This window comes from Glycine soja, chromosome 7, assembly GCF_004193775.1.
Source record: "Glycine soja cultivar W05 chromosome 7, ASM419377v2, whole genome shotgun sequence".
Classification (NCBI taxonomy): domain Eukaryota; kingdom Viridiplantae; phylum Streptophyta; class Magnoliopsida; order Fabales; family Fabaceae; genus Glycine; species Glycine soja.
The window spans coordinates 41,632,126-41,704,214 of NC_041008.1; the positions used below are offsets into that span (position 1 = coordinate 41,632,126).

General features: G+C 32.4%; 5 protein-coding genes across 5 annotated transcripts; all 5 read left to right on the plus strand.

The window, feature by feature from the left end:
- Nucleotides 1-16,181: 16,181 nt before the first annotated feature.
- Nucleotides 16,182-18,638, plus strand: LOC114419774 (calcyclin-binding protein-like). The gene is made up of 5 exons (XM_028385554.1): nt 16,182-16,427; nt 16,537-16,680; nt 17,840-18,079; nt 18,165-18,224; nt 18,340-18,638. The coding sequence occupies exons 1-5, from the start codon at nt 16,317-16,319 to the stop codon at nt 18,442-18,444; spliced, it is 660 nt and encodes a 219-aa protein (XP_028241355.1). The 5' UTR covers nt 16,182-16,316; the 3' UTR covers nt 18,445-18,638.
- Nucleotides 18,639-32,316: 13,678 nt separating this feature from the next.
- Nucleotides 32,317-34,047, plus strand: LOC114419775 (cytochrome P450 89A2-like). The gene has a single exon (XM_028385555.1). It carries the CDS (start codon nt 32,424-32,426, stop codon nt 33,918-33,920), a length of 1,497 nt encoding a protein of 498 aa, XP_028241356.1. The 5' UTR covers nt 32,317-32,423; the 3' UTR covers nt 33,921-34,047.
- An 8,822-nt stretch (nt 34,048-42,869) lies between these two features.
- LOC114419776 (cytochrome P450 89A2-like) lies at nt 42,870-45,025 on the plus strand. The gene has a single exon (XM_028385556.1). The coding sequence runs from the start codon at nt 43,024-43,026 to the stop codon at nt 44,536-44,538; it is 1,515 nt and encodes a 504-aa protein (XP_028241357.1). The 5' UTR covers nt 42,870-43,023; the 3' UTR covers nt 44,539-45,025.
- A 16,258-nt stretch (nt 45,026-61,283) lies between these two features.
- On the plus strand, nt 61,284-63,095 carry LOC114419777 (cytochrome P450 89A2-like). The gene has a single exon (XM_028385557.1). The coding sequence runs from the start codon at nt 61,368-61,370 to the stop codon at nt 62,868-62,870; it is 1,503 nt and encodes a 500-aa protein (XP_028241358.1). The 5' UTR covers nt 61,284-61,367; the 3' UTR covers nt 62,871-63,095.
- Nucleotides 63,096-66,409: 3,314 nt separating this feature from the next.
- Nucleotides 66,410-70,740, plus strand: LOC114419778 (probable arabinosyltransferase ARAD1). The gene is made up of 3 exons (XM_028385558.1): nt 66,410-67,483; nt 68,788-69,153; nt 70,068-70,740. Exons 1-3 carry the CDS (start codon nt 66,533-66,535, stop codon nt 70,242-70,244), a joined length of 1,494 nt encoding a protein of 497 aa, XP_028241359.1. The 5' UTR covers nt 66,410-66,532; the 3' UTR covers nt 70,245-70,740.
- The last annotated feature ends 1,349 nt before the right edge of the window (nt 70,741-72,089 follow it).

A 72,089-nucleotide genomic window follows, 5' to 3' on the forward strand; every position in this document is an offset into this window, starting at 1 on the left:
AGACTTAGGCATAGCTCTTAATGATTTGCAATTATCAAGAGCAAATTAATCACTCCTTTTCAAATCACATGAACTCTTAAGTAACGGGACAGTGAAGTTTTTTCCAAACTTTTTTCTTTTTAAAGACATTACATAACAAAAGAATGAAAACTTCTAGAAAAAATAATTATAGACAAGTATGCTCTCAAGGCATTACAAATAAAATTCGGAGCTATATCAAAAATATAAAAAAAAGGACAAACTAGCAACTCATAAGAGTGTTAGGCACAACTTTTAATTTTTTATTTTTGGTTTTTCTTTTCTTCTTTCAATGAGAAGCTAAGACAAACACCTTCTTATAAAAGCTCTCAAAAAACAAAAGAGCTTATTTTAAGAAAGAAAACAAAATAAGGAGTTTAAAGAAAAGCTTTCTTGGATAGCTTTTCTCCAGCTATTTGGTGACTTATTAACTTAGGCACCTCTTCAAGGTCTCACATTGTGCAATGATTACCTTTAGAGTGTGTTTGGATAGAGAATTTTAACTGAGGAAAGTAATTTATCAGAAAATTTGAATTTTTGTAATTTAGAATTAACTGTTTGGATGTTTTTTTGTGAAAATTTAAAATTTTGGAATTTTAAAACAATTTTAAACAACTAAAAATCTGAAATTTTAATTTCCTTCTAAAAGGTGAGAAATTGAAACTCTCTTCTTACAGTCTTCTTCAAGAAATCCCGTCTGAGCTCGTGGAACATTGATTGGGTGCGAGAGCTTAGAGGAACATGTATAACTAGCACACCAAGCATATTTTTTTTTTCATTCATTTTTTCACCCTCATAATTTAAATTTCTTTTATCCAAACACAAAATTTTGAAAATAAAAAAATTTCAATTGAAGTATTTGAAATTCTTAGAATTTAAAATTTCTCAGAATTTAAATTCTCCCATCCAAACACACTTTAAGCTTTTTTTTTCTTTACCTTAGTATGCTTTTAGTCGTGCGTGAAATATATAAAGAGGTTTGATAACGCTTCATAGTATATTTAATCAAGCTACTAAAACCTTTACTTTTTGTACCATGACAGTTTCAAATGATTACATTCATATGAACTTTCAGAAAATATTGGAAACTTAGGATTCGTTGGGTAGAGTGGAAAGAAATAAAATGAAAGTAAATTGAGATGAAAATTTTAAAATAAAATAGTATGTAAAAGTATGAATCCCATCTAATTTTATTATTCATTTATCTTTTTTTTCTACTCTCTTTCACTGCATACGAACGAACCTTAGTGCCACTCAAGTCCTTGGCCATAACAACCTCCATACCGTCGTTAGATGATTTTATATGAATATGCTACAGTGCACATGCCATTAGTTTGACTAATGGTCTCATATCCCTAACATAAAGAAATATTATTACTTTTAACAACTATCCTCATATGTTCTAAAAGAGTGAAATGCATCAGGAGCTTGTTAGTGAACTAAATGAGTTAGAAAAAAAAAAGAGGAGAGGCAAAGCTTGTCGGAGGGGGAGATATCAAGGAGAATTGAGTTACAACAGTTGATCGGGAGAGTGCTTAAGAGAAGTGAATCTTTTCTCTGGCAAAAGGAAAGATCCAAGTGGTTATTGGATGAAGATTATAATTTTAAATACTTCCATTCAGTTATCAATTGGAAAAGAAGGAAGAGTACTTTCAAAGTTCTAGTCATTGATGGTCTAGGGCGGACGATCCCGTCAAAGTAATATTGGAGGTTAAAAGTTTCTTCCATGAAAGGTTTTTGGAGAAGGAGAGGAATAGGCCCTATCTTGACGGGGTCAATTTCCCTCGAATATCGCAAGAGGTCTATGATATGTTGGTTGCAAGCTTTGAGGAGGCTAAAATCAAGGAAGTGATCTGGGATTGTGAAATCTCTAAGAGTTTGAGGTCAGATGGATTTAATTTGAAATTCATCAAAGCCTCTTGGAGCTTACTGAAGGAAGATGTCAAAAGATTTCTTAGGAAGTTTCATGTTAATGGTGTGTTCCCTAGAGGTCGCAATGCATCATTCATCACCTTGATACCTAAGATTGAGGATCCACAAAATCTGGGGGATTTTAGGTCCATTTCACTGGTAGGATGTATGTATAAGATCCTTGCTAAAATCCTTGCCTGAAGACTAAAAGGTGCTTTGGTAGTGTGATTGACAAAAGGCAAATCGCCTTCTTGGAAGGGAGAAACTTACTTCTTGGAGTCTTGGTGGCAAATGAACTAGTTGATAAGGCAAGAAGAAGGAAAAAGAAGTGCTTAGTTTTTAAAGTTGACTATGAGAAAGCTTATGTTTCAATCTCATGGGACTTCCTATTGTACATTATCCATAAACTGGGTTTTGGGGAGAAATGGTTAGGATGGATCAAACAATGTTGGCTTCAACTCAGATTTTCATCTTGGTAAATGGAAGTCCCACATATGAAGTACTCCTCAAATGGGATTGAGAGAAGGGGATCCAATGGAATCATTTCTTTTCACCATTGTTGCAGAGGGTTTAAGTGGTATGATGAGGGAGGCTTCGTACCCCATTGCCCAGAGGCTCTTCGCTATGCGAAGGTATGGGGGAGGGATGTTGTACGCAGCCTTACCCTTGCATATGCAAAGAGGCTGTTTCCGGATTCGAACCCATGACCAACAAGTCACCAAGGCACAACTTTACCGCTGCACCAGGGCTCGCCCATGATGAGGGAGGCTATTGCAAAAAAATTATTCCACAAATTTCCCATTGGGAAAGATGACATTGAGGTAAATCTTTTGCAATATGATGATGATACATTGTTCATTGGAGAGGCCACATATAATAATTTGTTGACTATTAAAAGCATGCATGTTGAGATGTTATGAAATAGTTTCAAGACTTAATACGAACTTTACCAAAAGGTTCATTTGGAGCAATGGGGTTAGAGAGAAACACCTATGAGGATTTTGGTAACATTTTAAATTGCAGGTTGATGAATTTTCCTTTTCTATACTTGAGGATCCCGGTGGGAGCAAATCTAAGGGCAGAGGAGACTTAGTCACCAATCTTGAAGAAAATAGACAAGAGATAAGCAAGGTGGAAGCATAAAACCTTATCACTAGTGGGAAAGGTATGTTTGATAAACTCAATACTGGCATGCCTTCTGTTATTCTACTTATCTTTTTTCGAAATGCTGAGTGGGATTATGAAGAAAGTAATAAAAAAATAAAGAGATTTTCTTTGGGGGTGTGAGGAGGGTAAAAAGAAAATAGCTTGGCTTAGCTGGAGTAAGATTTGTTGCCTTAAATTATGTGGGGGGGGGGGGGGGGGGAGGGGGTTGGGGTGAAGGATATTACTTTGTTTAATGAATTTTTACTTGCAAAATAGAGGTGGGGAATTTTTCATCAAAAGGATAGTTTGTGGGTACAAGTATTGGAGTCCAAATCTAGTGGTTGGAGGAGTCTTAGAGAAAAAAAGGGCTGAAGGTAGAAATTCTATTTGGTGGATGGACTTGAAAAAAGTGTGTGGTGGAGGTGAGGGAGGAAAATGGTTTGATAAAAGGTTGACATGGAAATTGGGTGATGGGAATTGAAAGACACTAGTTTTTGGCATGACACTTGGATTAGTGAGCAATCATTTGCTGCTTTATTTTCATGACTATTTCTAAACTCTTTACAACAAAGAGAAAGTGTAGGCGAAGTAGTGATTTAGGAGGCTGCGAGCTGGAGATGGAATTTTCTATGGATGAGGTGAATGGGAATTATTACAAGAGCAACACTTTATGAATTTGTTGAGAGTGATAAATTTAATTAAGGGGACACATGATGTATTGAATTGGTCAACTAAGCCTAATGGTATATACTTTGTTAGATCAACATATAAAGGTATTATCGAGGAGAGATTTGGTGGAGATGAAGATCTGTTGATGTCACTACTATGGAAGATCAAGGTTCCACCTTAGGTAACACACACCATTTGGAGAGCTTTGTAGATTACCAACTAGAGGTAACCTCATAGAAGAAGCATTCCTCTAAATGGTCTTTGATGTGTCACTATTTTCTCCTATTTCTTAACCCTTTTTGTCACCATTTTAATTATTGATTAGCCTTAATTGTCAAATTAATTATGCAGTTTTATCATTTGGGCCTACTTGACTAATTTTGTGTTTTTAATTTAATTTCAGGAGAATTATAAGTAATTGGGCTTGAATCCGGAATTGGGCTTGGACTTGAAGAGAACAGACAATTTTATTTTATCAAATCTTTTCTTATCCAGATTTTATTTCATCTAGATTTTATTTTGTCCAGATTTTATTTCATCCAATCTTATCTTATCTTGTCCAGATTTTATTTTATTTCGTTTATGGGCTTGGATTGAAAATAAATTTGTTAGCTTTGGGGCTGAGAACCTCTATAACAGCACCAGGGTTTTAGTTTAGAGAGTCTTTGGAGAGAGGAGAATAATTTTAGGATTTTGCAATTCCAATTTTTATTATTGTTCATGCACACTGTTCACGTAGAATAAAATTCGTTTTCTGCAATTTCATTTCTGCTTCAATCTACAATTTTGTTTTCTGCTGATTAATGGAAGGCTAAGTCTCCAGCGTTGTTTTCTCTTGAGGATCAAGCACAACTCTCTTTGAGGTTTTGTTATTACTATTGAATTCTGATAAGTTTTTCCTCTTCACCAATTACTCTGTATTTGTTGCTATTAATCCATGCATGCTTAGTGCTTGATTAATTGTCTTTGCGCTTAATTTACGTTCATGCTTAATGATCAGTTTCGTTCATGATTAATTGGTGTATGTGTTGCTTAATCACATAATGACAGCCTTATGTTAATTTTCACTTAGTAATTTAATTTAGGGTTGAATTAAGTGGTTGAACTGATTAGGGATAAATTCTCGTAACCTAAGATAAGAGACTTGCTTGTGAATCAAGGGGAAACAACTAATTCTGCTATTTCTTTAATTCGAATTTGCTCGCAGTTTAATTTACAAAAACAAACAACCCCCCCTCCCCAATTCATTACTGTTTTATTACTATCTATTATGAATGTTTGGTTGACCATTGCTCGTTGGGAGACGACCTAGGATCACTTCCTAGATACTGCATTTTTAATGTTTATTCGATTCGGGGTATTATTGAGGAGAGATTTGGTGGAGATGAAGATCTGTTGATGTCACTGCTATGGAAGATCAAGGTTCCACCTTAGGTAACACACACCATTTGGAGAGCTTTGCTTGGTAGATTACCAACTAGAGATAACCTTCATAAAAGAAGCATTCCTCTAAATGGTCTTTCTTGTCTATCCTATGGGGAAAGTGTTAAGACCATTGAACTTGTTCTGTTGTCTTGCCTTAAGGTTCATGATATTTGGAATCAATGATATTTCTGGTTGGACTCTTATTTGGTGCTTTCCAACGATATATGTGGCCATTTTCAACAAGTGCCATCCAGAATGATCAGGAAAGAGGAAACTAATAGATGGTTTTGGTTTGGTGTACAATGATGTGGTGCACTTGTAATTATAGAAGTACGTGTTTACACTCTAGAAATGTCTTTGATAAGCAGGTTCTGCTGTAGAGTATTATTATATCGGCTTGGGGATGATTGTTTAGGAATTTGAAGAAATTTCATTACTCCTTTACCGTGCGTTTGGATACTGTAATTTAACGGAGCATATCAATTATTTAATGAATTTAAATTACTGTGTAATTTGTTAAGCTGTTTGGATAAAGCATTTTGAGAGAATTTGAATTCACGTCATTTTGGAAAATAATTTTGATCACTTCAAAAGGTGAGAATTAAAATTACACATAAATAAAGAGAATTTGAAATTCTCTCTCATGTCTCCAGCGACTCTTCTCTCTCATTGACCTCATTTCTCCTCTTTCACGGACCTCACTTCCTCTCCAGCGACCCTTTCTCTCATGTGACTTTCGTTCTCCCTTCTAGTCTCGTTCTCCCTCACTCAGTTTGCTCTCTCCACGATGAGTTCTTCTCTCTCGCAGAGGCTCATTCTCGTTCTCCCTCACATGCTCTGTTCTATTCTCTAGGGTTTTGTCCTCCACACTTTGTTCATCACTCTCTGGTGAGTCTTCTTTTAATTGTATTATGATTTTTTCCTTCAATGTCTCATTTAGGGTTCATCACCCTTTGTAGTGTAGCTGCTTTTTTTTTGTTGTTGTTTGTTTTTTTGTCAATGAAGGGGTTTGTGTTTATTAAACTGGGAGTTATTATTTGTTTAGCTATTTTATGTCACAATTGTCTTATTGGGGGATTGAAAATGTGAATAGGGATTGATGTGCCTTCTTCCCAAACGGTTCTCTGACTTAGGAGCAGAAGAAGGTTTTGTGAATTGTTTGTAAGCATAGTGTGTTTGCTGCCAATTGGTCCAAATTATATGTTTTCATCATATGCGTGTGTACCTAGCATTCTACTGACCATTATACGGGCACATTTGGCATGTCTCAAGTTTTTGTGAGCTCCTCTACTAACTGAGTCTCGATTCTCATCCTAATGATAATGCGTTCAGTGAAATGTAAATTAGGTTCTTGTTCACACAGGTAGATCTTATTTTCTCACAATAAGCTAATAGTTATAGCTTCCATATTTCAAACGTAATTTCTTACATAGCAACACCAGCAGGTTTCCAAACACACTAGTAGTAGGGGTGGAAATGAGTTGGTCTAAGTTGAGCTTGGCTTCATAAGGATTCATCCTAACTTGCTTTCCTAATAAATAAAAAAAACCAAACCTAGCTCATTGAAAATTTTCTCTACCTTTTCTTTCTCTCACAATCTGTATTTTAAGGCAAAAAAGTTGAAATTGAACAAATTTTTAGCCACTTGCTTGCAGTCTTTCACTCTTTCCATAAGTTGTCTTCTCCTTTTCAACAGTACTTCTTGCAGCCTTTTTTGGGTGATCTAGTTTGGGTTTTACACAACATGTATAATCATCATGGTGAGAGTAAGCAAGAACTATGTAATCTTCTTGCAGCCTCCTTTGTAGCACTTTGGAGATTTTCTCTACCTTTTCGCTCTGTCATCATCTGTATTTTAATACCTACAAAATTACAAATTGAACAAATTTATAGCCACCTACCCATATTTCGTCTTCTCCTTTTCAATTGTACCTCTTGTAGCCTTTGATGGGTGACTTTGGTCATTGTATACTGAAGTGAATTATCATGGTGAAAGTAAGCAATTAAGAACTCTATAATCTTCTATAGGTTAGAATATATTTTTAAATTGCTCTTGCTTACTTAATTGCTGAATCATTGTTCCTTGTTTCATTGAACTGATAGTAAACTTTTTTTTTTTGCTGGGTACACTGATAGTAAACTATGATCACTGCAATATGATGTTTTATGTTGGTCATTTGGAACTATTGAGAGAGATGGCATTTAGTGCTATGCAAATGAATTAGTATCAATGCCTATTTTTGGAAAGAAATTCTGATAAATGGACAAGTGAGCAGATTCAGGCTATGGGATTCTATGAGAATTCTTAATTAAAACCTAAAATTACATGATCTTCTTTCCTAGTCTCGGTTAGGAGTAATTGAACACCTATTAAAAGTTAATTATTATGACACTTTGAAAGGAAAAGTGAATGGCAGATTATAGAAACCAATTGAGTACTATTAAAAGAGGTAAATAAGAAATGACTTTCTTAGTGAAGTAGAAATAAATAAAAGTGATTAAAATAATGCTTTGAACCAAAATGTATAACGGTAAAACACTCTAAATGTAGAACAGTAAGTGTACAATAACAAGTGAACTAAAGATATTAGGGGACTTGAAGTGATTATAAATAATAGTAATTACATAATTGGCATATGAAACATAATACACTAACAGTAAGTGTACAATAAGTATTTTTTTATAATTTTTTATATATGCTGAATCTAAAGCACTTCATTATAGAATTAATTAATCAGTACTTTAATTGCACACTTCTAATTCTAACAGATAATTTTAACAAATCTTAAAAGTAGTATATCTAAAACCTGTGCAATCATATATACCTTATCAATCACATCCCCTTTGCAATTGCCTAAAGTGTATTGGTTGGATCAAAGGGACTAGCAAGTAGCAACAATGATTTATACGTACGAGATAGGAAACCCTGCTAGTATCCGATTTTTATGAATGAAACTTGTATGTGATACATCTATTATCTATCAGCCACAAATCTGTAACAAGTTGGTTGATGCTTCCATATGGAAAAGCCACAAATCATTAATATGAGTGGAATTAAACTTGAATTTCTTAAGCTCCCTATGTCTCGAGTTTAATTTTTTATTACAGGGGTCTAATCAAACCCAAAAAGAAAAAAAAAACTTCTTTTTTGACTTCTTTTTTTGTTGTGTATATATAGTTAAGAGACATTTCTTGTCATCCAATTTATATTCTGCTAAAGTTAACCTCTAGGCTCTTGCTTGTGACAGCCTAATGTAGAAAAATATGGGCATTAAAATTTAGAGCTTATTTACATCTTTTACCTACATATTTGTTTTAAATCTCAAAATATTATCTTATATCATTATCATGCAGTTTGGATTGAGAAGAAATGGATCCTAGCATAGTTGACACTGCAATTACTTCAAGAAAACGTAAAAGAGAAAAGTATAAGAAGATAATCTTATTAGTTGCTGCTTGTGTTGTTCATATGATCATTGGTGTAGTGACATGGTATCATAATAACTATTTTGTTAAGGAACCAACCCGTAATTGGGAACTAGAACGTCACAGCTTCCTTAATCGTCTTTATAGAGGGACAAATAAAGATTACATTGAACAATTGAGGCTTAGTAAAAATGCATTTTTTAACCTTTGTAGAATTTTACAAGAAAATGGTGGATTAGTAAGAACAAGAAATGTTCCAACAACTGAAGCAGTAGCAATGTTTTTACATATCCTTGCTCACAACCTAAAGTATAGGGTAGTACAATTTAGTTATTGTAGATCTAAAGAAACCATAAATAGGCAATTCAATGATGTCTTGAGAGCGGTAATGAAAGTGAGCAAAAGGGTGATGTCTCTACAAATGTGTTAGCTGCTTGTGGGCCATATTTAAGGTTTATTTATGTGTTACCTGGGGGGGAAGGGTCTGTAGGAGATTCTCGAGTATTACGAGATGCATTATATTGTCAAAACAAACTTGAAATTCTAACTGGTAATATTTCTTGGAAATAATTTTTTTCTTTTTTTGGGGTCTAGTTTAAGCCTATGTTTGTTATTTTAAACATTGTAGATAAGTACTTTCTTATGGATGCAGGATATACCAATGGTTCGGGATTTTTAGCACCATATCCAGGGACTAGATATCATCTCAATGAGTGGATTGGAAACACCCCTCAAAGTTACAATGAGTTATTTAATCTCCGTCATGCAAGTGCCTGAAATGCAATAGAAAGATCATTTGGGATCTTGAAAAAAAGATGGAGTATATTAAGAACTCCTTCATTTTTTGATATAAAGACACAAATAAGAATTATCAATGCTTGTTTTGTGTTACACAATTTCATAAGAAACGAACAACAAACTGATCAACTTTTAGAAATTCAAGACTTAGAATTCTTATCTGTTGTTGATGAAGAGTTAGTCCATCAATCAAGGGAAGGAGTTCAAAATAATGTCATAGATGATATCATAACTATTCAAGCTACTGAAGAATGGACAAGATTTCGAGATACATTAGTTATGAATATGTTTGCTAACTATCAAGTTAGAAGAAACTTTGCTTAGGTATAGTTCCTTTTTAAATGTAATTTGTTATTGCAGACAAACTTTGTGTGCTTTGTCACTATTGTACTTTGCTATTGAAGATAAACTTTTATGTACTTTGCTATTGCATAAAAACTTTGCTTGAAATATTTTCTATGATTGTGCAGTGGACTAGTCAAATGAATAAAGTAGGTTGTATCTAATATTTGTTATGTGCAGGTTAAATAAGTGACATTAACTTCAATGGAGTCATCTAATGAAAAGATGACGGGCAAAAGAAAAGTTTTAGGAAAAAATAATGAGAAACAAGAAGTTATTTTACATGGAATTTGGAGATGGAACGTGTATTGGTTGATGTACTTAGAGATCAAAGGAATTTGGGCAACAAGGGTGACAGAGGTGGAAAAGGTCAGCATTGAATGATGCAACCGCAATGTTGTCTACAAGCTTCAATGTCACATCACATAATGTCAAAAACCGTATCAATTTATGGAGATCGTGGTATGGTATTGTAAGTGACATCCTTGGCCATAGTGGATTTGATTGGGATGACACTAAACACATGATTACAGTTGAGAATGAAAATGTTTGGAATGAATATTGCACTGTAAGTATTCTTTAATATGTTGCTATTTGTTATTCAAAGTAGATTGGATTTGACTTTTTCTTTTTTTTTTCCGTCGCATAAATCGGCTAAACCGTTCCAATTCAAGGTGCTTCACAACTGGGATGATATAGTGGATTTGTGTGCTAAAGATAGAGCCACTGGTCATGGGGCTGAAACTGCCATGGATGCTGAAACGATGGGTAGAGAAACAAATGAAATGGAATTCATGGGGTTAGGTGCTACTGCTACCATAGACTTAGAAGAACCAAGCTCTAATACAAAAGAAAAAAAACAAGGTTCAACTCCTTCGGGCACACATTCTCATAAGATAAAGATGAGAGAAAAAAAAAAAGGAATAACAGCTTCTTTGGATAAAGTGGCCAAACTCTTTTAACCTGAATGGTAGAAAAAATGAATTGTAAAGTTGATGATGAAGATATTCAAAGAGTGTTACGTGAGATCGCTTTGATACCAAATCTTAATAGACAACAATGGGCTAAATCTATTAAATAGTTAGTTGACTATCAGAAACAGTATTATGGAAGCCCTTCTAATTCACGAAAAGGCAGATTATGTTTTAACACATATTGTAGAATGAAACTTGGTGAGTAACCTTTTTTATGCCTAGTTGAAGTCATATTTTCACTATAGTTATTAGTCTTCCCTGTCGTGACTTGTATTATCTTGTTTCTTCTTCTTTCAATGGCAACATTGGATGTTAATTATTCAGGCTCCTCGACCTTTACCCTTGATGATGAATGAAGATTAAGGAATGAAGAACATTGTTTTTTAATTTCTTTTAGTTATTAGGATTGTTATGTACTCAATTAGTTGATCTTAATTTGGACCTTGTAATTCTTGTTTAAAATCTTTGTTTGGAACTTGATTAATTAAGACCTTGTAATGCTTGTGTTGATTCATGTTTATGCGTTGGTGCATTATTAGCAATTTAAATTTTTAACCCTTACGAACAATGAAATTAATATCATTTGAATTTTGTATGAGATACTTGTCCTTAAATTACATAATTATTTAATTTTAATATGTTTTTTAAAATTATTGCGAGACTAGGTAATTAATTTTTTTAACAAGAATAACGAATTACATATCATTCATCTTTTAATTTTGTAATATTGTTTAATCCAATTTTTTTTGTGTGTTACTTCAAGAATATTGTATAAGATTCAAAATTGTTTAGTATTAAAATTATTTTGATTATTTAATTATTAAATATTAAAAAACTTATTATTATATATTGTATAACATTAAATTTATTTTGAATATTTAACTATTTAAAAAATGACTTATGTTTATTTTCATTCAATATTGAAATTTTAATTTTTAAATAAATATTTAAAAATGAAAATTTAAATTTCATTGAAATTGAATTACTTTGTCCAAACAAGAAAATTAAAATAAAAAAAATTAAATTGTCTCATCCAAACAAAATATTTACAAAAAGAAAGAAATTTAGATCAAAACAATCAAAATGATGTGTATTGAATTTTCTAGAAATCTTTAAATCTCCAGTCCAAACACATTAGGCAGTGGATATCTAATCCAGGAGATTGTCTTTGTATTGTCAACTAAACACCCTCATGAGGTGGTGGCGAATATTTGTTGTAGGGAAGTGATTCGGGGCCGTGAGAAGCAAAGTGGAAGTGTGTGTGTTATATGATGTTCGATGATGAGTCATGTGGTGTTGTGCAGAGATGTTCTACTGCAGTGGGAATTTCAAATGGAATGAGATTGTTGTTGGTATTTAATGTGGTCTTGGTCAATTAGAGTCAACCATTTTAATGCTTCTGGGGAGTTATATAAAATTTATTATTTGATATACTGGAGGTGTTAGTGGGTAGTATCCTACTTTGGGGGCGGAGGTTATTACCTATTTATGTTAGTTGGTAAATAAATGGTAACCTCCATTTTCTTAATTTGACGGGGAGATTGTATGACTCTTGATGTAATCTATTTAAGGTAATTTTGATACCATATTTAATATAATATAATATATTTTGGTTGTTAAGAAAATATCAGAATTATCCTCTTTAAGTGGAATCTTTTGAAAGATTACTCTCCTTGAAATTGGCTCCGAGAAATGGGTCAAATTAGTTTCTTGATTAAAACCCCAAATCTTGTCCTTTTATCACCATTTGTGACCACAATCTTTGAAATCTTCTTTCTAGCATCCAATACGATATGTTCTATAATATATTTGTCATTACCCTTTTTCTTGACATTATGACATGCTTTCATGCATGGAGCATAACTATCATCACCTTTTGCGGATTGATTGATTTTCTAAATTGAAATCTCGTTTTGATTTGTAGGGCTTATGTTAGCCCTAACTACATTCATCAAAGTTTCCAATTCAATCATCATTTTTTCACTATTCTCAACTTGCTTCACCTCTTGCACATTCCCTATGCCTAGACATGGCACCCACCCCCTCCCCGTCCCCAAACCTTACCATGTTTCCCATCCCGTCCCCACTCCCCATGGTGGAGGTATTTTTTGCTCTGTCCCCGTTTCTCAGCTTCCCACGGGATCCCATTTTACATTAAAAAATGTCAAAAATTATAAAAAAAAAATACAATTTTTTTGTTTTATCTTAATTTTTCAACAATAATAAATTTAAGATTTAATTCTAAGTTTAAAACATGAGTAAAAATACAAAAATAAATCAATAATAATAGTAATAAAATCACAAAAGCATAAAAAAACATCCAAGAAATATTCAAGTACACATTAATGTTACAATATTACACAATAAAAATAATAAAACTAGCATAACATTACACGTCTTCATACAATAAATAATATCATCATATTGAATCAAGTCTTCATACTTTAATCCAAGTGTAATGAAACATCTTCAACATCAAACCTACACAATGAAACATGTAAATATGTGTTTAGAAAATATAAAAAAGTCATGAATTAATATAATAAAATTTTCATACCGTTGGCGTTGTTGTGTCTGCATCGTCAACTATTAAGCAAAATTCCATCTTTGATTTTAAGGAACCTAATGACATAATTATACAATCATTAAAATAAATTAATTGCTTAGAAGAAAAATTTACAAGTAAAATTAAATTTATTACCTTCAATCTCATTACGCAACCAATCTTGAGAGCACATCAATGCCTCAACAGTGTCTTCATTTGATTTGCTACGATGTGGAGTCAAAAACTATCCACCAATTTTAATTGTAGCTCTGAAGCAACCGTTGAGATAGGAATAGCTAGAAAGTCTTTAGCAATCCTTTGCAAAGTAGGATACATGACTCCAATATTTTTCCAATATCCCAAAATGTCAAAGTTACTAATATTTGATTGATTAAACAATACAGACTCCTCCAAGTATAAATCCAATTCAGATTTAACACAATCACCAGAAGAAGTTTCTTGAACATATTTTAAAAAGTCAAAACTCCAATTCAGATACTACTTATATATATGATAATTTTATAGAGGCTCCTCCAAGTATAAATCCAATTAAGATATTACTTATATATATATGATAATTTTATTTTGTACTTTTTTTACAAGTAAAATACTATATTAACCCTTATATTTATGTTATACATATTATAAGTTATGAGGGTATATAAGTAAAATTTTATATACGCGGGGATACGAGGACCCTGCGGGGCAGAGAGCATAGCCCTCGTTCCCTAATTAGCTGCAGGGGGTTTTTCATCCCCATCTCCGTCCCCGCGAGAAATTTTTCCCCGACCGCAAGGCCCCGAATAGGGCAATCCCCGCGGGGATCCCCGAGTTGCGGGGAGAATTACCATGCCTACCTATGCCACCTAAACATTCCATTCATTTCTCCTTCTTGTGCCCAAGTTGACCATATCTAGAGCAAATAACATGTAGGCCTTCATATTCAAGGTTTAGTGAAAAACCTAAAACCATAATGAGTTTGCAATGGTTTCTCTAAATCCAATTCAACACATACATACGAAGATATAAAGTTGGTTAGGTGGTTAAGAAAGAAAGGGGGGAGGGGGGGGGGAGTTGCAGATTCAATCCCTCTTACTAACAAAAATTAACACATTAACAATTAATTAACATTAGCCGATAAAAAAAGATTAACTATGTTTTATGTCTCTAAAATTTTGTGAGTTTTCACTTTTAGTCTTTGAACAAAAAATTAACTTGTCTTAGAATTGAGGGAAGTAAAAAAGAAAGGGACGAGGTTGAGAGAAACAATAATTTTTAGAATTGAGGGTTGGGGAGCTCGTTGATGAGGATGCTACTTTGTGTTTGGATGAGGATTTAGGAACATAGGTTTAGTGTTCTTTTCAGATGTGAAATTCATTACAGGTAAAAAAGATTTTGGAAAGGCAAAGGAACTTCTGCCGACTAAACAATCCCAAAAAATGTTTAAATCATTTTAAATAAATTTTTGATGAATTTTAACCGCCATAAAATGAGTCACCATTAAACAAAATTACCATCACTTTATAACTTAATGGCGAGTTTTGACAGAATGATTAAAAACATTAACGAACAAAAATTTCAAGAACTAAGACAAATTATTTTTTTATTTGAGGACTAAAATTAAAAACTTAAAAAAGTTTAAAAACTAAAAATATAATTAAAATCCTAAACAAAACACATATACATACAAATTTTCTTGAGAGTGATCTAGATGGTAAGTGATCAAACTTAAAGGAATTTGCATAGCTATAGTATCATACATACGTCCTCACCATGAAGACATCATTATAAAATTCAATAGGAAGACACTTAATTTGGATCCAAAGTGAAATTTTACGCGACTCTTTAGCATGCATCAAGAAAAGACTTCCAACGTTGCACTATAAGATAATGATTAACCACCATCCATGGCCCTTCAAACAATGCAAACTTGTAATCCTCCTCACTGCTAAACCCCACTTGATAATAGTAATTGTCATGCAAATCAATGATTTGAATCTTGCCATTCTAAGTTCAACTTCTTTGGAGTTTCTCCTTCAAGATTCTAAAATCAACCTTCTTCCCTAAAACATTAACAACCAAAGTATTCTTTCATGGGATATACCAGCTAAGAAGTTCCTCATAAGAAATAGGAACCACTGGTCCATCAAAATTCTTTAAACCTTAATTAACACATTTTTAGTAATGTGATCAAGCTGACCATCATCATCCACATCCATCATCAAATCTCTAGACACACCCCAACTGCCCCCACAGGTTAATTTCAAAAGCGCGCTTCTCCTTATACAGACTGGTGACACCCACCTGAATATCCACCATAGACTCCAAAGATCCTCCTTCAACCTCCTTACCTTATTTTTTGTGCTACGAAGAAGTTATTGAATAAAAAAAGAACCCTACTTGCATCCCTCTTCTGTAATACCCTATTTGCCAACATCTTCTTGTTGCAGTTTTTACGTTGGTCTTGTCAAGTGTAGGATAACAACGCACTTTAACCCGGCCGTAAGTTTAATAGTTATTATCAGTTAAAGGAATTACTAAATATTGTTACGTAATTATTAGTATTACTTTAATTTTCTGGATTTAAATTTTCTAAAAATAAGCTTCATATACTGAGAATCGATTATTCGATTCCTTTAAAATGAAAATCTATGCAAAATTTAGAATCTGCCATTCAAGTAGTCCTACTAATATATATATATATATATTTTTTTTTTCTTTTCTTCAAAAGTAAATACTTATTTTTTTTCTTTTTTTATGGATACAGTAACTTAAATTTGTGAATTTTTCAATACTAGGAACCAAGCCCAATGTAAAACGAGGCCCAGCGTAGATATTTCGGAATTGGCAGGATCCTAGTTCTCTCTAGAATCTTCCGTGCTAAGTGGGAAAGTAAAAACCCTAATAAAGAAAATTTTGACAACCCCAAATTGCCCCTAATACAAATGTTTTTCCTAGTATTCTAGCATTTTCCAAACCGCAATATAAAACAAAACTTGTAAGAATAGTTATTATTATCTGAAGTTGTGATTTCAATTTCTGATACTGTGAAGAGTGAAAAAATGCCGCAAGACTTGGCATTGGATTTGGAGGAGCTTCGCCACCTCCACAGCATCGTCAAAAGACCTCGAACTCTCTCTCTACTCTCCTCCGAAATTCGCATCCTCGAAAAGGTTCGTTCTCATTTATAGCAAATAACAAATTTCTTCGCATTTTTGCTAATTATTTCCGTTTATTGCTCTGTGATTCCTTCGTGTGAAAAAATCTGGGATGATTTTGCAGTTATCGTCATCAGAGGAGCCTTCTGCGCAGGCTTCGCAGATTCCGGCGCCGATTACGACCGGAACTAAGGTGGCGCCTTCAGTTGCACTGAATTATGCCGCACTCGCTTCGTTCAGTTGGGATCAGGATAGCGACAAAGTTAAGGTAAATAGTCTTATAATTTGCGGAGATACTTGTCATCATGGTTTAGATGTATACATCTGAATATTAATCAACTGAATTGTATTTTTTCTAATAACAGTGTTCAAATTTTGGTTGTTCGATTTTAACCAATAAGCTTGCGTGATGTTTTGTGTAATGATTTGATTGCAACCTTGTGTCCTGGTTGATGAGAAATCATTACATGGTATGAGACTACCATGGTCTTAACAATGTTGTTAAATGACTTGTTATCGCCGTGCCATAAGCCAAAATGGCGTGTTTCTATGGTTGAATTTTGGCCTTCTGCCATCCGCCATTGATAACCTTGGGTCCTTAATTAAACCTACACGACACGTAGTTGAGGTGTGTTAATTCTTTCTCATAAAGTGAAAATCTTGATTTCATAAGAATCATAGATACGTGGTGATCCAAGATTTTCTAATAATTTCTTGTTTATGTATAGAGATGCATTTCCCATTGACTGATTATCAAACTCAATTGCTCGTTTATTTACTTACAATTAACCACAAGTTGAACTGTTGTCAAGATGATGTAATTGATCACTTATAGAATGAGCTATTTTCGTATATATGACATCATTTGGGGCCTGGGGGTGTTCAGTGACGGTAGGATAGAGTTTCGCTTGTGGCTTTGTTTGAGACAAGTGGAATGCAGTAAAATTGAGTAGTTGAACGTAATAAAATTACCATACCCATTGGAATTTTGCCATGGAATATAACAAGATTTTATTTTTATTGTTTGAGAAGTGAAAGGAATGTAAAATATATTAGGAGATAAGTAAATTATAAGTTGATTTCCGAAAATTAGAGGAAGTAGAATAGAGGTGTTGAACAAAATTGGATGCATTATGTTTATCAAGTTTCATTTTATTTTAAGCAGTGTAAACAATGATAGTTATTGTCATTCCGTTTTAGTCTATAAGAATAGCTTAATAGTATGTCTGGATACACGTCTTTTCCCCTTTTACATGTGTCAGATAAGAGGGAAGGACCCACAGCTTCTGTGTCTTTTTATAAAACTGACTTGATTTTACACATTAATAACGTACACCCAAACACACGGTAAATTAACAGTTACATTCTTGGTCAAGAGTATCAAATTTCTCCTGATGACTATGCTTCTTTTATTTGTTCTTTGACAGATATATGTGTTAATGGAGGGAATTGATGAAGACAAGGTTGAATCTGAGTTTAAGTCAATGTCATTTGATGTTAAGTTCCATGATGTTCAAGGGAAGAACTACCGATGTGCAATATCAAAATTGCATAAGGAGATAGTACCAGAGAAATGTAAGGTTGTGGTCAAGCCTAAAAGGGCAATCATCACGTTGGTGAAGGCTTCCAAAGGAAACTGGCTAGATTTGCACTTCAAAGAAGACAAGGTAGTGTGGTGCTAAGATTTAAATGACATCCTTTTCCCCGGTTAATCAATGTGATTAAGTAGTAATTTTTGTGTTGATGTTACAGCTAAAGCCAAATCTGGATAAGGAGAAAGACCCAATGGCAGGAATCATGGACATGATGAGGGTCAGATTCTTTGATTTCTTTAATTGGATGAAGCTACCGTGTTTTAATTTTATGCATGTACCATGTACCCTTTGGAACATTCAATTTGACTTTTACTATGCCTGTAATATTGCAGAACATGTATGAGGATGGGGACGAAGAGATGAAGAAAACCATTGCAAAAGCATGGACTGATGCTAGATCTGGGAAAACAGCTGACCCTTTAAGTAGCTACCGTTGAGCTACCAGAAGAGGTTCAGTGCTTAGTTTCTTTTTCTAGGGAAAAGATTTGCTCTATTTAATTACATTATCTTGTTATAAAATGAATGCTTGGCCCGTGTTCATGGAACTTGTGGAATATTAGATGTGCTGTTATTGTTACAAAAGTTATACTTTGATATAATGACGAGATTTTTGTCTGTGGTTGCTCGAATATTTGCCTTGTGTGACTGGCTCTTGTTGCATGGTTTTTCATGCTTTGAATTTATGTAGTTGAGTCGCACTAGGCTAAATAAGTCAGGACATTACAAATAAATATCAAACAGAAATATGGGGTCTATGCTAACATTCCCCATGATGTTCGACTAATTTGTTAACTTTCCTGTTCAATCTTTTGGTAAGAAATCTAACACCAAAAAAGTGAATGTCTCTGATCTGATGCATCAAGGATTTGGACTCATCTTAGATAGACTTTAAATTCATGAAGATTTATTTCTCTCACTCATAAATGAGAATTCTCGCTCGTGTTAGATCTATAAATTATCTCTAAATAGTCGACAAACACAAATAATCCTCTCCCCTTTTAGTCCTTCTCTATCTTAGGAGAAGTCTCCATCAGACTAAAATCTTCCAAAAAGCCTTGATTGCCCGAAGAAAGTAGCATTTAGGTGCGTCACATAGTGTTTCACAAACTATAATCATAGTAATGCGGGTGTAGTGCTTGGATTTTTGGTGGGAGGGTTCGAAAGTATATTTAAGAGCAAATTCAGTTTGGAATCATGTTTGGAAAGTTTTCCAAAGTATGTGTGAGTAAAATTTTGTTTGAAAACAAGGTTTTGAAGAAGCAAGAATTGTAAATTTTAATTCAAACATACACAAAATGAGGTGTAAGCGAGTTGTAAGTTTAGGTTTAGCTTGTAAAAAATATTAAGTTTAGTTCATTTATGTGAGAACTTATTGAAAGTTTAAAATTAAGTGTGTTTGGTTTATTGACTTTCAAAGCATGTCAAGGTATGGTCCTAACTAGATTGAACTCAACGGATGTTTAGTGGATTCTAACATCAAAATAAGCATACCCTAATTTGTAAAAAAAACTTTAGGTTTATTGAGTTTATTACTTTAGTTTGTAAAAAAAAAACTATCATTTTTTTTTACAATGAGACTGTAAAAAAATGTCTTTGTTTCAATAACTTTTTATTAAAATACTTTTTTATCAATTGAGCATCTAATAATTATTCAAATAGGCATATGCACTTAAATTGTAATACGTAGAATTAAAAATATAGATTTCAATAAATAAAAAAATCATTACTTTTTTTACTACTATAGATTATGATTGAAAGATCATATAAGCAAGTATTTTCATGAATTGTGAGTTTATGTAATTTTAATTATTTTGTATTTACCGTATTTAAATAATTGAGCTTAATGAACTTATTTATTTAATTAAATAATTTAATTGAGTATGAAACAAAATGGGTTTTGTTTGGGTTATTATTATATCAACTGGAATATTTGCCACCACATCAGTTAATAATTAATTTTTGTTAAAAAAATTGATTCGCCACTTAATACATATTCTTTAATTATGTGTTTTTATTTTTCATTCATAAGGTTGAAGTTGACTGGGAAGGATTAAGCCTAATTCAGACTAATGTCTTATTTATTGAGTATATAACAAATTAGATTCAAATAATTTTACATATGGCAAATTTATTTAAGCCTCTAACTAACTAGTATTTAAAAATGAAGTTAGTAAACCTCACATACAAATTAGCCTTTTAATATGATACTTAATTACTTATCTTAATGGTTATTTAAACTTAATAAAATTAGCTTATTAAATTATAAGAGTGTATTATCAAATATGTTGCTTTCTCATAAAGTAATTGGTGCCTAACAAGGTCATTCATATTTACCCTTAAACTTTCTTGAATTGGTGTATGTTGAATTATTTCACCTATTTTTAATGTACACCCTTAAACTTTCTTGAATTGGTCTATGTTGAATTATTTCACCTATTTTTAATGTACATCAGAATTTTGGATTGAACAATTAATTATAACCTCGTGTTTGGACGAAGGATTTGAAATTTTTTAAGAAATTCAAATACATAATATTTTAATTACATTGATTTAAATTTCTTTCATTTTATTTGAATGAAATAATTCAATTTTAATAAAATTTAAAATTTTATTTTAAAACATTTTTAAATATTAAATTTTATTATTAAATAAAAATAAATATCAGTCATTTTTAAATATTATATTATATGTATTACATTAAACAAGTTTAATGTCAATATTAAACAGTTTTATATTATCTTCAATCATAAATCTTATCCAATAATATATTATATTTGTCATTTCAGAAGCAATATCTCATTCACCTTTAACTTCCTCATATGCATGTTTTTCATGTTCCAGTCACCCCGCTGCCATGGCAGTCACCGGAGCCCGTCTCATCGCCACTTAGTGTTGTCGGCCAAAAAATCGAACTCCCTTCGGACCTCAACTATAGTGTCGTGCCTTGCCGTGTCGGTTGACCTGGTTCTGCCAAGCACAACAGAGGTGAAGCACAAAGAAGGAATTTGAATAAGCAGAGCGCGCTGTGGAGATCGATAAAAAGAAAGAGAAAGAGAAGCACCACATGGACAGTTGGAATGAATATTTGGAACAATAGAAGGGGTTGATCGAATCGGACGATGGACCGTTGCGCCATTGAACTTCTTATGAGAAAAATAGTTGTTCATTAAGTTTAGTTCATTTATGTGAGTGAACTTATTGAAAATTTGAAATTAAGTGTGTTCAGTTTATTGATTTCATGACTTTCAAAGCATGTCAACGAAGAAGTATAGTCCTAACTAGATTGAACTCAACGGATGTTTAATGAATTCTAACATCAAAATAAACATACCCTAATTTGTAAAAAAAATTAAGTTAGGTTTATTGAGTTTATTACTTTAGTCAGTAAAAAAATGTCTTTGCTAACTACAAAAAAAACATGATTTAGCGACCGAAATATTCGGTCGCTAAATCCCTAAATTCGGTCACTACAACTCTTAGTCACCGAAATAGCGACCGAATCATGTACGTTGCAAAAACCCAAGTCGCTAAACCCTTAGCAACCGAATTTCTATTCGGTTACTATTTCGCCATCGAATTACTAAGTCACAAGCAAACAAAATTCGGTCGCTAGATATTTGGTTGCTATTTTGCTTGGGACCAAATTAGCAACCGAAGTGTGGGGTAGCTAATTCGATCGCTAACAAGTAATTAAATTTTAAATATAAAATAAATTAAAATAAGATGTGGTTACAATAAATAACATGAATTTCTTACTAGAGATAAAAAATGTTGTCACTAAATTAGAAACAATGCTTTAAAAGATAAATATAATATAAAATAAAAAAACTTATATAAATATACATATTCTCATTTATATGAATAATATTTTTTACATATATTAAGAGTAAGATATTTTTATTATTTATTAGAATAGTATTTTTTTATTTATATTTAACTTTATTTAATCAAGTGGTTAATTTTTTTAAAGAATTAAATTATATAGTAAATAAATGTACTTATATAAAATGATAATATTTTCTATTTTTAAAATATTTATTTATGTAATTTATTGACACTATTTTTATTTCTATTACAATAAATAATATGAATTTTTTAATATAGATAAAAAAATGTTGTCACTAAATTAGAAATGTTATTTTAAAGGATAAATATAATATATAAAATAAAAAACTTATATAAATATACATATTCTAATTTATGTGAATAATACTTTTTTCATATATTAAGAGTAAGATATTTTTATTATTTATTAGAATAGTATTTTTTATTTATATTTAATTTTATTTAATCAAGTGGTTAATTTTTTTAAAGAATTAAATTATATAGTAAATAAAATGAGAATATTTTCTATTTTTAAAATATTTATTTATGTAATTTATTGACATTGTTTTTATCTATATTACAATAAATAACATGAATTTCTTAATATAGATAAAAAATGTTGTCACTAAATCAAAAACATTATTTTAAAGGAAAAATATAATATATAAAATAAAAAAACTTATATAAATATACATATTGTAATTTATGTGAAAATAGAATTTAATTTTATATGTTATATTTTAAAAGATAATATATAAGATCATAAAAATATAATAAATAAAAAATTTGAATTTGAACTATTTTTGCATAAAATTTATATTAATATTATATTTTGCACCAAATATTCAAATGAGCACTTAGATGTCGTCATAAAGGAGTGTGTTTCTCATTCTAAACATCATGGTTGTTGTCCTTCCGCAAGCATTTTTAAAGTTTTTATTTTTTTAAGAAAATGTTAGTCAACTTTTTATTATAATCTATGTTTGAAATTTAACCATCAACGATTAAAATTAGGAGTGGGTAAGTGGACCGTCTCGTCCCGCGTAAACTCACATTGGTAGTAGACGGACCAGTCTGCCCTGCACATGAACTTAATACATTGGTCCGCACTCGTCTCGCGGGCCTAGTTTTTAAAGAAATACTTAACTTTGAAAATAAATATAGTTTTTTCTCTTAGAAAAAGTCAATTACACTCAGTTATATATTTTTTTTTAAATCTTAATAAATCTCTAACAAATACTTAATTATAAAAATTTTAACACAATCAAATAAATTTTCAACATAAATGAAAAGAAATTTTGGATTAGGCTTTTAGGATTAATTTGGTTTGAGTTGGTCTTAGTTAGTAGTTGTGGGTTTGCGGGTCAACCCATGAACCCCGTCGTCCAAACCCATACAGCTTGCAGATTATGCTGGACGGACCCAAAATCTTGCATAGCCATAGATTTTATAAAAAAAAAAAATTGGTTTGTGGTCTGTGCAAACCACAGGCCCTGCTATTCGATTCATGAACCCGAGCCTGTTTACCCACCCCTAGTTAAAATCAGCGACTCAAATAGTGAATTAAAAAAAATAAGAAGACTAATTTGGTGAAATTATAGGTAAAATAGGGAGACATATTTGGCAATTAAGCCTTAAATGAAAGTAAATTTGGGATTTTAGTTAATGCATATGTTACGCATTGCATCTTATTGGGCCTTGCTCAATGCACATGTTGTACTAAAGTCAAATTGGGTCTTCATCAATGCATAAATTTTACTTATGTCATATTTAAACTTATTGAATAATTGGTGTTACACTTATACCTTATATTTTAAATTACTTAATTTTATAAATTTTGATTATCATATATTTTCAGAATTTAAAGGGTATTTATTATCATTTTTAAATATTTATTTTGTAAAAAACACAAATTAAAAGACCAATGATAAGCATGATTTATTTATCTTAATCAAATCATGTAAATATTATTCTCTTAATTGAAAAATATTATTAATATATTAATTTCAATATTTTTCTAGTATAAAATATATTTAATTATATTATATATTTATTACAATTTATAATAAATAAAAATTTTGTTACTTCACTTTTAAAGAAAAAGGATATTTCGGTCGCTAATCTCAAAACAGAAATATGTGTTGTGACCGAAAATTATTCGGTCGCTATAATCTCCAAATAGCGACCGAACCCTTTTCGGTTGTTATCTTCAATTGCATATCAGTCGCTACTTTGGTGGCTAAAGTACTTTTGTTTTTTTACATATATAGCAACCGAAATAGCCAGCGAAGTTTTCAACGACCTTTATTTTCGGTTGCTAATTCAGTTGCTGACACAAGTTAGATATCATGATCAATTTTGGTCGCAAATTCAGTCGTGAGTTGCAATGTTAACTGTGTGGTCGCTACTTCGGTCGCTAAGAGAGACCGAAATATTTCGGTCGCTAATTTCGGTGCTAAATTGCATTTTTCTAGTAGTGGTTTTTATAACTTTTTATTAAAATATTTTTTTATCAATTGAGCATCTAATAATTATTCAAATAGGCATATGCACTTAAATTGTAATACGCAAAATTAAAAATATAGATTTCAATAAATAAAAAAAATCATTACTTTTTTTACTACTATATAGATTGATTGAAAGATCATAGCAAGTATTTTCATGAATTGTGAGTATATGTAATTTTAATTGTTTTGTATTTAACGTATTTAAATAATTGAGCTTAATGAACTTATTTATTTACTTAAATAATTTAATTGAGTATGTAACAAAATGGGTTTTGTTTGGGTTATTTTTATATCAACGGGAGTATTTGCCACCACATCGGTTAATAATCAATTTTTGTTAAAAAATTTGATTCGTCACTTAATACATATTCTTTAATTATGTGTTTTTATTTTTCATTCATAAGGTTGAAGTTGACTGGGAAGGATTAAGCCTAATGACTTATTTACTGAGTATATAACAAATTAGATTCAAATAATTTTACATATGGCACAATTTATTTAAGCCTCTAACTAATTAGTGTTTAAAAACAAAGTTAGCAAACCTCACATACAAATAGCCTTTTAATATGATACTTAATTACTTATCTTAATGGTTATTTAAACTTAATAAAATTAGTTTATTAAATTATAAGTGTGTGTATTATCAAATATGTTGCTTTCTCATAAAGTAATTGATGCCTAACAAGGTCATTCATATTTACCCTTAAACATTCTTGAATACATCAGGATTTTGGACTGAGTAATTAACTATAACCTTGTGTTTGGATGAAGGATTTGAAATTTTTTAAGAAATTTAAATACATAATATTTTAATTGTATTGATTTAAATTTCTTTTATTTTATTTGGATGAAATATTTCAATTTCTTGTATTTTAATTTTTTAATTTGGATAAAGTAATTCAATTTCAATAAAATTCAAAATTTCATTTTAAAATATATTTAAAAATTAAAATTTTAGTATTAAATAAAAATAAATATTAGTCATTTTTAAATATTATATTATATGTATTAAATTAAAAAAGTTTAATGTCTATATTAAACAGTTTTATATTATCTTCAATCATAAATCTTATTCAATAGTATATTATATTTGTCATTTCACAAACAATATCTCATTCACCTTTAGCTTCCTCATATGCATGTTTTTCATGTTCCTATCACCCGCTGCCATGGCGGTCACCGGAGCCCGTCTCTTCTCTGTTGCGCTCCTCTGCCGCCACCCAATGTTGTCAGCCAAAAAATCGAACTCCATCCGAACCTCAACTACAATTTCGTGCCTTGCCGTGTCGGTTGATTGGGTTCTACCAGCTACAACGGAGGTGAAGCGCGAAGAAGGAATTTGAATAAGCAGCGCGGTGGAGATTGATAAAAAGAAAGAGAAAGAAAAACACCACATGAACGGTTGGAATGAATATTTGGAACAATAGAAGGGGTTTGATCGAACCGGACGATGGACCGTCGCGCCATTGAACTTCGCACGGGCGCAAAAGTATCTGATGACACTGCTTGTGGTTTTCGAAGATTGGGTGAGAGAGAACGAAGGGCTATTGTGTGAGACGAGAGAATTTGAAATTCTTATCAATTACGAGAAATTTCAATTCTTACTATTTTAGTCTATTAAAATTCTTTTAAAAATTGATGTAAATTTAAATTCTTTGAAATTCTGTATCCAAACCTGAAATATAATAGGAGCATTTCAAATTCACTAAAAAAATAAATTACCTTATTTAAATATCACATCCAAACATAGGGTAAAGGTTTTATTAGATTTTTTTTGTTTGAAGGTAGGTTTTATTAGATTTTAAAACGTATTCATCACGTAGTATTGGATTTCAAAGATAGTTTATAACACATCTTAGAAATTTTGAAGAAACAAACATATGCTTTTTATTAGGTAGTTCATAAAATTTTTGGTCCGGCTGACTAATTCGGCCTAATTTTTTAAAACATAGCTTTTGATCATAATGGTGAGATAAAAAATGTAATATATTACTTGTAAATTCAAATAGAATAATTCTTTTAGAGGAATAAAAATTAGGTAGATTACATCATTAAAAAGGAGCACAAAATTACACCTAAAAATTAGAAAAGGGCAGAAAGTCAAATATTACAATGTGTTGTATTTCATAAAGTAAACTTACATTAATAAGGGCACTTATGCATGGTTATAGTTGTTCATTCTATTTCTCTCTTTCTCTCTTTAATATATATAAGACATCATATGAAAAAAATATATTTTATATGAGAGTGAACGAATTAAATTTAAATTGTATAATCAATTATGGACAATTAAAATTTAATAAAATATAGTTACTTGAAAAAGTCATGAGTTTTTTTATACAGTAAGTGACTTTTTGACATAAAACATATAAGATGTTTTTTTCCATAAAAATGCCATATATATATATATATAAGTTTTATGAGACTCTTTCTTTCCTTTCATTGAGGCCTTTTTTTGCAAGTGTCTCATGTGAGAACACTTTCTTAAGTACGAACATCAGATTACTTAATAATAATAATTATTCGATCAAGATTAAAAAAAATAGATGAATATAATATTAAAACATATCAAAATTTAAATTAAAATCTAATATATCAAATGTTTAAAAAATTTCCTAAATAAAAATTAAATCTATAAAAATGATCAACATCATGGATTTATATCATAATTTAATACTGCAATGTCACTTATGTTGACACATGTGCTTAAATGATGAATTTATTGGAACAAATGCAAAAATTTTGAAGTTATAGGGAGCAAATGCGAAACATTAAAATAATTCTCTCCCCTTTTATTCCTTTTCAATCTTAGGAGAAGTCTCCATCAGACTAAAATCCTCCAAAAAGCCTTGATTGCCCGAAGAAAGTAGCATTTAGGTGCGTCACATAGTGTTTCACAAACTATAATCATAGCAATGCGGGTGTAGTGCTTGGATTTTTGGTGGGAGGGTTCGAAAGTATATTTAAGAGCAAATTCAGTTTGGAAAGTTTTCCAAAGTATGTGTGAGTAAAATTTTGTTTGAAAACAAGGTTTTGGAGAAGCAAGAATTGTAAATTTTAATTCAAACATACACAAAATGAGGTGTAAGCGAGTTGTAAGTTTAGGTTTAGCTTGTAAAAAATATTAAGTTTAGTTCATTTATGTGAGTGAACTTATTGAAAGTTTGAAATTAAGTGTGCTTGGTTTATTGATTTCATGACTTTCAAAGCATGTCAACGAAGAAGTATGATCCAAACTAGATTGAACTCAACGGATGTTTAGTGGATTCTAACATCAAAATAAACATACCCTAATTTGTAAAAAAAATTTAGGTTTATTGAGTTTATTACTTTAGTTTGTAAAAAAAACTATCATTTTTTTTTTACAATTTAGTCAGTAAAAAAATGTCTTTGTTTTTATAACTTTTTATTAAAATATTTTTTTTTATCAATTGAGCATCTAATAATTATTCAAATAGGCATATGCACTTAAATATTAATACGTAGAATTAAAAATATAGATCTCAATAAATAAAAAAATAATTACTTTTTTTACTACTATAGATTATGATTGAAAGATCATATAAGCAAGTATTTTCATGAATTGTGAGTTTATGTAATTTTAATTATTTTGTATTTAACGTATTTAAATAGTTGAGCCTAATGTACTTGAACTTATTTGTTTAATTAAACACTTTAATTGAGTAAGAAACAAATTGGGTTTTGTTCGGGTTATTATGATATCAACGTGGAGTGTTTGCCACTTCTGTTAATAATTAATTTTTGTTAAAAAAAATTGATTGGTCACTTGATAGAATTTCTTTTTTTAATTTTGTTTTTTAATCCATAAGGTTGAAGCTGACTTGGAAGGATTAAGCCTAATTCAGACTTATATCTTATTTATTGAGTATATAAGAAATTAGATTCAAATAAATTTACATAAGTATTTAAGCTTCTAACTAATTAGTGTTTAAAAACAAAGTTAGTAAACCTCACATACAAATTAGCCTTTTAATATGGTACCCAATTACTTATCTTAATGGTTATTTAGACTTGATAAAATTAGCTTATTAAATAAAATTAGAAGAGTGTGTATTATCAAATATGTTGCCTTCACATAAAGCAATTGGTGTCAAACAAGGTCATTCATATTTATCCTTAAACTTTCTTGAATTGGCCAATGTTAAATTATCTCACCTATTTTTAATCTACAACGGTACTTTGGACCGAGTAATTAACTATATAGGTTTTATGAGATTTTTTTTTTGTTTGAAGGTAGGTTTAATTAGATTTTAAAACGTATTTATCACATAGTATTGGATTCCAACGATAGTTCATAAACATCTTAGAAATTTTGAAGAAACAAACATATACTTTTTATTAGGTAGTTCATAATTTTTTTGGTCCGGCCGACTAATTCGGCCTAATTTTTAAAACATAGCTTATGATCATGATGGTGGGATAAAAAATGTAATACATTGTAACTTCATATAGAATAATTCTTTTAGAGGAATAGAAATTAGGCAGATTACATAGTTAAAAAGAAGCAGAGAATTGCACCCACAAATTAAAAGAACAGAAAGTCTTTCATAAAGTAAACTTACATTAATAAGGGCACTTATGCTTGGTTTATATAGTTGTTCATTCTCTTTCTCTCTTTTAATATATATAAGACATATTATATGAGAAAAAAATATTTTATGAGAGTAAAAAAAATTAAATTTAGACTACATAATTAAACAAAGACATTCAAACATTAATGCAACGTGACTACTTAAAAAATCATGCAAGTTTTTTTTTCTTTTTATGTGACTTTTTGACATAACTCTTAACCCTCAATGCATAGTTATATGTCTAAATTTAATCCTCTAGCCTATTTTACAAAGATGCTTTCTTTTATAAGATATGTCATATATATATATATATATAAAGGTGAATTTTCTAGTAAAGAGACTCTTTCCCTTTGATTGAGGTCCTTTTTTCAAGTGTCTCATGTGAGAACACTTTCTTATGTACAAACATGAGCTCAGTTAATAATAATCATCAGATCAAGATTAAAAATAATAGATGAATGAAGTTAAAATATATCAAAATTCAAATTAAAATATAATATAACCATCAAACCTCGGAAAAATTTCCTACACAAAAATTAAATCTATAAAAAATATTTAACTACCACATTCTAAAATATCTTAATTATCAATAATTCATTATCATCACCATGATCGTCACTCTCTCTGCCATCATCGTCGTCGTTGACATCACTATCGCTACCACCACTGGTGGTGATGATGGCTTTAGCGATGATGACAACGATCATGTTAGCAGAAGTGGTGGTGGTTAACGATAGTAGTGATGGCGACATTGATCATGGTGGTGACTACAGTGGTGGTCATGGTAGCAGCGATCGATGGGGGTGGTGGCAAAGATTATGATGATGGTAATAGTGATGGGTTAATTGAAATAGTTTAGGAAGTAATAATTGAGATCTTTATAATTTTGATTCTTGTTGGTGGGTGAGAAAATTATATTGACCTTTCGTGAGTTTAGACCTTATTACATTTGCACCCCCTCCATTAAAATGCATGTCTTTTGCTTCCCTTTAACCTTTACCATTACTAACTCCTTTAAGTTTTGAGTGAAATTCCCAATAAACCCTTCCACTTAACCGTCACACTTTGCCTCTTCATCTTCATCCTCTTTGCCCAACTTCATCCATAACCATGACCATCGCCCTCTGTGCCGCACTTTGTTCACAACAACCACTCACGGCACCTCATCGCATTGCTCACCTCCATAACCCACTCACTGCACTGCACCGCCTCGCCTCCACTTCCACCACTCAACACTTCAATTTCAGTTTCACCTTGGGAAGCATATTCTTTTCTTCTCATGCGTGTGTCGACCTTGCCTCATGCGCTCTCTTTGCGTTCGACAACAGCAAGTGGGCGTTCAAATATGGATTTGTGATTCTATTTCAAAACACCAAAATTTCTAAATTATGTCCATTGTGTTCAGATCTCATCATCTTGTGTTCACTATAGGTCGGTTCCTAGAAGAGGAAGATTCCTATAGCCTATGTCCGGGTTAGGTTCAATGGAAGCACAACTGCAAGTCTCTATCCTTTAGAATGGCTTGATTGTAACTAGTCAAGATTCTTTTTTTGATTGTAACAACACATTTCATTATTTTTTTAAAATATTATATTACTTCAATTTGTCCATGCTCAGATATGAAATTAGCTGCTCTTTATGTTTTTGGAGTTGTGTTCTTGATGTTTTTTTTTCCTTTTTGGATTGTTGTTCTTTATTCTATTTCCCCATTTCAATCTTGAGGTTGTTGTGATAGCTATGATGGTTAGTGGGTTAGGTTATGTTGTTGTGGCATGGTTGATGGGTTTGATTTGTGGTATGTGTTGATGATGTTGGTGCACCATTGAACATAGCTTGTTGGTGTGGGTTCAATTTCAGTTGTGCACCATTGAATATTGCTTCCTGGTGTGAATTTGATTTTTTATTAAAAAAATTCTGCCAAACATTGAACGTTGCTTGTTGTTGAGTACCATTGGGTGGGTGAGTAAAAATGTTTATGCTGGTTTTTATAAGTTGATCTTGAGGTGTTCTTGAACCTATTTGTTGAAAACAAAAATATCAAATTGTGTCCATGAAGATAAGGGCATTTTTGGCTTAAAAATTCATTAAATTGCATGTCCAAGGCACATGATGTCATGGAGTCAAGGGAATAGATGGTCAAATGTTTGTGCAATGAATTTGTAACAATGGGGGGGGGGGGGGTGTAGGGTTTGAAAAATGATGGGGTGTGAGTGTAATAAGTCTTAAATGCAAGGGATGTGATTGTAATTTGCTTTATATTTTAATCTTAACCATCTATTATTTTTATCTTAATTTGATGGTTTTACTAGTTGTTCTCATGTTCTCAAATAAGATAATGTTAGTGACCATCTTAGAATGCATTGCAGTCTACGATGACCACGTGTAAAGGATCGACGTAGAATGCAGAGTTAGCTAAGACGGTCCTTCAGAGACACCGACGTAGAATCGTACACATTCTAAGATGGTCTATGTGACCGTCATAGAATAGTTGACATCTTTTTATGACACCCGCTACGACGACTGTTGTAAACCGATGTAGTAAACCTTAAATAACCGATGTAGAATACAGGTTCTCTAGTAGTGTGTTCTCACATGAATTATATTCTCTCTCTCTCTCTCTCTTTTTATATATATATATATATATATATATATATATGAATAAAGATTAATTTATTTTAAGCCTAACTCTTTTAAAGTTATTTATGATCATCATCATTCATGTTGTTTTTGTTTGTAGATTATAAGTGGGATAATGAATGAAGGTAGTTGTGGAGATTTAAGCAACAATAACAAATGCTATTGATTTGAATGGATGCCATATAAGATATATTTTTATTGAAAATGAGATAGTGTCATCCAATCACAAATCATCTTTGATATAATTTTTAAAATAACTATTATATAAACCAACAAACTTATAATACATAGTGAATTGTGATTGGATGATAGTTAGTGCATAATTCTTTTTCCATAAAAATGTTAAGTACTACGTGTGGCTTCAAATGAGAGAATTTTTATGGTGAAAAAAAAAAGTTCGGCAGATTACATTATTAACAATTAATAACAAGGAACACAAAAAGTCAACTTTTACATGCAATGGCTATTTTTTTTTATTTAGATAAAGTAAAATTAGTTTAACTAAAATATGTTCATACTTCTTTTTATATATGCTTAAGTTCTACACTAATAATTTTTTCTTTCCTGATATTTAAATTTTTTTGTCATAGATCATTACAATTAGCTTCTATTAATTTTTTAAGTTAAGTTGACATACCACCATGTCACTTATGACCTAGGTTGTGCATTGTTTACACGGGTAGTTAGTTATCATTCTTTTTTATAAATAGGAATCGATAACATATAAGTTTACAGACAATTCAACCAACTCAGCTATATAATTGGCTCTCATTCGACACTCACACCTTAATTATCAACGACACTGAGCCTCACTCTCACTCTCACTCTCGTGAAAAGTGAACCAAGTCCCCACCCATGGAAGCCTGGTTCATAATCCTAGTCACTCTTTGTGTCTGCGTGCTGATAAGAGCCATACTATTCTCTCTTCACAAGAAAACCATAACCATCCCTCCAGGCCCTCCTCACATCCCAATCATCTCAAGCATTCTATGGCTCCGAAAATCCATATCCGAACTCGAAGCAGTTGTGAAAACACTCCACGCCAAATATGGCCCCATCATCACTCTCCGCATTGGCACTGAGCCCACCATATTCATTGCCGATCACTCCCTCGCCCACCAAGCCCTAATCCAACACGGTTCCCTCTTCGCCAACCGCCCTAAGGATGGCGGCTTTAAAATCCTCACCAACAACCGACACCAAATCAACTCCTCCTCCTACGGCGCCACGTGGCGCACCCTCCGCCGCAACCTCGCCTCCCAAATGCTTCACCCTTCCCGTGTCAAGTCCTTCTCCGGAATCCGCAAGGAAGTCCTCCACACCCTCCTCACCCGCCTCAAATCAGATTCTGAATCAAACAAGTCCATAAAAGTCATCGATCACTTCCAATACGCCATGTCCTGCTTGCTCATCCTCATGTGCTTCGGTGAACCACTCGATGAGGGGAAAGTCAGAGAAATCGAGCTCGTGCTGCGGAAATTGCTTCTGCACTTTCAGAGTTTCAACATCCTCAATTTCTGGCCCAGAGTCACGCGCGTTTTGTGTCGCAATCTTTGGGAGCAGCTGCTTAGGATGCAGAAGGAGCAAGATGACGCATTGTTTCCGCTTATAAGAGCCAGGAAGCAAAAGCGAACCAACAACGTCGTTGTCTCCTATGTTGACACGCTGTTGGAGTTGCAGCTGCCTGAGGAGAAACGCAATCTGAGCGAAGGGGAAATTTCGGCTCTGTGTGCCGAGTTTATAAACGCGGGTTCGGATACTACTTCGATGTCACTGCAGTGGGTAATGGCGAATTTGGTGAAGTACCCGCACGTGCAAGAAAGGGTCGTAGATGAGATTAGAAACGTCTTGGGCGAGAGAGTGAGAGAAGAGAGGGAAGTGAAAGAAGAAGACTTGCAGAAACTGCCTTATCTGAAAGCTGTGATTTTGGAAGGGTTGAGGCGACACCCACCAGGGCACTTTACTTTGCCGCATGTTGTGGCCGAGGACGTGGTTTTTAATGATTACTTGGTTCCTAAAAATGGGACAGTGAATTTCATGGTGGGGATGATAGGGTTGGACCCTAAGGTATGGGAGGATCCAATGGCGTTTAAGCCAGAGAGGTTTTTGAATGATGAAGGGTTTGATATAACTGGGAGTAAAGAGATTAAGATGATGCCCTTTGGTGCTGGGAGAAGGATTTGCCCTGGCTATAAGTTGGCTTTGCTTAATTTGGAGTACTTTGTGGCTAATTTGGTTTTGAATTTTGAATGGAAGGTACCAGAGGGAGGGGATGTGGATTTGACTGAGAAACAAGAGTTCATTACGGTCATGAAAAATGCATTGCAGGTTCATTTTATTCCTCGGATCTAGGCTCTGTACGCAACTCATTATATACTAAATAATACTGCCTATCAATGATAGGTTCAAAATAATTTTATAAAATTAAGATGATGTAATGATACTTTGATGGTTAATGCAAAAAGTATGGTTTATTGGATTTTTGCGTGTCTTTCGTTTTACATACCTGATTGCTTTGGTACCTTAGGCCCCGTTCCTGGTTTCCTGTTTTTAGTTTCAAATTTTTTAAAACTACAACAAGTTTACGGTTTGAGTTTTTTCAGTTTATTTTAATTTTTAGTTTTTAAAAAATTGTTGCAAATTGAAATATTCTAAAATAAGTCAAATATTTTAGGAGACAAAAATTTCATGTCTGCGACGGTTTCTTTAATCTCCTATCATCAAACTATATTAAGTCCGGGATCCTTACACTTCGTAAGAGATCAACTTATCTACGATTCTCCTTAAACTTCTCATTGCCTTTTTTTATAGGACAAAAGAAAATATTATTAAAACACATATTCAGTACAAGGTGTACTAAAACTAAAACAAAAGATAAAAAAACATTCCTTCTCATACAATATTTTGTTATAAGAAAGATGTTGAGAAACTAGTAATTAGAAAAAGATAACATTATTCTTGAAGAGATTAGAAAAATCTAATATGTTTTAAATGTATTATCATTTTAAATTTTTAACAAGCAATAAAATGCATGTAGCTACTAAGCCCAATCAAGGCATTCCTAGTCCTAGATCATGACAAGTTTACAGACTTTGAACTCCACATTAAATCATAAAACTTGAAAACATATAACCATTGTAAAATGCCCACATTTGCTCCATGTAAACTGCACCTCCAAAACCAACCACGTAAAACCATTCTCCTGCACCTTGGACTACATAATCACGTTTTCTTCCAAACACCAACTGAGTTTACTCCAATTACTTCTCTTATGCACATGACTTGCTGCTTTTACCACTTTTGCAGCTGCAGGCATGCCGTAGTATCCAATCACCACACAACACATCTGATAATTAACTACAAAGAAATTCCACCAATCAAGAATTCACAACCAAGCTTAGATACATATCGTCTTAAAATCATGAGATTCTTAACAATAAGCTTGCCTACTTGTATCATCTTAAAATCAAGAGACAACTCCACTTTCGCTACATACACTTCTTATTGCTTTTGATTAAAAAAACTTGTTCTAGTCAATGTCTTGGGTGTAGCATAAGCAACTTCTAGAAAATAAATCAGGCACAAGATGTTATTATATTATTATATGTTATCAGAAAATAGTTTTATCAAAAAGGACAAACAAAATTCAAAATGAACCGTGATGGATATCCCAAAAGGAAAATTATGGAATTCAAACAATAAGACAAGCCATTCTTTACCTTTCTTCACTGAAACTTTTTGTCTTGAAAATTAACCACACAATAAGCAAGCAAAATCAACTTGTTCTCATTAACAAAATTCAACGAATAATTGTAGATCCAAAACATGACATGCAAGCTAGTAATAACAAATAAAAAAAAAGATTATTTAAAGTTTAAACAAAGATTTTCTTTCCCACAAGAAAACTCAACAATGGACAATAAAACATAAACAAAAATAGCAAGACAGTGAAAGAAAAACCCCCCAATTTGGCACAAAAAACAAGACCCCCAATTTGCTTTCCCATTATCACACAAACCACACATAGTGAGAGAAAAAGAGACAAAACGAAAGAAAGAGAGATAGATCAGTGCATGAATGGGTGAAAGAGAACTCAGGGATTGATAAAGGTGGCATTGACCGGTGATCGGTGATCGACGAGCAGAGTAGATCGAACGACTCAGAGAGAGATAGAGAGAGCACCGAGTACGAGAGGGAGGGAGACCAGCATGAACACAACAACATTGAGCGGGAAAGAGAGAGCAATGACGAGCAGCGATCACCGTACCAAAGGGAGACAGAAAGTGACAGGGAAGGAGGTTGGCGCAGATTGTCGAGGTAGGGATGGGAGAGCGGCACAGATCGTGAGGTAGAGATGGGAGTAACACAAATAATAAACGTAAATCCTATCTTTGTTGTTTATAAAATGGGGGTGAAAACTATTTTTAAAACAATAAAAATTCAACTCGCAGTCATTTTAGCTGAACACATTGAAAACAGACAAATCACCACCATCCCGAACGGAGCCTCAAGTATTAGGAGGGTATCTAGGTATGGTATCTTTCTGTTCTAAACCAATTTATATATCTTATATGTGAAAATCATATCATAAACAAATTATAGTTTAATTTTAATGAAGTTTTGAATTTTATGGTTGCAAATTGAGGTTAATTTCGTTTTCTTTTCAAATTCAGTATTAAACATAAAAAATAAGGAAGTGTAAATGGAATGTAACTCCGAAGTCGTTTAACAACTAAGAAATAACAAGATCTTAAACAAATAATTCATATTATCAGTTTTATATTACTTAATTATAAAGTAAATATTATAAGTACATGTCTTTATAATTTATTGGTGCACTAAAAATGATAGTGATAAGACTCTGTTTGTCATTGGCATATTGTGCATAGCATAGTGTGAGATTTGTGTTTACCTTTTGAGAAGACCAAACATCACCTTTAGCGGCAATAACTTTGACTTATTATGGCCAATATTAATTGCTTTCTGAAGTGTTTACCAACAATTGATAAAGGCTGGTGTATCCCTCGGCAAAAGGGTTACGGGCTATTCTAGCGAGTGTTGATAAAGTTGGTTTTTATTGCCGGGAAAAACAAGTGGTTTTAGCAGCAATAATATTAATTTGAATGGCCAGTAAAAGTATTTTTGCCAAATTCTCCCACCATACCTCTTCTTACCTTTTATTATTTTTTATTATTATTATTATTGGTAAAAGTAGCCAACGTTTTTCCTCCCTAAACTAAGAATTATCTACACATTCACAACAAAAGGAAAAACAAAAGCAGTGGTTGGAAAAGAACAAAGTGGGTAGCTCCCATGGGTTAGTTGTCACAACATGATCCCACAAAGGAGCTAACTAGATGTTAAAAGCAGTGCCCTTACTACTCATGGGTAGATCACAGGTTTTTGGCAAAAGAATGTGTTGGATCAAGTGGTCTCGGAATAATTAAGAAAGGGAGGTTGAATTAATTATGAACGTGTCTTGACTAATTAAAAATTTATCCTTCTTAATGCTACTAGATTCAATTAGGTTTTACTACTAAGTTATGAGAAAGTAAAGAACAGAAACAATAACTTAGACAAAAGTAAAGCGGAAATAAAAAGTACACAGCAAAAATTAAATAGTGTAGGGAAGAAGAAAACAAACACAAGATTTATACTGGTTCGGCCACAACCCGTGCCTATATCCAGTCCCCAAGCAACCACCGGTTCATGAGATTTCCAATAACCTTGTAAAATCCTTAGCAAAGATCCACAAGGGATGTACCCTTCCTTGTTCTCTTTGAACAACCAAGTGGATGTACGCTCCACTTGAACTGATCCACAAGAGATGTACCCTCTCTTGTTCTCAGTATAACAACCCAAGTAGATGTAGGTTCTACTTGTACCACAAAGGATGTATGCTCCAGTGTGTTAAGACAAATAATTCTTAGGCAGTTAGTCCCTTGAATCTTTGTAAGTGGAAACAAAAGATATCTCAGGCGGTTAGTCCTTTGAAGTCTTTTGTTTAAAGGGAAAGGGAAAAATATATCTCAGGCGGTTAGTCCTTTGAAATCTTTTGTCAAGAGGGAGAAGGGAATAAACAAAAGAATTCTTAGGCGGTTACTCCTTTGAATCTTTTGACAAGAGAGAAGGAATGAAGAAAAAGAATAGCACAAGTTTTTGGTCAATGAACTTTTCTTGAAAGAGAAAGTATTGAACAAAAACTTATAGAAAGATGAAGGAAATCTATTATGCATGAAAGGAATCGGTCTATTTAAATTCGTGTCATGATCACATATTTATAATCATTTGATGACTCAAGTTAAAGTTTGTGACTCTTGACAATTTCTTTAAAACTAGTCACTTTTTAAAAGTTGTGACTCTTTTGAAAACTAGTCACTTTAAAAGTTATGACTTTTTTGAAAACTAGTCACTTAAAGATTGTGACTTTTAAAAAAACTCTTCAAAAACAAGTCACTTTAAGAATTGTGACTTTTGGTAATTTATTTTTTGAAATCAGTCACTGGTAATCGATTACCATCATAGTGTAATCGATTACACATCAACAGATGTGACTCTTCATGTTTATATTTGAAAATCAAAACGTTTAGAAACACTGGTAATCAATTACAAGTATTGTGTAATCGATTACACAAGTTTGAAATGATTTGAAAATGTTTTATCACAAGTTATGACTCTTGAAATTTGAAATCTAATGTTTTAAAACATTGATAATCGATTACATGATTATGGTAATCGATTACAGCTTTGTAAATCAGTTTGAAAACAATGTTGGCTATTGGTAATCGACTACTGTCTTCTGGTAATCGATTACCAGAGAGTAAAACTCTTGGTAAAAGATTTTTCTTTTGAAAAATTCTTTTGAACAAAATTGTGCTATTCAATAGTTTTTGAAAAACTCTTTTAATACTTCTCTTAATTGAGTCTTCTCTTGATTCTTGAATCTTGATTCTTTACATAAATTTTGAATCTTGAATCTTGAATCTTGATCTTGATTATTCTTGATTCTTGAATCTTGATCTTGATTCTTGAAACTTGTTTGACTCTAGATTCTTTGGCATCATCAAAATAATCTTGAAATGCATTGCTTCCACAGAATGTAGTCGGTATTTAGCCCTCTCCATTTCAACATCTTCCTCGACTTTCTTATTCATCTCTTCCAATCTTCCTTGTCAAGTTAATGCCTCTAGCCTTCTCAATTTCAGACTCTTTCTCAGCAGAGAAAGAAGCAGGTTTGTCCATGTACCTAAATCGCAACAATCACGAACATGAACTCGAACTCAAACACGAACTCGAACTCAAACACGAATGGCAACTTGAGTTAGGAGGACAAACAGACTGAGCGGTGAGGAAGAAAGGGAGAAAGGGTTTTGGTAATTGATCACGTGAGGGGAAAATGGATTTTCGGGGTTTTAACTTATGAATGAGACAACATCGGTTTGTTAAACATAATCGATGTTAACTAGTTGATGCCAACATTGGTATTTTAAAAAACCAATGTTAACTTTCTAAAGTTAACATCAGTTTTTAAATAACCGATGTTAACTAGTTGATGTTAACATCGGTTTTTCAATAACCGATGTTGAGATATTAATGTTAACATCGGTTTTTGGAAAAACTGATCTTAACATCAACTAGTTAACATCGATTTTTTCAAAATCGATGTTAATTAAGTTAACTTGTTTACAAAAATACCACCATGTTTTTCGTAACATCGATTTTTAAAAAATCGATGTTAAGTTTGCGATGTTAAATCAATAAATTGTAGTAGTGAAAGCTCAAGCTGTTATGAAGAATTTTGCCGATGCTAAGCGAAGGGATGTGCAATATTCTGTGGTGACTGGGTTTATGTGAAACTTAAACCATATTGCTAATTTTTGGTCTTTGGAGCTCCCCACCATAAACTTTCCAAAAGTTTTATGGCCCTTTCCAAATCAGAGAGTGCATAGATAATTCATTGCTCTTTGTTGAAACTGCACCATGGTTCGTTACCTGATTCTCCGAAGACCTTGCCTCCTCTTGCTATTGATAATCAACCTTTGATTGATCCCCTATCCATTCTGGCCTCCAAATGGGATCATTCTATAGATCCGCCTACTAAGATGGTTTTGGATTAATGGATCGGCCTATCCCAAGATAACTCTAGTTGGGAGAAGTGGGATGGCATTGCTTCTTCTTTTCACCTTGAGGACAAGGTGCTGGCTGCAGGGGAAGGTGATGATAGCATTACGGTCCAGACCAGTGAGACAGCCCAATCATCCAGACCCATGAGGATCACTAATAGACCAACATACCTAAAATATTATGTCTAGAATATTCTATTGTCAACATATTAGTTTGTTACAACTACCATCTTTGCCATTTTCTTTTATTCTTTTTTCTGTTATCGATTATTGCGGGTAGCGAATGATGAGATACTGTATAAATATTTTGTTATCAATGAATGAAGGCAAGGAATGAATTTGCATTTTATAATTTCTTAGTTGTTTGTTTGGAGGTCCTCTTGTCCTCGAATTCAAAGGCGTTATCACCGTTCTATCACATTTCAGAAGACCAGCGTTTGGTTTGGCTCACATCTTGTTGGTTGGCACTTTTATGTGCAGTATATTATGTTGATATATATGCTTTTTGGGGAGCTGCCCTTGTATCATGCAACGTAGTTCCGTCTCTGGTTGGCAGGGGCCAAAGGAATCCAAAATTGGATCTGGAGTGTGGAAGACTCCTCCAAATGAAGTTCTAGCTTGTTGAAGAGTTGTGCAGGGATTGCATGTCTTGTAGCTTTTAGTTTTGTTTTGCTTTTCATTTCACTCATGTTAATGTACCAAAAAATTTATTACATGAACAAAGTAAGAGATTATAATTGTTTTTTAATAATTTAAAGCGAATCAAGTAATTTATTTGGTTGATTAATAACAGGTTCAATAATATGGTTCTTATGGTCAAAATTATGTACTAATATTATAATAATGTGAATTATATATATATATATATATATATATATATAATATTAATCAAATATTTTATTATAACAAAATATTAATTACTATATTATTTAAGTAAATATTTTATAATATTATTTTGTTATTTTTTTCTGACTTGTTATTGTTTTTTATTTTAAGAATACAATGATACTTTATTTTGATTTTGGTCAAGAGTTAAGGATGTTTTTTAACTCACTAGATTAACAACTAATCTTGCTTGTGATGTATTATTGTGGATGTTGTTGATCCAAATTTCGCACACTAATGAATCAATTAAACACAATTTTATTTTTCTAAATAAATCGTTCATTTATATATAAATGCAAAGAGATTTTATATCACTTTATGAATAATATGATAGCATTATAATAATTAAATAAAAAACTATATGATAATAATTGAATAATATATACTATAGTTAAGGTGAAAAAGTGCATGAATCTAGACAGAATTGCAATCCAAATTGTTGATCTATGTTTTTTTAAATTACAAACTAGATATAAAACTTGGTTTATATGCATAGAAGTGCTAGTTATATACTTTATGACGTATTATTTTCTCGCAGGATAGAAACTATTTCCCCAGGGCAATTGGATCAAACTGAATGATATGCATTGAACTGCAAATATTCAAATAGCGAAGATAAGGTGAGAACAACTTGTGTACGTAAGGACCAAGTACTTAGAAAAAAGACCCACTCCAATCCTTATCAGCAACAAATTCAATTATCTTTCAACAGTGTTCAAACTTATTGATTGCAAAGCAATAATTGAATCCTATGCAAGTCCGCAAAACCTTCCCCACTTCTTTTTTTCTTTTATCAGTGAATATAATATTAGTTTGTTAGCTGGTAAGCAAAACCATCACCACCTTAGCCTAGAAAGTAGAAACAGAGGAAGAAAACTCCAATTTCGCATAAGATGAGGGCGAACCAAATTGTTTGTGATTCATTAAATCTATCCAAAAAAAAAATATATCAAAAACTGTGAAAATTATAAAAATAAAAATCTAAAAAATCACATAATTTTTACAGTTTGATTTGATTTTCGAATCTTATTATAAAAGAAATCAATCCAAATCAAATAAATTATATATTATAATTATATTGATTTTTTATTATAGTAATTAATAATAAATATTAAATAATTTATTACTTTTCTTTACTTTATAACCAAGATAGATATTTTACATTCATATATTAAAAAATGATATATCAATATTATTAAAAATAATATTAAATATCAAGTAAAATACAAATTACTATTATATATGTTAAAAAAGTTGATAATATTATTTTATATCAATTCTAAATAAAAGTAAAAATAATAATTTTTAAATAAAATATGTTAAACAAAATTTAATAAAAAATAAAATTAATTTTTAAAATAATATAACAATAATAATTTTGTTAGTTAATAGATTTTAAAGTATTATAACATAAAAAATCCTCAAATTGAACCGAACCGAATCAAACGCGGTAAAAGTTGGATTCGATTTAGTTCTGATGTGATGCTATGCTGAACCGGAATCAAACTAAATCCATTATGTTAAAAATCAAATCTCACCACCAAACGTCCCTACATAAGATGACGTCAGAACACACATTGTATTGCCCCACTTCTTCATCGCAAACATTTGTATAAATATCTAGGATTAGAACTGAAAAGACTAAACTGGTGAGCTGAGTGGACATCTATCTTAGCCAAAAAATCAGCTCATTATATTAATTTAGGTTTATATGAGTGATCGTATGAAAGAAAGGAGCTTAAGAACTTCCTGCTTAGCCGCGTGTCCTTATATTTCAGATTTTAATTTTCATGAATTACTACCGGTATAAAATATTTTTTATAAATGTAAATTAATCAGAGGAGTGCTTCCCTTTAATTAATGGATAAAATATGCATGCTTCTATATAATATAATATAAAGGACAAGCTGCAGCACAATTGGAACGTGTTCCTGACTCATACTTCAGGGGAAGGAAATCAATGTGCTAACTTCACTAAGTTACATGCAGGACAAGCAGCAGCACAATTGGAACGTGTTCCTGACTCATACTCTCAGGGGAAGGAAATCAATGTGCTAACTTCACTAATTTACATGCAGATGCCGCGCGCTGGAGTGTCCTTTTAAGGACGTGAGTTTTCCTATTTTGGTTTTTTCTTTTGATTGTCCTTTAGTCAACCTGCGAGAAAAGGAAATGTAAATTAATCAGACATTAATTTTTGAGATACATGGCTGAGATTCATGCAATTAAAATGTCATATCCTTATGGCTGAGGTTGTGCATTATTTCCACGACGTAGTTCGCTATCATTCTTTTTAATAAGCAGGAATCCAGAACATATAAGAGTTACAAACAATTCAACAACCAACTCAGCTATATAATTGACTCTCATTTGACACTCACACCGTAATTATCAACGACACTGAGCCTCACTCTCACTCTCGTGAAAAGTGAACCAAGTCCCCACCCATGGAAGCCTGGTTCATAATCCCAGTCACTCTTTGTGTCTGCATGCTGACAAGAGCCATACTATTCTCTCTTCACAAGAAAACCATAACCATCCCTCCAGGCCCTCCTCACATCCCAATCATCTCAAGCATTCTATGGCTCCGAAAAACCTTCTCCGAACTCGAAGCAGTTGTGAAAACACTCCACGCCAAATATGGCCCCATCATCACTCTCCGCATTGGCACTGAGCGCACCATATTCATTGCCGATCACTCCCTCGCCCACCAAGCCCTAATCCAACACGGTTCCCTCTTCTCCGACCGCCCCAAGGCCCGAGCCGCCCTTAAAATCCTCAGCAGCAACCAACACAACATCAGCTCCGCCTCCTACGGCGTCACGTGGCGCACCCTCCGCCGCAACCTTGCCTCCGAGATGCTCCACCCCTCCAGCGTCAAGTCCTTCTCCAGAACCCGCAAGTGGGTCGTCCACACCCTCCTCACGCGCCTCAAATCAGATTCATCACAATCCAACAATCCAATAAAAGTCATCCATCACTTCCAATACGCCATGTTCTACTTGCTTGTGTTCATGTGCTTCGGGGAACGACTCGACAATGGGAAAGTCAGAGACATCGAACGCGTGCTGCGCCAAATGCTTCTGCGGTTTGGCAGGTTCAACATTCTCAACTTTTGGCCTAAAGTCACGATGATTCTGCTCCACAAACGTTGGGAGGAGTTGTTTAGGTGTCGGAAGGAGCAAGAGGATGTCATGGTTCCGATTATAAGAGCCAGGAAGCAAAAGCGAGCCAAAGAAGGTGTTGGATTAAACGACGGCGTTGTTGTTTCGTATGTTGACACGTTGTTGGATTTGCAGTTGCCTGAGGAGAAACGGGAGCTGAGCGAAGAGGAAATGGTGACGCTCTGTAATGAGTTTATGAACGCGGGTACAGATACTACTTCGACGGCGTTGCAGTGGATAATGGCGAATTTGGTGAAGTACCCGCACATGCAAGAAAAGGTGGTGGAGGAGATTAGAGAAATAGTTGGTGAGAGAGAAGAGAGGGAAGTGAAAGAGGAAGATTTGCACAAACTGAGTTATCTCAAAGCTGTGATTTTGGAAGGATTAAGGCGTCACCCGCCAGCGCACATTGTGTCGCATGCTGTGACCGAGGACGTTGTTTTTAATGATTATTTGGTTCCTAAGAATGGGACAGTGAATTTCATGGTGGCGATGATAGGTTTGGACCCTAAGGTATGGGAGGATCCAATGGCGTTTAAGCCAGAGAGGTTTTTGAATGATGAGGAGTTTGATATAACTGGAAATAAAGAGATTAAGATGATGCCGTTTGGAGCGGGGAGGAGGATTTGCCCTGCCTATAATTTGGCTTTGCTTCATTTGGAGTACTTTGTGGCTAATTTGGTTTGGAATTTTAAGTGGAGGGTTCCAGAAGGAGGGGATGTGGATTTGTCTGAGATACTGGAGTTCAGTGGGGTGATGAAAAATGCATTGCAGATTCATATTTCTCCTCGGATCTAGACTCTGCACATATCAGTGCTAATAAATTGCCTATCAATGATAGGTTGGAAAATAATTTCTTGCTATAAAATTGACATGGATTGATACTTTGGGGTTAATGCAAGTATGGTTTAATAATGGTTTTTATGTGTAGGATTTCTATATAGTACCTCACAAATTTTGGGATTTCTGGTACAGTTAGTTTTTAAACTAATAGTTATTATAGAAAGTTTCTATGGTACTTTGACAAGAAGTTAGCTTTTAAGCCACATGATGAGTTCTTATTGACAATCACCAGCACAATCTTGCCAAAAGTGTCAAACATTACTTTATTTAGATGGTCATGATGAGTTTGTACCTTTATTCATGGTGTAGGCTTTGTTAGACCATAAATCCTTTGTACGTCTTTCTCAAAGCAACTGATCCACCCCAACGCTGTTGGCTGTTGCAGGTAACTAAATAATTGTTTTTTACAATGGCAGTTGGATGTGCTCGAGGCACTTGATTCTGTTTTGATTTCTGGATCAGTTGTGTACTTTTCCTGCAATTTTCTTTTTGAACAAAAAAGAAACAGCAATACAAAATTGTATTGTACGAATCAACTAAGTTTAATAAGCTAATGTTGGTCTTCTAGACATTTTTCATATTCCAATTGTGAAATGAATGTAGTTAATTTATTGACACACTTCTGAATTTTTCGAGCAGATATCCGTTAATGAGAGGCTAATAATTTGGATTTTCGCCACTTGGAGTATATAATCATGATGTAAATGTCCAATTTGCCACTTATATCAACTATTACCTTTAGTTCCTTAACATATTTTACCTATTTCATTTCGTTTCCCCCACAATTCATAGGTACTATGAATATTAGTGCTCTAACACATTTCTCCCTTCATACTATAATTCGTTCTCCCCCAAGACAAACCAACAAAACTAGAGGGGTCATTTAAATGAAGTGAGTAAAAGATTCCAGTACCAGAAATAGATGTAAAATTATTGATAAAAAATAAAAATTAAAAAATAAAGATATGTAAATTAATGATAACAATTCAAATTATTTTTTATGTAAACAAAGATATGTAAATTAATGATAACAATTCAAATTAAACATATGTAAATTACTTGTCAAATCCCAAAAGCAAAAAGGATGTATGCCTGAATGAAAAATGGGTGTAAATAGAAGTTTTTATTTTATTTTCAAGGGATGTAAATGTAGGAGGGAAGGTTTAAAAGACAGGGTCAAGGCAACTCGATCCAACCAACAATTAAGCAACAGGGTTGAAAAAATACTAATTGCCTAACCCCAAAACAACACGAGAAAGGAGACCGCTACCACAAAGGGTGATATGCCTCCGTGGCGCCATTGGTGCAGGGCCCGGTGGCGTGAGGCCGGTTAGGCGATGATGGCAGCATCGCGACACGGTGGTGGTGTGGCAATGGAGCTAAAGAAAACGAAAATGTCATGAGCAAGGCAATAAGGAATGTGTGAATAACCAAAACAAAACGCAATAACAAATCATACATCGCAGTCCAATCCACATGAACCTCGACAACGACCAAGGTGCCCCCAGTGAGATAAAACGAAATGAAGCAGCAAATCGCAAAATAGAAAAAAAAAAGAAGAAAGAATGGAGGAAGAGAAGAAAGGAAAACGTGAGAGAGTGAGAAAATGATGGGTTACCTGGTAACCCCTTTCTCTTCTCTAATGGTGTTGCCAAATGATGCGATATAATAATTGATTCGATTTTTGTCCTTGGGATTCATGTTGCCCTCTCTGTGCATTAATGCACAGTCTACCATTCCTTTTCATGCACTGTGTTCATTCCTCTTGATATAATGTGTTCCTTCCTCTTTTAATATACTATAATGTATGTATCTAATAATAATATAATATACATATGATATGAGAAATCGGCAAGCAAGCCCCCCCCCCTCCTTTCCAAATTTTATTTTCTTTTATAAGCAAATAAAATTAATTTCACATTTATTAAGAAAATTAATTAATTTCATTAAATTGTATATTTTTAATTAAAAAAATATTTTTCCTAAATTATAAGCATAAATCTCTTATAAAATAAAGAATATTATAAATATAATCTCATTAAATAAAGTAAAATTAATCAAAATTTACTTTAATTTTTTTTTTTTTTACTTATAAAAGACAAACAAAGGAAGTATAATCTTGTCCACACTAAAGTGGGGATAGATAAGACTAAGGACAAGCAATCTGTGATTTGCACAAAGGGTCCTCAAGATCTCAGCAGCATCTTGGTATTCAAATAAGACTCGGATGACATCCTCATCCAACTCCCGGATTCTCTTGAACTATTAATTGCTCACTGCCCGGGAGGGGGTTTCTCAAAAGCCGATTAGCTTGGTTACCTTAGACCCAAGGTTCAGCCCAAATATTTATCCTTGATGCATCTCCTATCTTCCTCCTACAGTCCTCCCTCAACCCAACCCGCGAAACGCAGATATTACGTCAAGAGTACGATGGGTTATGGCCCACCTTAATGAGCCTTTATGAATTTCCTTTTTTGGATAGTATTTATCTTTGAATAATTTTGAAACCATAGTACCTAGGTTAGATAACAGATTCCAATCTTGTTTCCCCAGTAGTGCAAGGTTAAATCCATAAGTGTTTCTAAAGTTCATACCAGCTACCTCCTTAGCCATAGAGAGTTTTTCTAAGAGAATCGATGAATCCCTTTATGATCTCTTCTACATATCCTCCACCAATACGAATTCATCATCTTATGTACTCATCTACAAAGGACTTTAGGAATAAATAAATAAATGCTCATACACTGGTTCGACACTGCTTAAGCCACTGCCTTCAGCAAAATTTATCTGCATGCCCAAGAGAGTCCTACCCCTCCTGGAGTTGAGTAGATACTACTACATAGCCTTGCAAGCTTGGAATGACCCTGTTTATGGTGAAAATTCTTTCAAGCAAACAAAATGTAACTCATCATTTATTCACATTTGATTCATATCAATCACAAACAACTTATTTTATTTAATTTTAACAGAATCCCGATTATAAATTCTTTTTTATTAAACTAACAGTTATTATAACTTTCAATTAAAAGAATTATGAAATCAAAGGAATAAGCGTAAGACTTTAAGATGATCAAGTATTTCCGTATCATATTTGAAATAGTCATTTTGACAACCAAATCTTATATAAAATGGTAGTTTCAGAAACTAATGTATAATTAAATTTCAAATTGAAATACGCTTATTTTGAGTATATTGGTAAAAGTAGTTCTTTGAATAAGGCTATGGTTTTTTTTATCATAAAGATGCTTCTAAAAAAAGTAAATATGTGTAAATTGACTGATAAATAAAGTTAAAATGTGAAGAAAAGACAATGATTGTAATGTAAAATGCTTTAAAAAGGAAATCAAATTGAAATGCTAAATAAGATAAAATTGCATAATGTAAATGACATCAAAATAAATGAGTTTGAGTTTAGAGAAGAAATGATAATTGGAAGGAATTTAGAGTTTGGAAAAATAATGTAGAAGATGAGATTTGTAGACATGCAAATTGATCAATGAGAAACAAAAGTATAGATACGGTAAACTACATTAAAGAATGAGTTCAAACATATATATTTTTCTGGTAACTAGTAGTTATTTTCTTATGTGTTGTGTTGGTGTAATGGAGTCATTGTGATCTTCCTAACCCAGAAAAAATCATTTGAACTATCTACCTAAGATGTTGGCAACTATGTCTTCATGTCTCTTGTCTGAAAACCGTTGATAACTGCCTTCGTGTACTTGATTGGAAACTATATTTTTATTTACATCTTGAAGGAGTATGTAACTTTCATATCTTAAGAAACATAGTTATACATAACATTTGATAAAATGTCATCAAACATATTAATAATATTTATTTATATTTGATAGTATTTTTTTAATGTTATCAAAAAAATTTAGTAATATTTTTAGTAAGTATTAGACAAAAAAATATTATTAAAATTCACTTGTGTATATTTAATTAAGAAGGGTTACTATGATTCTATAAGATATTGTTGGGCTGTAGCATGTGAAGATGTCAACTCGATCGGGCCAGCACATCGTGAACAACCCATTCTCGTCCCACTCCTTCATCATAAACATTTGTTTAAATATATCTATTAATTTAGGCTTATATGGGTAAAGGGTGATCATATGAAAGAAAGGAGCTTAAGTGTTTCATGAATTACTACTGTACAAAAAAATTATAATGTATATTAACTGGCTAAGGAAATGTTAAGAACACTCTTTTAAAAAAAATAAAATAAAATGAGATGTTGAAATATCATCACCATCACCCCAAAATCTGTGATGGAGCTTGAAAGAAAATTCTAGAGGAACCAAATTAATTAAGACTATATAATATACAAATTAAATATAATTTTGATAATGGACCAATTTGTCTAAAATTAAAATAAGTAATTTTAAAATAAGCATTTTTTAAAATTTGTTTGTTTATTTAATAAGGATATATGATTTTTTTCAAAATAAGTAGAAAATCGTTTTTTTAACATAAATAGTTAGAAAAACACATTAAAACATAAAGCTATTTATTTTATTAAAATAAGTATTTTTTTAACAAATAAGTTTAAACAAACTAGTTCAATATCATCTCTCTTATAAGTGATTATAGTGTAAATATCCAATTTGGTCCACAACAATTGGATTCCTGAAAAATAAAAAAATAAAATTTTTAAAAAATATCACAAATTTATCTCATTATCAATTTTCTCAAATAACCTAAACAATTAATTTTACCTTGAACCTATTTGTCATCCTAAATTTTGTTGCCTATTGCTAACGCAAAAAGACTAAATTGTTACCAAATTTCGATGAACTAAACTAACACCACTCACCACCAACCTTAAACATGTTTTCACAAATCCCCCTCAAAAAAAATAAAAACCACCATTGACTCATTAACCACCATCAAGTCACACCAAAACTCCCCAATAACAACGAAATCACCATCTCTATCAACAGTAATAACAAACCTCTGTTGCAAACAACAACAACAAACTAAAATGAATCACCGTGAACAAAATCATCTCGCCACTGACTACTTGCAACCCCACAAAGAAACAAGGAAAAAAGAAAATAGGAAAAAATCAAAGTACAAATCCCCTTTTTTCGTTCTCTTTTAATTTTTCTCCTTTTGCTTCGATTTCATCTGTCACTCACACGAATCCATTCTCTTGTAGCTTAAACATCATGATTAAAATAAATTATCAAACTCATGACTTTCTGTGCGTCCTCCGTGGCAATGGCAAGCGTCAACCTTCTCATGAATCTTTGGGTACATAATTTTAGGGGGAGGATGAGGTAATAGATAAAATCGTGTGGGGTAGTGTTAAATTTGCGGGAGAGACTAATATATAGGTTTAAGTTACTTATATGATATAAACTTTCTTATATAGAATTAAGATATAAAAGTAAAAGAAAATTGAGTGTGAAGAATGCAACAAACAGTTTTATATTTTGAAAAGACAAATAATATTAATTAAATAGTTTATGTATGAAAAATATTATTATTGTTTTACTTTTTTTAAGTAAAAAAGACATTCGGTGCTAGCTTCTTTTAATTGAGTGTGATTTATTTTAACGGTTATTTACATTGAGTGTGTCTATATTAATTAAATAGTATTATTAACGCATTTGTTTTACTTTTGTTGCTTGAATCAACCAGCATATATTGTTAAAATAATTAGGCATTTTTTATAATAGAAAATAATAATAAATCCTGATTACGAAAATCAAAATCACAAGTTGATTACTATTACTCAGAAAAGGAAAACAAAATACCAAACACTCCACAAATTCTTAGGTATATGCATTTTTTTGTTTTGTTAAAGTATTATTGTAATTTTTATATATATGAGTTTTTGTACCATGTATTTTTAATAAAAATAAATTAAAATTAATATACATGTCATATTATAAATTAAAAAAATTGTAATTTATCATAAAAAATTGTAATTTCTCTTATAAGGATGACATGTTAAATTAAGATACAGTATATAATCTAGATAGTTACAAAATTTTAAAAATAAAAAAAAAATAAGTTAGAAAAAAAATGGAAATTTAATTAAGTAATTGGTACATTTTTAAATCCAAAAAATACTATTACTTTAAGTGGGAGAGTATGTAATTAACAAGGGCAGAATGAGACTAATAAAAATTGTCGAAGATCAAAGCGGTTACAAAAAATTATGTCCTCTTTATCTATTGTTATAAATCATAGATAAATGGATTTAGGACTAACTTACCTATAATAAATGGAGGATAGAGATAATTTGAACATGGGTGATATCTCTTTAACTATTTAATCTTATATTCTTTAATTATTTCAAACATAAAAGAGGTTTTCTTATTTATTCTTTTGGAAATTTATGCACAACTATATTTTTTTAATATCTATTTTATGTTATATTGGTTCATATTTACTGTTAAAATAATCACTTGATATTTGTTAATTGTTTGATTGGGTTAAGTTATTTCTTTACATTTTTAATGATAAATAATAAAATAAATCACTATTGTGTAAAAACTACCTTGTTATATAAAAAAATTCAAACTACCCCACTAATATGTTTTTGGCTTTTTTAAAAACAATAAACCACGATTATTTAAAAAAATGATATTTTTTAATTTTAAAATTTTGAATATTTGTTAATTGTTTGGTTGGATAAAATTGTTTCTTCACATTTTTAAGGATGAATAAAAAAAAACAACTATAATGTAAAAAAACTGCCTTTTATAAATAAAAAAAATTCAAACTACCCCACTAATATGTTTTTATCTTTTTTTAAAAAAATGAACCACTATTATTTAAAAAATTTCATTTTTTATTTTAAAATTCCAAACTACTATTTGAAAACATCCATTTTTTTAATTTTAAAATGTCAAACTACTAAATATTTTTTTGAATTTTTATATTTCAAACTACCTCACTACTCTTTTGACTTCTTAAATGAACCACTATTGTTAAAACAATGGCTTGATATTTGTTAATTGGTTGATTATATTAAGTTGTTTCTTCACAATTTTAATGATGAATAATAAAATAAACTACTGTCATGTAAAAAAATGCCATATATATATATATATATATATATACATGCGCAAACTATCTCACTAATTGATTTTTGGCTTGTATTTTCATTCCTTTCCATCTGTCAAATCTCACCCTATAGTGTCTAGTAAACAAATTGTGTGACAAAAGATAAGAATCGTTACTCAATTTTAAGAATAAAAATGATCTAGCGATAGCTACGTAACAAACTAATACTTGGTTAAATAAAAAACAATGATTCTTCATCTAATCAAAATCAGAAAAAAAAAATCAAAAGTTAAAATTAGAGAAAATAAAACATGAAAAAATTGGGGAAAAAAAACAAAGGAGGTAGAGATGAAGCAAGATAGAGTGGTTGGTGCAGAAATAAAAGAAAAAAGATATACATTAATATGGAAGACCCCTTCTCAATTATAAATGAACCCAACAAAGATGGTATAATTTAAAGAAAAATATTCAATAACAAACAAAACATGAATAAAAATAAATATTTAAGAAAATAAAAGAAAAATTAACCTCAGAATTTTGAGTAGCTTCTCAGAATTGTAGTAGACCCAAAATACAAAAGATAGATATTTTATCGTCTGTGCAGGAAAGAGAAGTAAGTTTACGATGGTTACGACTTACAATAATGTGGAGTGTTAAAAATAACAAAAAAGATAACAATATCATGTTCTTCAAGATTGTAGCTTGCATTTTAAATTTAAAAATTAACACATAAATTTTAGTTTCAATGTGTTGCACACGGAGAAGAAGGTCGGATCCAGTGGTCAAAATTGTAGGGCATTCAACTTGGTAAGCTATATTATCTTGTTTAAAAAGTCACATTAATAATTATTAATAGTTTTAACTGAAAAGTTATTGTTGTTCTAGTGAGATCCTTCATAGTTTGGCGTGGGTGGGAGCTTCAAAAGCAAACCGAACGAATGAATGAACCAACCTTTAGTAGTTTCAAACCAAACCAAAGTTGTGGTTGCATGGTATATCATCATATTCATATCACAAATTCATAACACAACAACAACAAATCAGAACACACTCACTTTCTTTAGTACTACTCACTCACTTCCGGTTTCTATTTGCGACAACACAAAACGACATCACTCTAATTGTCTCATTTGTTAAGAAAATAGAATCTGATAATTTTCATTGATATGAAACAGTGAATAAATACATGATCCTTTCAACATCTTTCAAGATTATTGAGGAAAAAATATCAAAAAAGAATCACAAATAAAAAAGGAGAAAATATATAGGAATTTGGATCAATTACAATTTAAATTCAAATCATATCCAATCCCTACAATTAATGGATTCTAACACCCCCTCTCAAGTTGGTGCATGGATGTCACACATTTCCAACTTGTCAAGAGAATTACTAAGGACCTTGGAGCCTACTGTCTTGGTCAGCATATCAGCAAGTTGTTGTTCTGATCTTACAAAAGGAAAGACAATAATACCATCTTCAATCTTCTCTTTGATGAAAGCGATAATAACACCCTCACGGTATTGAACTTTGCAACTGGTGCAAAGGTTTCTTGGTAATCAACCCCAAAGGATTGAGTGTAACCCCTTGCAACTGGTGCAAAGGTTTATATGTTGCCGGAAAAGCGTAAAAGGCTCGTTGGAAGATGGGTAACGAGCAGACAGGTCCACCAGGACAGTGGGTCACTGAAAAAGTGACGGCAGCTAGTGATGACCGGAAAAATTTCTAGGAAAGGAGAAAAGGGTCGTTGCAAAGCGAAAGCAAGTTGCCAAAATAAATATGACAACCATAAAGGTCCCCCAGAAAGCGGAAACATAGGAAAGAAGTTTGCCAGAAAAGGTGTGGCGAGTATAAAGATCCACCGGGGACAACAGGTCCCCGATGGGCTATCCCCAGTGGGAAACAATTTTCTTTACTCCATCCTGGCTTTGGAGTTGGCTATGGTACCATGTTAACAAAATGGTATCAAAATAATTACATTAATTATACATAAATAGAGGATATTTTTTTCCACTAAATCAAAGATAATATCTCTATAAACTATAATTAATACTAGAATCAGAATATTAATTCTAATTTTCAACACTCCCCCTCAAGCTGAAGCTTACTAAGCAATCAACTTGTTACAAGAAAATTTATTCCCACTAATAAATAAAAAAACATAACAGAAATGGAGTTCCACAAAAAAACATTTGAAGGACAACTTAGGGATGTTGATGGAGTTGGGGAATATTGCTTGAAAAAGAGAGAGCTGGAAAACACATCAACCTCAGAAGGTTCAAAGCAAGTTCCGACTTTCTTAAAACCAAGAGTTGGATGCTTCAGAACCAATGGTGGAGTCTCAACGGGGGGATAGAAAAAAAAAAGAACAACAGAAAGGGAATCGGAGGAAGACAAGAACCATGGTGGTAGTGGGTGCACCTAGATTGCACCGGAGAGGAGTAGATCTGACAAAACGTGAAAAGATTAAAAAAGATGGCTAGAGAAGGTGGTGGCACATGCCAGCTCCGATGGCGCTGGAGAAAGGTGGGCTTGACCGACGATGAAGAGACGAGTCCAGTGGTGCTAGCAGTTACAGCTTCTGCACAGCGAAATATGGTTCACCGGATAAGAACACTGATTAGAAAAGTTGTTGAAAAATAGAAACAGTTCGCTAGAAGAAGAGCAACGAGTTGAATGGTACAACAGAAATTAAAAAAAGAATGATAGAAGAAAGGTAGCGAGCAAAAGGGCTCACCGGGGACTGTCGCTCCCCAGTTAGGTACGATTTTTTCTTATTCCCTCAACCAGGCTCTGATATAATGTTAAGATAATGGAATATGATAATTTTCATTGATATGAAACACTGAATAAATACATAATCTTCTTTACATCTTTGAGGACAAAGTATCAAAACAGAATCACAAATAAAAAAGAAAAATATATATAAGAATTTAGATCAATTACAATTACAATTTAAATCATATATAATTCTTACAATTAATAGATTCTAACCTCATCATCTATCATTATACAAACAAGTTCCTAAATGCCTATGTGTCGCACTGTGGTTAACCCATTTTCCCGCCCAAAAATGTCAACATCAACCTTTTTTTACGTTTTTCTTTATTTTTTATTTTACCAATACGGTAAACCTTTTTTTATGTTTTTTTATTTTTAATGTTACGGATACCGATGCATTATTTTATTGCATTTGTTCTGTTCTCTCTCCCCCATTTGGTATTCCACCATCTTACCGTTCTCTCTCCCTAATTGGTATCTCCCCTTTCTCTCTTCTTTCTCTCCATTTTTCATTTTCATTTCTCCAAAAAGCTTCGATTTTTATCTTCAAACTCTATGAATACAGGTTCGTGTGCTTGCTTTCTTTGTCAAAGCTTAATTTTTTTTGTGTTCCTGACGTTGTTTTCTCTTGGTTTTCTTGCATTTTGGGTTCAAATCTATAGCATTGGGTATCTTTGTGACCGACAGCAACAACGAAGACAACAAATAGTGTCCGACATTTGGAGGACAGATTTGTGATGTATTTCATTTCTTCAAAAAGCTTTGATTTTGTATGTGTTTTTTTCCAGTTTTTTATTTTTTCACTGCATGTTCATTGTTTCTTCTAAAGCTGTCATTTTTATCTCAAAAAGCTTCGATTTTTATCTCCAAACTCCATGAACACAAGTTTGTTTTCTTGCTTTATCTCAAAAAACTTCGATTTTTGCCTCTATCCCTCTTGATGTGGTTTTGATGTGCTTCGTTTTCCCTCCCCGTCTTCTTCTACATTTTCTTTTTTTTACCTCTATTTGCATTTGTATGCGTTTTTTTTTGTTTTTTCATTGCATGTTCATTGTTTCTTCTAAAGTTGTCATTTTTATCTCAAAAAACTTCGATTTTTATCTCCAAACTTCATGAACATAGGTTCGTTTTCTTGCTTTCTCTGTAAAAGATTAGATATTTGTGTGTTCCTGAGCCTTCTCTAACGTTGCTTTCTCTTGGTTTTCTTGCATTTTGGGTTTAGATCTATAGCATTGAGTATCTTTGTGACCGACAACAACAACGAAGACACCAAATATTGATTTTTTTTTCTCAGCCTTATTTGATTGTGGTTGAGTATTGTTCTTCCTTTGCATTTCATGTTTCTTTTGTTCTTGTTGAAGATATACTTTTGTAACTGCATAATATTTTATTTTTCAGTTTTTAAAATAGGACTTATTAAATAAGTTAGTTTCCTATATTTTAGGAGTAAGTCAGTTTTAATGGATTAGCCTAGTCAATAAATGGTTCTTATCTTTAAGGAGCAAGTTAGTTTTAATATTCTGTTTTGCTAATATGTTGTTATCTAATTAGTTTATCTTTTGTTATTTATTTATCGCTGCTGAGAACAATTTGAATTAGAATAGAATAATTCTATTTTCTCTGCATACGCATTGTCTCTCTTCTTTCCTCTATTTTTTTTATAATTTCCTCCACAAAACCAACAGTTCTATCTTTGTTTTGTTTTGTTAGTTCTCGCAGTGAAAAATATTTAATTTTTTGTTGTTCCTGAACCATGTTGACCTTTTTGGTGTTCTTGAACATTCTTCACCATGCTTTGTTTTCTTTGCAGGAGAAAGCTTCGTTTTCTTTGCTCACGATGCTGACGTGGATGCGTCCGTGCTTACGTTTGGCAATGTCAAGAGCCTTCATTCTTGCCCAAAAACGTCGGTGTCAACCTCCATTTATTATTTTTATTAATTAATTAATATTAATGATTTTTATTAATTTTAATTTTATTGTGCATTTAATACTTTTTGTCTTTTGCATTGCTTTTGCTCTGGTTACGATGTGTTTATTCATTTATTTCCATTGTAAATGTAAATATGTAACAATTAATTATTTATATTCTGTTCCCAAGACGTTTGCCTTTTCAATGCGTTTTTATGTTCCCAAGACTTGGTTTTCCAATGCGTTTTTCTTTCCCTTTCCAATGCGATTTTCTGTTCCCAAGACTTGTCTTTCCAATGCACTTTTCTGTCATAATGCTTTTAGTCATCATTATAATAAATTAATTATTTTAAAATTTAAATATTAACATAAGATTAATGTTTCAAACGAATAATAAATAAATAAATAATAAATTTAATTTAAAAATATAAAAGATTAAAATTAAACTTTTAAAATTTAATTTATTCAAATAAAACAAATAATTAAAATGACAAAAAATTCCCACAAGGCATTCTTGTTGAGCGTAGGCACTGAGACCTTCCACCATTCTTATAAAATACATTATATTATTATGTGTTAGTCGCTCTAATAATTTTAATCATAAGCCTTCATCGGACCTATTTTTCTTTTCTCTTTCTCCTTTATTCATCATCAAAATAAATCAAATTCGTCAATGTCAATCAGCATTTATTATTTTTTAACTTTTGCGTTTAATTTGCTTCAATTTCCCTTGAATGAATGTTTCTTGGGCTGTTTGGATTTTGTTGAGCTTTCACTTCAATTTTTTAGTATTTTGTATGATATGAAAATAATCATAATTTAGACGTTTACTTATTCCTACTTAGTAGGTACTTAACAATCAATTTTAAATTATACTATCAACTTTAACATATTATTAAAACCAGCTTCAATTTTGTATTTTTTTGTCATAATCATTATCAATTTATTAATGTTTAATTAATAAGCATATTTTTTTCTTATTTTTATTAATTTTCATTTCAAATTAAATCAGTATATCATAATAAAAACATGATAACAATGATAATGTGCATAGATTAATTTAATGTCAATATTAGAAAAATCGTGACATGCACTATTCTTCCAATGCATGAGTATAAAGATTTCAAAATAAAGATAGTAAAAACAATAGACACGATAAAGTAAGTTATAGTATTAAAAAAAAGTAAATAACTCACACTAATAGCGTAAAATAATTTATACATTTTGAAAAAATAAAAAAATATTTAAGTGTAGTTAATTTTTTTTTCATCAAAAATAAGTTTCATACTTGAATCAAAGAGGAGATATTTTAAATTTTTATTGAAGAGTTAGATATTTTAATTATGTTAGTTAAAAAAATAAGATTAATGTTAACATAAGATTAATGTTTCAAATGAAAAATAAATAAATAATTAATAAATATAATTCAATGTCAATCATCATCAAAATAAATCAAATTCGTCAATGTCAATAAGCATTTATTATTTTTTTATCTTTTGCATTTAATTTGTTTCAATTTCCCTTCAATAAATGTTTCTTGGGCTATTAACAAGTCTACGGTACAGATCTTGACACATGTTTCAAATTCATATTTTATTTGCAATACTATTAACAAGAATGAGTATATCTCCTTCTGATCCTCCATGAACATTCAAACTAATTGGAATGACTTCATTTGCAATACTATTAACAAGTCTACACCTTGACGCATGTTTCAAATTCATATTTTATTTAATGTATTTTTTCTATCAATACTTAAACATTATTATTATCCAAATAAACTAAATTTTCAGTCATTTCATAATGAATTTTAACACTATTGATAAAAAAAAGTTAATGTTTATACCAAAAATGAGTATATTCTTCATGGCCACTCAAACTAATTAGAACGACTTCATTTGCAATATCATTAGCAAGTCTACGGTACAGACCTTGGTACATGTTTCAAATTCATATTTTATTTAATGTATTTTTTCTATCAATACTTAAACATTATTATTATCCAAATAAACTAAATTTTCAGTCATTTCATAATGAATTTTAACACTATTGATAAAAAAAAAAGTTAATGTTTATACCAAAAATGAGTATGTCTCATTCTGATTCTCCATGGCAACTCAAACTAATTGGAAGGACTTCATTTGCAATACCATTAACAAGTCTACGATACAGACCTTGAAATATGTTTCAAATTCATATTTTATTTAATGTATTTTTTCTGTCAATACTTAAACATTATTATTATCCAAATAAACTAAATTTTCAACCATTTCATAATGAATTTTAACACTATTGATAAAAAAAATTAATGTTTGTACCAAGAATGAGTATGTCTCTTTCTGATTCTCCATGGTCATTCAAACTAACAGGAACGACTTCATTTGTAATACCATTAATAAGTCTACGGTACAAATCTTGGCCCATGTTTCAAATTCATATTTTATTTAATGTATTTTTTTTCTGGCAATACTTAAATATTATTATTATCCAAATAAACAAAATTATATAAGTGTGTACATGTAGTAATAATTTATATGTATGAAATCTCAAATATTAGTATGAGTTTGTGCATCGGCACGACGACTCTCTATCTTTATACAAACAAGGCTCTGCCTTGGCTGACGTGTCACTTATAGTATATGTTATTATAAAATTTATTGACTTTTCATATTTATGTTTGTCTTTTTAATTTTTCAAATATTTTTTGTACATAGCCTCTAACAAAGAAAATAAATATCATGATTACGGGAAGTGTAATAGCCTCGCAATAAATATACAACAGTCTTTCCATAATAAAAGTCTAGCATAGGAAGTGAAAAAGATTATCATTATATTCATAACAAATAATAAAAGTCTAGCATGGGAAGTGAAAAAGATTATCATTATGATACAGTAATATGCACTAATCAGCAATAAATATGGATGATGCACGGGAAGTGTAAAAGCCTAGCGCTTAGTATACTAAATACATTATTAACTATTCATTATAACTGTTCACCCCCAACTATTGAATAATCAAGGAGTTTTAAGTTTTTATACTCGAGTGTTGGTACTATTTTGTCATACTTTCATTTTTGTTCATTGTATCTGTTCGTGAACCTTCTCCATCATTATATGTGTTCATGAATCTGTTGAGATCTCCATTATTTCTATTTTTGTTAATAGTAATTGTAAGTATTTTTAAACATTTTTCTTCGTTCACTTATAGTATATGTTATTATAAGATTTATTGACTTTTCGTATTTATGTTTATCTTTTTAATCTTTCAAATATTTTTTGTGCATAGCCTCTAATAAAGAAAATAAATATCAACAATTATGGGAAGTGTAATAGTCTCACAATAAATATACAACCGTATTTTCATACTAAAAGTCTAGCACGTGAAGTGAAAAAGATTATCATTATATTCATAATAAATAATAAAAGTCTAGTACGGGAAGTGAAAAAGATTATCATTATCATACAGTAATATGTACTGATCAGCAAACAATAAATATGGTTGATGCACAGTACAAGCATAACACTTAATATACTAAGTACATTATTAACTATTCAGTATAACTGTTCATCCCCCAACTATTGAACAGTATTCGAGGAGTTTTAAGTTTTTATACTCGAGTGTTGGTACTATTTTGTCATGCTTTCATTTTTGTTCATTATATTTATTCATGAAATCCATCATTGTATCTGTTCATGAATTTGTTGAGATCTTCATTATTTTTATTTTTATTAATAGTAACTGTAAGTATTTTTAAACATTTTTCTTCGTGTGAAAATATTTATTATTTAATAAAATAAATATACGTTACTAAGAACAATTTAATAGTGGTGGTACATACTATATAGTAATATGTTATTAAGATTTATGATTTTTTCACTTATGGTATATGCTATTACAAGATTTATTGATTTTTCCTATTTTTTATGTTTATCTTTTTAATCTTTCAAATATTTTTTTACATAGCCTCTAATAAAGAAAATAAATATCAACTATTACGGGAAGTGTAATAGCCTCACAATAAATATACAACAGTATTCATAATATTTCTTCTAGCACGGGAAGTAAAAAAGATTATCATGATACTGATTAGCAATAAATATGAATGACACATGGAATTTTTTGTACATAGCCTCTAATAAAGATTATCATTATTTATTTTTGAATTATAATTTCATTAACTGGCCTTATTTTCTGTCATAGTACTTTGAATTGTAATTTCATTAACTGGCCTTATTTTTTATCTTTGTAATCTGAACCATATTACTGGACTATATGATTATTTGTTATTTTCTTAAATATACAAGTTAATTTTTTTTATATATTCTTAAATATTAGTAATACTTAAAAAAGTTAATGTAATATTCAAATAGTAGTATGAGTCCGCAGAAAAAGACTCCTCCAGCAAAGAATTGCTCACGTGGGCTTTGGTCAAAGTTGCGCATTCGGTGATACCGTGCTTGTTCTTGGAAACCATGGTAGAAGAAATTCAACTTTTTTCCTCTATCAGCAGATGACGAGTGTGTAATTGTTCAATTTTCAAGCATTCTTTCAATAAGTTATAAATTTAGACATCACAGAATAATTTATAATTTTTTTAATAACATTTAAGGGTAAAGGTGTTCGTAAAAAGTGAAAATCAAACAGAAAATATTTTCTTTATCTATTATTATAAATTAAATTATTTAATTTATTTTATAACCATCATGATTTGGACCTATGACCATTGGGTAGTACCTAAAATGTTTACACAAAATTCGATCCTTTAAGTTAATATAATTATAAGATTGGTTTTCAATCTATAATTAAAAATTATCACTCCTTCCGAAGACCTGATTGGATAATAATATATTCAGTATGTTCAATTTATTTATTTAAGATAATTTTCATTTATTTATTTTATTCCTTTTATATTTTTTAATCCATCCTGCTGCCCACGCCAAAAAAATATCCATCCTTTTGCCAATTGCGCATTGTTTCACGTGGTGATTGATTCTCAGACCTATATCTACAAGACTACAAAGCTTTCCTCGCTCACTCTGGAGGAAAGGTGAACTGCAACAACGAGAACCACACATGGAAACCTGGTTCATCATCCTCGTCTCCCTCTCTCTCTGCATCCTCATCAGAGCCATCTTCTCCCTTAACAAAAAAACAATCACCACCCCACCAGGCCCTTCCAACATCCCAATCATCACAAGCATCTTATGGCTCCGAAAAACCTTCTCCGAACTCGAGCCAATCCTCCGATCCCTCCACGCCAAATACGGCCCCGTCATCACTCTCCGCATCGGCTCCCACCGCGCCGTCTTTATCGCCGACCGCTCCCTGGCCCACCAAGCCCTCATCCAAAACGGCTCCCTCTTCTCCGACCGCCCCAAAGCCCTCGCCGTCAGCAAAATCATATCCAGCAACCAGCACAACATCAGCTCCGCCTCCTACGGTGCCACGTGGCGCACCCTCCGCCGCAACCTCGCCTCCGAGATGCTCCACCCCTCCCGTGTCAAGTCCTTCTCCGAAATCCGCAAGTGGGTCCTCCACACCCTCCTCACGCGCCTCAAATCAGATTCATCACAATCCAACAATTCAATAAAAGTCATCCATCACTTCCAATACGCCATGTTCTGCTTGCTCGTTTTCATGTGCTTCGGTGAACAACTCGACGATGGGAAAGTCAGAGACATCGAGCGCGTGCTGCGACAAATGCTTCTGGGCTTCAACAGGTTCAACATCCTCAATTTCTGGAACAGAGTCACGCGGGTCTTGTTCCGCAAACGTTGGAAGGAGTTTCTCAGGTTCCGCAAGGAGCAAAAGGACGTGTTTGTTCCGCTTATAAGAGCCAGGAAGCAAAAGCGAGACAAGAAAGGTTGTGATGGCTTCGTAGTTTCCTATGTTGACACGTTGTTGGATTTGGAGTTGCCTGAGGAGAAACGCAAGCTGAGCGAAGAGGAAATGGTGTCGCTGTGCAGCGAGTTTATGAACGCGGGTACGGATACTACTTCCACGGCGTTGCAGTGGATAACGGCGAATTTGGTGAAGTACCCGCACGTGCAAGAAAGGGTGGTGGAGGAGATTAGAAACGTGTTGGGTGAGAGTGTGAGAGAAGTGAAAGAGGAAGATCTGCAGAAACTTCCTTATCTGAAAGCTGTGATTTTGGAAGGCTTGAGGCGACACCCGCCAGGACACTTTGTTTTGCCGCATGCTGTCACTGAGGACGTAGTTTTTAATGATTATTTGGTCCCTAAGAATGGGACGGTGAATTTCATGGTGGCTGAGATGGGGTGGGACCCTAAGGTATGGGAGGATCCAATGGCATTTAAGCCAGAGAGGTTTTTGAATGATGAAGGGTTTGATATAACTGGAAGTAAGGAGATTAAGATGATGCCATTTGGTGCGGGGAGAAGGATTTGCCCTGGCTATAATCTGGCTTTGCTTCATTTAGAGTACTTTGTGGCTAATTTGGTTTTGAATTTTGAGTGGAAGGTTCCAGAAGGATTGGATGTGGATTTGTCCGAAAAACAAGAGTTCACTGTGGTGATGAAAAATGCATTGTTGGTTCATCTTTCTCCTAGGATCTAGACTCTGTACCCATCCCATTGTAGAACAATAATAAATTATCTATTAATGAGACTATAAGAGGTTGGGAATAGTATAAATTGGAATTGATAGATACTATTTTCCATTAATGCAAGTGTGGTCTATTGGTTTTTACTGTGTCTTGAGTTTTACATGAACCATCCAAGAAGATTCTCTGCTGCCGTTGTGCATAGCATAGAGTGAGATCTATGTTGTGTTTACTTTTGAGAAGTTCTGTCTTGCACTTTGTAAGTTGATGAGCAGTTTCATGCAAGATTTTCACTGTGGAATCCATCACTTTGATTCCAAGTGTAGGTATATAGATCGTAAAGTTAGAAGTATAACTTAGTCATTACTGGTTAGCCAAATGGAATGAAAAATAGTTTGAAAGAGGAATTTTGTTTGTCCAAAGCAAATAAATGGAACATAAAAAAATGGTTGCACTTCATAAAAAAAAGAGAAGGATATTACAATTCTATAAGAAGAAAGAAGAGAAATTCTCTCTTAAAGAGAGAAGGATATTACAATTGAAGTCCATGGATGAACTCTTAATGGATTTGCAAGTGTTTGTCCAAGAGTTTCTTTTGAGAGAGCATTTGACAATGAAGTTCTCTTGGAATCTCTCTCATTCATTTTGTGTCCCAAGTCACTTATTTATAGGCCTTCAATGACTATTCAAAAATCTCTTGAACAGATGTGACCCTCAGGAGTTATTTTCTGAAGAGTTGTGAATCTTGGAAGTTATTTTCTGAATTTTTGAATTCTTGACTTGGATTAAACTTGAGAAGTGCTTATCTTTGGCATCATCAAAATCATGTATACATACATTCACATTCTCCCCCTTTTTTATGATGACAATCAAGTGATTTCCTTTCGACATCATCAAAATAATGGCATAATCCACATTCTCCCCCTTTTTGATGACGACGCTCATTATCCAAGGCTTGATCTTTTTGACATCATCAAAATCTTCATGACTTACATTCTCCCCCTTTTTGATGATGACAACCAACTGTAGGTTAAGAGCAACAACAACAAAAAAATATACATTTGTATATAGTTTTACTCCCCCTTTGTTTTGCAATGATTGCTTATACGAGACAGTTGAAGATTTCATATATAAAAAGCTATCTCATAAAGATTTCATATATCTTTTATGTATTTCTCCCCTTTTGTCAACATCAAAAACAAATTATGAATAGAGAAGAGAAAAATGTTACTACTTGTTACAATGTATGATAATCAAGTGATACCAAAAGAAGGCATTAAAACAATCATTCAATATTAATCAAGCAAAAACAAGTACTATAACACATCAATCAAACACAATCAAATACAATCAATCATCAAACATTTCAAATCAAATTAATTAAATTAACAATCAACTAACTATGCACGATAATTTCTATTAAAAAAATTCAAATTTCAAATTTCAAATTTTATATTTTAAATTTTAAATTTCAAATTTCAACTTCCAACTTCAACTTCCAGTTAACTTCCCCTTCCAACTTCCAACTTCCATTTCCAACTTTCAACTTCCACTTTTAACTTTTAACTTCCAATAACTTCCATTTCCAACTTCCAACTTCAACTTCCAGTAACTTTCACTTCCACATTTTAATTTCAAATTTCAAATTTCAATTTTAAAATTTAACTTTTCAAATTTCAATTTTCAAATTCAAATTTCAAATTTCAAATTTCAATTTCAAAATTTCATTTTCTAAATTTGAAATAGTTTTTTTAAAATATGAAACTAATTTGAAAAGTTTAATACATTCTTTAAAGACAATAAAAAATTCAATCAGGAACAATCATACAATTAATCAAATATAAAATATAATCAATCAAACTAACAAACATTGAATATCAATCAAGCAAAGACAGTTACATCATCAATCAATTATCAAACACAATCAATCAAATTCAATCACAATCATCAAGAACAGTCTAAACTCAAGTAGAAAACAAACATCAAAAGTAATCAATCAAAGACAAGTGATTTGTTGGTATCATTTGATATCACTTGTTGGACTTGTTGATCAAGTGGCCTTTGTTATCTCCATAAATCATATATTCACTTTTCTTAAGATTCACTTTTCTTAGGGAGAAATGTGGCATTTGTTTGTTGTCTTCATAAATCACATATCCACTTATCTAGGGGAGAAATATGAATAAACTTTGATGCATGTCATGTGTTTGGAGAAATTGCTATCAATGTATCTACTTTGCTCTTCTCCGTTTTCATAATCTTTCATCATGATACCCAAACTTTGATTTTATTCTTTGAATCACTTGAAGAATTTATGACATTATCTTCCCAAGTGATGTATCCTTTCTTTTCTTTCTTCTCTTTGAAATTCCTCTTATCAGATTTTTCATTCTTCTTTTGAAGACATGATAATTGAATCTCATGTGCTCAGCATTTTGGGGCTAAGGAAGAATCTTCTTCTTTCTTCTTTCATCATCATTCCATTCTTTAATTTTTATTTACATAGTTGCATTTCTCTCTATCATTGTAGGAATAAAGAATCAAATGCAATGGCTTCCCATATCTTTAAATCTATGGCTTCTATAAAGATCTGCATTTGAGTTTTCCAATAATGATAACCCTCATCATTGAATATCAAAGGCCTATTAATAGAATTTCCCTAAGGAAATGAAAAGTTAGATGATGTCATATCTATTCTTGATGTTTTTTAAACTTTATACAAGAATCTTGTTCTAATACCACTTGTTTGACTAGAGGTCTCAATAACTTAAAAGGGATAGACTCAGAATGCAAAAGAAACAACAATCAATTTAATAATGTTCTTTAAACATACAAGACAAAATTGATTGCAACAAAATAAATGAGATAAGGGAAGAGAGAATGCAAACACAGTTTTATACTGGTTCGACAAAGTCGGTGCCTACGTTCAGTACTCAAGCAACCCATCTGAGATTTTCTTTTCTCTTTGTACATTCCTTTACAACTTCTGAACCACATAGGGACAACCCATCTCTTGTGTTCAGAAATTCTTACAACTTAAGAGACCCTCGGTCCCTTAATCAATTTCTTTGTATAAGAAGAAAGAAGAGGAATTCTCTCTTGAAGAGAGAAGAATATTACAATTAAAGTTCATGGATGAACTCTTAATGGATTTGCAAGTATTTGTCCAAGAGTTTCTTTTGAGAGAGCACTTGACAATGAAATTCTCTTATAATCTCTCTCATTCATTTTGTGTCATAAGTGACCTATTTATAGGCCTTTAATGACCATTCATCAATCTCTTGAATGTGACTCTCAATCGTTATTTTTTCTGAAGAATTGTGACTCGTGGGAGTTATTTTCTAAATTTTTGAATTCTTGACTTGAATTAAACTTGAGAAGCATTTATTTTTAACATAATGTATATATACATTCACATAAATTAGTTGGTATTTAACATTTATTTACTCATGATAACAACTGTTGTCCCAATAATAATAATAATAATACAATAATCCATAACCCTCTATTATTGCACCCTCCCCTCCCATTTCATTTTTAACCCATTTTGCATCAACATTTCATTTCATACAATGTAGTGTATAAGACGGACCAATTTAATCGAATTAATGCAAGGTGGAGAGAGATCTAATGGTATAATTGGATAATCTTCACAGAGCCGCATATATTAGTTATTATGCATACATTTAGTAAGTTGAAGAAAGTGCCGATGATGCCGTACTCCAAAAACATGAACGAGGAAGCCAAAGCCAAAGCCAGAAAACCCAAACCACCGACTTTTGTTTCCCGTTTCAGCACCACTTTCTCCGCAATGGCTCGAAAACCCCTTCTCAAGCAAACCCTAGCCACACTCTTCCTTCTCTTCGTCCTCTACGCAATCTTCAACGCCTTCTTCCAGCCCACCGATTCCTCCGCCTTCGACGCCGCCGCCACCTTCTCCTCCGCCTCCTCCGTTCTCCTCTCCGGCGCAACCACCAAATCCCCCGCCATCAATGTCTTCCTCTACGATCTTCCCCGCAGGTTCACCTCCGACGTCATCCATCACCACGCGCTGGCGCGTGGTGGCGCCTCACGCGCCACCCCTGATGACGACGCGGCGGCGCCCAAGTACCCCGGCCATCAGCACATGGCGGAGTGGTACCTCTTCGCGGATCTCTCCCGAGCCGAGTCCGAACGCGCAGGCTCGGGCTCGCCCGTGGTTCTGGTCGCGGATCCCGAGGAGGCGGATTTGTTCTTCGTGCCGTTCTTCTCGTCGCTGAGTTTGATTGTGAACCCGGTTCGACCGCCCGGGTCAAATTCCGGTTCGGAGAAACCGGTTTACAGCGACGAGGAGAACCAGGAGGCGCTGGTGGAGTGGCTGGAGAAGCAGGAGTATTGGAAGAGGAACAGTGGGAGGGATCACGTGATTGTGGCTTCGGATCCGAATGCGATGTACCGGGTCATCGATCGGGTAAGGAACGCTGTCTTGCTGGTGTCGGATTTTGGGAGGCTGAGACCCGACCAGGGATCGCTGGTGAAGGATGTGGTTGTGCCCTACTCCCACCGTATCAGAACTTACCAGGGTGATGCCGGTGTTGAAGATCGTAACACCTTGTTATTTTTTATGGGAAACCGGTATCGCAAAGAGGTATTGCATTCTATTCTGTTGGTGATGACCATAGATTTCAATTGAGATGATGAATTGTTGATGTGTAATTTTGATGTTTGTTGCTCTACCGTGGTTTTAAATTGTGGTCATGGTCAAGGTTTTGTTGGGATCCTTGACATTGTGAAAAATTGCAAACATATGCAGCTTGTGTCGCCGTAATTGCGGTTGCTGAGAGCCCAAAAATCTTGACACCACAGCCAATATTGCGGTTGTTGATGTTTTTGAAAGCCTTCGTTCTACCTACATTGGAAATAATTAATTTAGCTTGTGTTTAGAATTAATGCTGGAATGAACTTGCTACTGAAAGGCCAATGAATTTTGATCTAGCTGGGAGACTTCGGCCATGAACTTTTGAAAATTTATCTTAGTTTAGTTATGAATGTAGTTTTAAAAAGGAAATTGAAGGATGATAGATTCAGTGAGCCCATATCCTTGCTTTTCTATCAATCTCTAATTCTAATCTACCCCCAGTCTGATATTATGGTGCTAGTAACAAGTTTAGTAATGAGCATAACGGCCCTATTGTTCCGATGGAGAGAAGAACCTATGATTAGCTTTTTGGGAAATTTCCAAACGAACAAATTCCATGAAATCTTTCAGTTTCTTATTTTACTATGTTCAACTCAATTTTAGCATTTTATTTAGGCATCTACCATGGAGCCTCCTCTGTTGAGATCTTTGCATACCTTGTGTTCTGGCCTTTTTAGTTTCCTATGCATTAAATTTCCTTCTTTGCTGACTGTTTGCAAAACCAAGCTTTCTTTTGTATTTTGTTTTTACCTTCATGGTATCAATTGTTGATTTTGTAATTAGAAGTATAGAATTATTATGCTCATGTATCTTTTTGTAAGAGTTTCCTTGGTATTAACAATACATTCTTTAAAATCCAATGGAATTGAGTTTAGCTCAAGGGCTTAATCCCCACAATAAGGCAAACCAAGGTTGAAATCCCTATAGGAGGAAGTGTCCACATTTATTGTCCGATAATGTCTCAAACAGTGCCTCAGATAGCATTTTCTCTGCAGGAAGATATACGTGGGTAACCTAAAAAATTGGCTTGGATAATGTTGCACTTTCTGGTGGTCTTGTATGCAGTTAGTACCCCTAGTTCTCAGTATCTATTAATAAGTTTTCCCTTTGTATTTTTATTGAAACATTTGAGCATCATGTTGTGAGTGTTGTTTTCCTTGCATATGCTTAAATAACCAGAATATTGGCCTTTGATTTGGACGATTCATTCTTCTTGTTGTATTGATTCCTTTTTGTCCTCATCTGTTTTATAGGGAGGGAAAATTCGTGATATACTCTTTAAAATTCTAGAAAATGAAAAGGATGTCATAATAAAGCATGGAGCACAATCCAGAGAGAGTCGGCGGGCAGCTTCACAAGGAATGCATACATCTAAATTCTGTTTACATCATGCAGGAGATACTCCATCAGCCTGCCGACTGTTTGATGCTATAGTTAGCTTGTGCATTCCAGTGATTGTCAGTGATAATATTGAGTTGCCTTTTGAAGATACTATAGACTACAGAAAGCTTGCTGTATTTATAGAAACTTCTTCTGCTATAAAGCCAGGATATTTGGTCTCAAAATTGAGAGCACTGACCCCAGATAGAGTCTTGGCATATCAGAAAGAGCTAAAGGAGGTTAGTAGTGCTGGCATAATTTATTTTTGCAATAAAGTCTGGGGGTGTTATTACTACTTCTGTCTTTCACTCCACCTGTTGCATGTTTTAATCTCTTGGAAAGTATGACGCAATCACTATATAGAATTATACTCGGTGGACTTTGATTGACATTGCTACTTATCATAGCCACTAGCCCAATAGTATTCCTTTTTCTCCCTCATTCATATACATGTTATATTGGTGGGAAAACAAGTCCCTTCATTGTGATCTTTTAACTGAAGTAATTAATTGTTAATTTTCATTAGTAAGAGTGTACTAATTTCTGGTTGTTTTCCTGCTATAGTATTTATAATATGTGAAAATTGATTGGAGTATGTCCCTTTTATGTAAACAAGAATCCTTTTTCCACACCCCCCTCTAAACTTCTAGTCTTTGAATAAATGCATAACACTTATACATCTTTATGCTAAGTGAAATCCATAGTGATTGGCATTTTCATGATGTATTAAACTAGATCTTCAATAGTTAATTTGAATTAGGCAATTAGTGCAGTAGATTGTCATTGCTTCTCTCTTCTATATTATTAATGCCACCCTTGAATCCTTTTATTCTGATGTGTTTGGGTTGCATACATTGGTGCTTTCTCCCCGTTGCTCAAGTAGAAACTGTAAAATGTCCTAGAAAGTAGCTCCAATTTATGTTTTACTTTGTCTGAATTCTATATGAAAAATATAGTGGTAAAGAGCATTATTCTAGCACTTATTTTAACAGTATGGATCTTTTGAAATGTAAATTTCATTTACTAAAAAATCCACTTATTAACTATAGGGACTAAAAGGGAAAAGTTTGGAAACTTAGGAACTAAATAGGTAATTAAACCTTTATTCTCCCCCCTGCTATTCCTGGCTTTAATATAGTTTATCTGGTTTCAGGTTAAGCGATATTTTGAATACGAAGAACCTGATGGAACGGTTAATGAGATTTGGCGCCAAGTTTCGAAAAAACTACCCCTGATTAAATTGATGATTAACCGTGAGAAAAGGTTGTTTGGAAAAGAAGTGGAGTGCTCTTGCGTATGTACAAACCAGACTGCTGTTAGAACCCTATAGCACTTATCCCTCTATCCAGTTTGGCATTCCATGAAATCTGTGGCTCAGTTTTGTCAGGATACATTTCAAGGTGATGAGTACATTTAAATCAGGGATCAGGGATAATGATAGTTGCGAATATGTTTTGTCTCATATTTCGCATATGGGTGACTTGATGATAAATCTCAATCTACTAAACAACTCATTCCCCCAACAAAATGCGCATTGAGATATGCAAGAGAAGTTATTTGTGTAACCATCAGTATCCATTACATTAGAAATCCTTCCATGTACTGTGGGGCTTGACTCAAATCTGGTATATCTCGAGGCTGTGCATAGGTTGTCACCTGCCATGTACTACGACTATACCGAACACGTTCTGTTGTAGATTCCAATATGCCCCAATAAGTTTTACGCATTGAGATCTAGACTAGGAGGGGAAAATTACATTATACCGTGATTGAATTGTACAGGATGAGAATAAAGTTATTATTGTTATTCTTTTACATCATAACTAGTTTTTGTCTAGGTTGTAAGATTTGTTTTATGAGGCCTTTGAATCCATTTAAAAACTGTTAATTGAAAAAAATAAAACACCTACTAATTCCTATTAATTGTTTCTGTTGTAATTTATAAACAATTTTTTAGACTAAATAATTTGATTACTCATTGGTTAATGCATTTTCTGAATTAATTTTTTTATTACCTTTAATTTTAAATTTGGATAATTGATGTAAAAATAACTTGTATTCATAAAATAAATAGATGATGAGATAATTAAATTAAATTGTTTTTTATTTTTTATGTTTATTTTGAAATTCAATTTTTTAACCTTTTGCAACATGTTTTAAAAAAACATGATTTTTCGAAGTAATATTGTAACTCTTTACCGCTGTAATTTCTTTTTGTGAGTTTTATTAATTTCCATGATAAATGACCCTGTTAAAATTTTTAGGAAAATAAAATATAAAACGAAATGATGTGTAATTAAAATTATAATATATAAAATTAATTTAATTGAAATGAGACAAAAGTCATCTGTTATTAAAACCATATGTTTTAAATGAATTATATCGGGCAGTTTTTGGAATATGATGAGAAAAACAACACAAATTTTTTTACGTCCTTAATTACATGCGCTTTTGTGTTCTTTTAGATGTCAGAAAGCCTCTAAAAAATAAAAGAAAATGAAGAAGCTCGGCGGAGAAGCGAAGGAGGTTCCTACTGTTACTTATGTGGCTTATTAGGCCATGTTGACGAAAACTGCATGAAGATTTTGTCCTTGACAATGATGATAGTAGTGCCTGTGGAACAAAATTTGAGAGCTAAAGGACAAAATATGGGTGGCGCGGGAGGTTCTCGGTGGCTGAGAGAGGGTGGCGATGCTAAGGATCCAGCGGTTTCCGACGGCATTAATTCTGACATTAATGGTAATAATTCCAGCATGCATTTAATGCAAATCAAAAGGAGAACAAAAATAGTTAGAATTTATGACAAACATTTTCAAAAAATCCGAACCTGATTGTCCAGATAATCTGCTACATTCAGTGCCAATTACGGAATCAATGGAGGATGATATGAAATATGAATGAGGAAATCATTAGCAATCAAGAAATAGTTATTGCTGAGCCAAATGAGGCAAGTCACGTGCAGACAACCATGCACAAGCAAACACTAACTAACCCAACACAAGTTACACCACCAAACCTGTTTTTAAAAATTCTTTTTTAATGGTGAGCCCCGATATGGAGACTTACAAGGCACAATTGAAATATAAATGTGAGGTGAAATCTTATATCAGGTAAAAATAAAAAAGTTGAACACCATATGCATATTAAGTGAGGAGAAGACACATAAACCTGAGCT

Coding starts and splice junctions, on each gene's coding strand:
- LOC114419776 (XM_028385556.1), top strand. CDS start 43,024: ATGGAAGCCTGGTTCATAATCCCAGTCACTCTTTGTGTCTGCATGCTG.
- LOC114419775 (XM_028385555.1), top strand. CDS start 32,424: ATGGAAGCCTGGTTCATAATCCTAGTCACTCTTTGTGTCTGCGTGCTG.
- LOC114419774 (XM_028385554.1), top strand. CDS start 16,317: ATGCCGCAAGACTTGGCATTGGATTTGGAGGAGCTTCGCCACCTCCAC. Junction 16,428..16,536: donor AAATTCGCATCCTCGAAAAG/GTTCGTTCTCAT, acceptor ATGATTTTGCAG/TTATCGTCATCAGAGGAGCC. Junction 18,225..18,339: donor GAATCATGGACATGATGAGG/GTCAGATTCTTT, acceptor GTAATATTGCAG/AACATGTATGAGGATGGGGA.
- LOC114419778 (XM_028385558.1), top strand. CDS start 66,533: ATGCATACATTTAGTAAGTTGAAGAAAGTGCCGATGATGCCGTACTCC. Junction 67,484..68,787: donor GAAACCGGTATCGCAAAGAG/GTATTGCATTCT, acceptor TCTGTTTTATAG/GGAGGGAAAATTCGTGATAT. Junction 69,154..70,067: donor ATCAGAAAGAGCTAAAGGAG/GTTAGTAGTGCT, acceptor ATCTGGTTTCAG/GTTAAGCGATATTTTGAATA.
- LOC114419777 (XM_028385557.1), top strand. CDS start 61,368: ATGGAAACCTGGTTCATCATCCTCGTCTCCCTCTCTCTCTGCATCCTC.